Source organism: Pelophylax lessonae, assembly GCF_965119305.1.
Source record: "Pelophylax lessonae genome assembly, chromosome: 4".
Classification (NCBI taxonomy): domain Eukaryota; kingdom Metazoa; phylum Chordata; class Amphibia; order Anura; family Ranidae; genus Pelophylax; species Pelophylax lessonae.
The window spans coordinates 411,015,635-411,087,723 of record NC_138771.1 but is presented as its reverse complement, the minus strand read 5'-3'; the positions used below and the strand labels follow the sequence as shown (position 1 = coordinate 411,087,723).

General features: G+C 42.8%; 1 protein-coding gene across 1 annotated transcript; it reads left to right on the top strand.

The window, feature by feature from the left end:
- Positions 1-53,740: 53,740 nt before the first annotated feature.
- On the top strand, positions 53,741-68,955 carry CCNG1 (cyclin G1). Its single transcript, XM_082256625.1, has 7 exons — positions 53,741-53,937; positions 58,102-58,365; positions 62,035-62,288; positions 62,974-63,052; positions 63,737-63,835; positions 67,147-67,350; positions 68,355-68,955. The coding sequence occupies exons 2-6, from the start codon at positions 58,102-58,104 to the stop codon at positions 67,336-67,338; spliced, it is 888 nt and encodes a 295-aa protein (XP_082112751.1). The 5' UTR covers positions 53,741-53,937; the 3' UTR covers positions 67,339-67,350; positions 68,355-68,955.
- Positions 68,956-72,089: the final 3,134 nt, after the last annotated feature.

Sequence of the window (72,089 nt, the reverse complement as noted above, 5' to 3'; positions counted from 1 at the left end):
CCACCCAATCATCCTGTAGGTATGAGGTGTAGCAACGCAAATATTGTTCAATACACTGGTTGACTCTTTCAGTTTGTCCGTTGGTCTGCGGGTGATAGGGGGAAGTAAGTTTTCGCTCAATGCGCAGTATGCGACATAGAGCTTGCCAAAACTTAGAGATGAACTGCGAGCCCCGGTCAGATAAAAGAGTCTTTGGAATTCCATGTAGTTTGAACACATATTTTACTAGCAATTCCGCTGTTTCCTTAGATGAAGGTAGTCTGCGAATGGGAATGAAATGTGCCATTTTTGTCAGATGGTCCACTGACACTAGGATGGTAGTGAATCCCTTGGACGGTGGTAATTCCACTATGAAGTCTAAAGAAACAACTTCCCATGGAACTTTGGGTATTGGTAGACTGCAAAGTAAACCAGAAGGTTTTGAAGTGTCAATTTTGGACCTTGCACAGATGTCACATGAAGAAATGAATTTTTGTACAGACGTCTTCATCCCAGGCCACCAAAATTGCCTAGTGAGCAAATTAAATGTCTTAGTCATACCCATATGTCCTGCCATAGGTACGTCATGGGATAACTCCAAGATTTTGGTACGCATACCGGGAGGTATGTAGAGTTTGTCGTTAAAGTAGCGGAAGCCTTCTGCATCAGTACTTAGTTGAGGTGGTGGTGAATCCAGTCTTAGACTGTGCAGAATCTCTTCCTTTAAGAGACGAACAACACCAATAATACGGTCATGGGGTATTATAGGTAATGAAGGAATTTCGGCACAGTTATCTTCGGTTAACCGTGATAACGCATCTGTCTTCTTGTTTTTGTCTGCAGGTGTATAGGTCACTAAGAAATTGAATCTTAGGAAGAATAGCGACCAACGTACCTGTCGGTGGGAAAGGGTCTTGTTGGTCTGGAGATATTGGAGGTTTTTATGGTCTGTATATATGAGTATTGGCAACCGGGTGCCCTCAAGTAGATGTCGCCAATTCTCCAGTGCCAACTTCATGGCAAGTAACTCTTTTTCACCCACTGGGTAGTTCACCACTGGGTTACTTAGTGATTTAGAGAAGAAGGCAACTGGATGAAGTGGTGAAGTATTCGTAGGTCGTTGGGAAAGAACTGCTCCTACAGCCATATTTGACGCATCTGCCTCCAGGATGTATTGGAGGGATGGGTCTGGATGGCGTAGTATGGGAGCGGTAATGAAGCTTGATTTCAACAAGCTGAACGCTTTTTTGCTTCTTCAGACCATTTAAATGTTTGCTTAACACTTGTAAGTTGTGTGAGTGGTCTCACAATAGACGAGAAGTTCTTGATGAACTTCCTATAGAAGTTTGAGAATCCAAGAAATCGTTGTAAGGCCTTACGAGTTGTTGGTACAGGCCAATCCAGAATACAGGATATCTTGCTCATATCCATCTTGATGCTGTTCTTGGATATGATGTATCCTAAGAATAACACCTCTTCCTTATGGAATAGGCATTTCTTCAGTTTTACGTACAAGTTGTGTGCGAGCAATCTGGACAACACAAGTCTTACATGTCTTTTATGTTCAGACAAGGATTGAGAGTAAATGAGTATATCGTCCAGATATACTACAACACAGACATCGAGTAGATCTCGGAAGATGTCGTTTATGAACCACTGAAATGCTGCGGGAGCATTACACAACCCAAACGGCATCACTAGATATTCGAAAAGTCCGTATCTAGTTCTGAATGCCGTCTTCCACTCATCCCCACTATGGATGCGGATGAGATTGTAAGCCCCTTTAAGGTCTAACTTTGAGAAGTAAGTGGCTCCACGCACTTGTTCAATCAGTTCCGGGATGAGAGGTAAGGGATAGCGATCCTTTATCGTAATAATATTTAATTGCCTATAGTCAATAATAGGCCGAAGGCTTAAATCCTTATTGCGGACAAAGAAAAGTCCTGCAGCTGTAGAGGAAGTAGAGGGTCTAATGAACCCTTTCGCTAAGTTCTCATCCAAGTATTCCTTGAGATGAGAAAGTTCATCCTGAGAAAGAGGATAAACATGACCGAAAGGTAGCTTACTATTAGGGAGTAGGTCAATAGAACAATCGTAGTCCCTATGGGGAGGCAACACTTGAGCATTTTTCTCAAGGAAGACTTCTGATAAATCCTGATAGCATGGTGGTGGTGTAATTTCCTCTGACACCATGGACAGGATTTTCTTTTGAGATTGGAGGTTACACGTGGTCTCGCAATAGTGAGAAGGGAAGGTTAGGGACCGTGTCTTCCAATCAATAGTTGGTTGATGTATATGTAACCAGGGAAGTCCCAAAATAATGGGAAAATGTGGTGAGGGTAACACATCAAACGTGGTGGTCTCAACATGAGACTCGTTAGCAGTAGCAAGGAGTGCTTGTGTGAGTGGTAATTGGACCAGAAGATAACGGAATACCGTTAATCAAACTAACAGAGACAGGTTTGGGTTTTGAAATAATAGGTATTTTATTTAAAGCAACAAAACTAGTGTCAATGTAGTTCCCACAAGATCCTGTGTCGATCATGGCCTTGGTGGTGATCCTAATTTGGTCCCACTGTAGGATCAAACGAATAAAGAGATAGGGATTAGTAAAAGAAGTCGTTAATCCCCCCAGCAAGACCTGTGAACACTCACCCTTTTTCTTGTGGACAAGGGGACAAACGCTTATCAAATGTTCGGCGGAGGCGCAGTACATACAGAGATTTTCTGTTCTTCTCCTGGCCTTTTCAGTAGACGATATTGGTGGGCGGATGGTTCCTACCTCCATAGGAGTAGGATCGAAGGACGACTCCCGAGAAGGGTTGGGTAGTGGGATTCCCATTTTCTCAGCCTTCCTCTCTCGCAATCGTCTGTCTATTTTGATACTAAGTTGTATCAAGGCATCCAAGGTGCCAGGTAAATCCGCTCGGGCGAGCTCGTCTTTTATGGCTTCAGATAACCCAAGCCTGAACTGGGTTCGCAGAGATGCATCATTCCACCCTGAATCAAGGGTCCATCTCTTGAACTCTGCTACGAAATCTTCAACAGGTCTCCTTCCTTGTTTTAAAGCCCTCAATTGACTGTCAGCAGTACTCTGCCTATTAGAGTCTTCATATAGGCTAGAGAGCTCTGCTAAAAACGTAGGATAGGAGTTGAGAAGAGGGTCATTTTTCTCAATAAGAGTCTCTGCCCAAGCCCGTGGATCACCTGACATATATGATATAGTGGTGCAGACTTTTAATTGGTCTGTAGTGTAAGTACGAGGTTTTAGATTAAAAAGCAATTGACATGCGTTTTTAAATTCACAGAATTTTTTCCGATCACCCGTAAACACTTGTGGAGGGTTTATTTTGGGCTCACGCGGTTGGGCAGCAGTGAGCTGTGAAACACGGGCTATCTGCTGTCTCAAGGTCTGGTTTTCATTTTTCACTTCAGTAAGTGAAAGAATTAATGAATCTACCTTTTGTGATAGTTGTATCACATGTGTAGCTATTTCCGCTGAATCCATTTTTCTGGTTCGTGCAATCTGTAACGCCCCGGCGTTTATTTGTGTGGTGTGGATTTGCAGCTGCGGAAGTTACACTCAGTAGTCATGTAGAGATGTGTTGAACTACCATATCCAACTCTCAAGACTCATCATTGTGCATCAGCCTGTCTCAGCAAGCACATACACAAACACAGACACTCATTAAAGATGTTCCTGGAGTGATATGTTTATATGTGAAAGTATAGAGGTGATACTGAGGGGACAGGCGTGGATAGTGATAGCAATGGTAAGAGGTAACAGATGGTGATAGTAAGCACTTAGGATAGCAATCATGTACAGGTAACAGGTGGTAGTGAAGAGCAGATGAAGTGTACAGGAGATGCTAGGCTAGTGCAGTGACAAGATGGTAATAGGCTCAAGAGCTTGCAATCTAAGTAGCGGTGCAGATGTTAGATGTAACAGTATAGTTCTTAGAGTAGCAATAGTCTTTAGTAAGCAGAGTAGTAGTGAAAGTAGATTAGGAAGGTATTCCCCTGTGGGGTACTTATCACTGGTAGGTTTGTAAGGAGAGGGTTCCGGCGGTGAGGTAATGATCTTGTAGCGAGATACAAGATGTTGTAGCAAGTCTTCGGTCAATCCAGGTATTAGGGAATAGCTGGAGGATTCGGCAGCGTTAGGTAATGCTGTAGCAAGCAGTTTGCACGAACACATGTGAGTGAATGCCGGCGGTTGAAATAGCCGCTCAGAGCGGCACTCACTGATGAGGTCATGGAATTTAAAGGGACAGGTACTAGATGCGTTCCACCTATCTATATGGTGGAACGTAATGTACAAATAATAGGCTGGAAGGGTACCGCAGGTACCAGGATCTTACATATATATACACACATACATATATTTATATACACACCTAGACATATATAGGTGTGATAGTAGCAGAAATATATTACTGTAAATGATTTCATTAGCGCAAGCATATATTTCTGCTACTATCACACCTATATATGTCTAGGTGTGTATATAAATATATGGATGTGTGTATATACACCACTATACACAAGTTCAGATGTTTTGCCTGCCTCAAAAGAACCCCAAAAAATGTCAAAAAAAAGCTAGCATCAAAAAAAAAAAAAATGCCCAGGTGTGTTTTTGCTGGCATTTTTTGGGGGTTTTTGGAGGCAGGCAAAACATCAGAACTTGTGCACAGTACCACTATACACAAGTTCAGATGTTTTTCCTGACTGTAAAGAACTCAAAAAAATGCCTTCTATTAAACCGGCAAGGTGTTACAGCAGAGAAGCCAACCCCCTGTCAGAAAGTTTTCTAATACAAACAATCTTTTTTTTATGGTTCTGGACAAGCTACAGAGCTGAAACACATGTACACTTTGTAGACCCCCCAGATACTAAATCCAAAGTAAAAATCAAAAAATCTCTCTTTTTTTTTTTTTTTTAATTTTTTCAATAATTGGCTTTTTTATCAAAAAATTACAATTTTTAAGACCTTTCCTTGTGTGCTTTTGTGTCTGGGGGGTCTAAAAAGGTGTACCTGTGAAGTTTCAGCTCTGTAGCATGTCCAGAACCAGAAAAAAAAAGGATTGTATGTATTAGAAAACTTTCAGCTCAGGGGGTTAGCTTCTCTCCACACCTTGCCGGTTTCAAAGCAGGCATTTTTTGGGTTCTTTGCAGTCAGGAAAAACATCTGAACTTGTGTATAGTGGTACTGTGCACAAGTTCAGATGTTTTGCCTGCCTCCAAAACCCCCCAAAAAATGCCAGCAAAAACACACCTGGGCATTTTTTTTTTTTTTTGACGCTAGCGTTTTTTGTTTTGGCATTTTTTGGGGTTCTTTTGAGGCAGGGAAAACATCTGAACTTGTGTATAGTGGTACTGTGCACAAGTTCAGATGTTTTGCCTGCCTCCAAAACCCCCCAAAAAATGCCAGCAAAAACACACCTGGGCATTTTTTTTTTGACGCTAGCGTTTTTTTGGCATTTTTTTGGGTTCTTTTGAGGCAGGCAAAACATCTGAACATGTGTATAGGGGGTATATATACACATATATGTCTGAATATATACCCCTAGACATATATAGGTGTGATAGTAGCAGAAATATATTACTGTAAATGATTTCATTAGCTCAAGCATTTATTTCTGCTACTATCACACCTATATATGTCTAGGGGTATATATTCAGACATATGTCTATATATACCCCCTATACACATGTTCAGATGTCATGTCTGACATCAAACATGTCCTCAAAAAAGCACTGGCAGTGGCAGCCCCTGCAGCATAAAAAATGCTTGGCTGGTGAGAAGCCATATGGGTGTGCCGAAGCTATTCAGAGAAAAGATCATTTCTCTATAGCGGTCACCCTGCTATGGAAGGGTTTTGTCACCCTGCCATAGCAGTCACTGCCAGTTAACCCTACACTACACTACGGTCCCCTTACACTTAACACTTTCCCTACAGAAACTCAATTTTTGAAGCTAACTTGAGTGTAAAGGAGCACTCTAACTACACTAGATATCCCTTTCCTCACACTAAAAATAGCTAAATTACACTTTTAAAGTAAAATTAACAGAACAGCATTCCACTCTCTTCCACGTCCAGTATAACAATGCTAGGAATATGGCGGGGGCGATCTTATATACTGGGGGGCGTATTCACTAATGATGGGTCTAGGGACCCCCTAGTCACTCCAATCACATTCCTAGCATTCTCCTGCCCCCTCAATTGGCTTTTGCTAATGGTTCTGGTCCAATCACGGGCTTTTAAAGCCCATTTCCTGAAGCATTGCATTTTGGGCGGTTCTGGTTGCCGAATTCCGAACTTTTGGGGAAAAGTTCTAAATTCGGCCGAACCTCGAACACCCAATGTTCGGGCCGAACCGATGGTCGACCCGAACCGTTCGATCATCCCTACCCAGGATCAGCCTCCTTGCCTTGTCCCCTTCTACCCCTCCTAACTGTCACCCCTCTACTCTGCTCTGATGCCTGCACCTCCAATACTCCGCCCACCTCTGTGCAGACCCCTGCCTGCACCTGACTGGTACAATCCTGGCTCTCCTCCGGTATGGACATTCGTCTCAGTGTTGCCAGCTGCTTCCCTAGATTCAGGACCTGAGCTTCCAGGGAAGCAATGTGCTTACATTTTGCGCATCTGTATTTGCCCTCGATCACATGTCCGAGGAACGCATACATATTACAAGATGTACACCGAGTCGCATCTCCACACCCGCCGGGCATTGTACCTACTAATCTAATCTAATGGGGATTCAGTAATTTAAGTCTAAGTCTATCCTATGTGGCTATTTCCTGGCTTCCTAACTCTACCTTCTCACCCTCTGGTACTCCGCTACCCTCACTTGACACTCAGTTGCACAACACTCACAATCTCACAGCCCGGTCAGTCGCACAACACTCCAAGTCGCACCACACTCACAGTCGCACACACTCACAGTCTCACAGCCCGGTTCAGTCGCACCACACTCACAATCGCACAGCCCGGTCAGTCGCACAACACTCTCAGTTGACCAACACTCAGTCGCACAGCCCGGTCAGTCGCACCACACTCACAGTCGCACAACCCTCACAGACACACAGCCAGGTCAGTCGCACAACACTCACAGACACACAGCCCGGTCAGTCGCACAACACTCACAGACACAGAGATACTCACCTGTCGCAAAGATACACCCTGTCGCAAAGATACTCACCAGTCGCAAGGATACTCACCAGTCGCAAGGATACTCACCAGTCGCAAGGACACTCACCAGTCACAAGGACCCTTAACCAGTCGCAAGGACACCTCACCAGTCGCAAGGACACTCACCAGCTGCAAGGACACTCACCAGCTGCAAGGACACTTCACCAGTCGCAAGGACACTTCACCAGTCGCAAGGACACTAACCAGTCGCAAGGACACTCACCAGTCGCAAGGACACTTCACCAGTCGCAAGGACACTCACCAGTCACAAGGACACTCACCAGTCGCAAGGACACTCACCAGTCGCAAGGACACTTCACCAGTCGCAAGGACTCTCACCAGTCGCAAGGACACTCACCAGTCGCAAGGATACTCACCAGTCGCAAAGATACTCACCTGTCGCAAAGATCCTCACCAGTCACAGGGATACTCACCAGTCGCAAAGATACTCACAAGTCGCAAGATACTTACCAGTCGCAAGGATATTCACCAGTCGCAAGATACTCACCAGTCGCAAGATACTCACCAGTCGCAAGATACTCACCAGGTACTCACAGAGCCTCAGTCAGTGTTCAACCTCAGTCACCAGTCTTGTGTGTGTCCCTTTAAGCCTGACACTTGCAGTTCCTGACCTCCTCCCTCAGGCGGTCAGTCTTCTTCCCAAGCTCCTGCCTCCCTCCTCTGTCACTTGCCGATCAGTCTCCCCTAAGCTCCTCTCCCTGCCAATGGCCAGGTCAGGTATTGAACGTCTCCTCTGCCCCCCTGCCCTCTCTCTGTCTGCCGCCCGCTCTTGCAGGGGGGGGGGGGTTACCGCACCGCTCGCTGCCCGCACACCACAAGCTCTTTCCTCTGGGGGGGGTTACCGCACCGCTCGCTGCCCGCACGCTCTTTCCTCTGGGGGGGGTTGCCGCACCGCTCGCCGCCGCTCTTCTTAGGAGGGGGGGGTGTTCACACACACTCACTCACTCCTTTCAGTCACACACACGCGCTCCTCACACACGTCCGCCCTGTCAGCCTCTGTTCCCGCGCTCTGCGCTCTAGTCCGCAGCACAGCACCACCTGTCTGCAGAAAGCCGCAGTCCAGTCTGTATGTGATCTACTACATATAAAGGAACAACTGGGTGGCAGTAATCATAACACAATTTCCTTTAACGTTAGCATGTAAACACATACTAGAAAGATAAACTTAATTTTAGGAGAGCACATTTTCCAAGGCTGAGGGCAGCTGTCCAAGACTTAGACTGGGAGGGAATATTGGTATTACTGAACACGCAACAGAAATGGAGAAAAAAGCGATAAATAACAAGAAAAGAGCTTTTAAAAAATATTTTTAAAAAAAGGAACACTATCATTATTTAAATATTACAAATAATATAACAGAATATGTAAAAAGGAAATCAAGACCGGAAAAATGAAAAATGTATCTTCAAATATATTAATGATACAAATGTCAGACCTGAGCATGCAGGCCCTTTACAAAATAATCTAAAGTGGGTGACTAGGGATAAAGAGAAGGCAAATGTATTAAATATCTACTTCAGCTCTATGTATACAAAGGAGCATGAAGGATCTCAAGTCCATAATGTTGATGATATTGACATAGCCCCAAATGAAACACTATGGCTCAAAATTGATATGGTTCAGAACTATTTAGACAGAATAAGGGCTCTTTCACACGGTCCGCTCCGTAGGCGGACCCGTGTTGCTCAGCGGGGATCGATTCGCGATCCCCACTGAGCCGGGCGGATGACAGCTCCGTCTCCGCTTGCAGAGCGGAGAGGGAGGTGTCTCAGCCCCCGCTGCCCTCTATGGGGGATCGGATGAGAGCGGACCGCTTGTCCGCTCTCATCAGATCCGATCCGCTCCGATTACTGAACGGATGGAAAAATAGGGTTTCCATCCGTCCAGATTTCAAGCACAGGATCGGATGCGGATGGCAGCGGGTGTCAGCGGAGGTGTCTCCGCTGACACCCGCTGCCCCTTAGAGCTGCATGGACGATCCGATCAGATCCGCCGAAAAAACTGATCTGATCGGATCGCCCGTGTGAAAGAGCCCTAAAGGTGAATAAAGCACCTGTATCAGATGGCATACACCTGTATCATATGGCATACATTGGGTTTCACAAAGCATTGTAAATAATTCAAGGGGTATTTACAAGATATATTCTTTCAACCCCCCTTTTGTCACATTCGTGACAATTATAAACCCTGTCTTTTAACCACTTAAGCCCCGGAAGATTTTACCCCCTTCCAGACCAGGGGGTATTTTGCGATTCGGCACTGCGTGACTTTAACGGACAATTGCGCGGTCGTGCAACACTGTACCTAAACTAATTTGAGGTCCTTTTTTCCCCACAAACAGAGCTTTCTTTTCGTGGTATTTGATCACCTGTGCAATTTTTTGATCATGCGCTATAAACAAAAAAAGAGCGTCAATTTTGCAAAAATAACAATATTTTTCAAAATTTTTTATATGAAATTCCCAAAAAAAATGTAAAAATCAAAATTTTTTAACATTTTTGGCCAATTTGTTTTATGCTATATATGTTTGGTAAAAAAAAAAAAAGTTATCGTATTTACTAACAAAGGGAAAGATTTTTGTCATTTTTGTTGTTTTTTTTTTTTAACGCGTAATGGCGGCGATCTGCGATTTTTTTGCGGTACTGCGGCATTGCGGCGGACATATCGGACCCTTGACTGACATTTTTGACACTTTTGGGGGTACCAGTGACATTACTACAGTAATCAGTGCTATACATATGCACTGTTACTGTAAAATGACACTGGTAGTGAAGGGGTTAACTTTATTTGAGAGGGAGGGGTGGTGTGTGTCCCTAGGGGCATGATTCTTACTGTGATTGCCTGTGGCTTGAGGTGTAGGAACAGTGATCAACGGTCCTACATAGTAGAACCGTATGATCACTGTTCCTACACAGGGGAGAATGACAGGCGGCTTGTTTATATCAGCCGCCTGCCTTTCTCCCGCTGTCACGGACGATTGTGAGTGCCCGGCGGACATCATGTCCGCCGGGCACATGCGCGGGGGGGGTCCGTGACCACGCGGGAGCACGCCTCCGGCGGCGCGCGCTCGCTCCCCAGAGCCCCACAGGCTAGTGACGTACCGGTACGTCACTTTGCCTTTGAGGGGCTGACCGCCGCAGTATATGTACTTGCGGCGGTTGGCAAGTGGTTAATATGCATCATCATCACACACTGTAGATGTGTTACTCTATCTTAGGCTTGTATAAAATAGAAAGTAATGAACACACCAAAATTAGTAGATGACAAGATCTCAATTGTCTAGCAAAATGTCCATGAAAGATAAAAGGGGGAGGGGACATGACAGCCTTTATATGAATAAAAATAGTCCTCAGCAAAAATAGAAAAGAACACAAAAAAGAGTCTCTCTTGTATGGCTTGCGAATGTCCAAAAAATTTCCAGATTACAAAGTCCAAATTATTTCACTCCTTAAGTTCACTTTCTAAACTTTTACAACACTTCCAAATTTTGATTCTGTATCCACTCATACAATTAGAAGGTTCTCCACCGCATTAAAACCTGCCTCTCAGTAAGGGTAAGAACAGAACTTGACATTCACAGACAGACTGGCAAAGCAACAAAACATCCCTGGAGCTAGGTCTTCGGGCTGACACCTCAGATCCCTCTCTCATGGTGTTCACTGGAACTCTCAGGCCTTGGGTTAGCATCATGGCTCTTCCTCTAGGCATTCCCAGGAACATTTTTTAGCAGGAGTACTCCTTTACCGTCAGCAATGAAGAGTGGAGACTTGTCATACCAGGATGGTGGCTTGGCAAAGCGTCTGGAATCATCCCAGGACCTCCATGTAAAAGATGTTTTAGATGATTTCTTCAATTAGAGCATCCAGACAGAATTGTGGGGGCATTTCTTTGAATGAATGGGGGGGGGGGTGGATACTCTCCAGTCAACATGAATAACCACAAAATCACTCATACTACTAGAAAAGGTGTTTAACTTTGGAGGTGTTAAAAATAATGTTCTGTCATTCTAAGAATTCAAACATAAGTCCATTAATTATGCAGAAATAAAATGTTTCCTAACATCGCGGATTGGGTGGACAGATTATTGGGTGGGGCTGGGGAAGACCCAGCTGTCATGGTACACGTGGGTACCAATGACATAGGTAGAGGAAGATGGAGGGTCCTAAACAATTTCAGGGACTTAGGCGCTAAGTTGAGGAGTAGGACCTCCAAGGTAGTATGTTCAGAAATACTACCTGTACCTCGAGCCACACCAGAGAGGCAGCGGGAGATTAGGGAAGTTAACGAGTGGCTGAGGAGCTGGTGTAGTAAGAAGGGTTTCAGGTTCCTGGAGAACTGGGCCGACTTCTCAGTCGGCCACCGGCTCTTTGGTAGGGACGGATTGCACCTAAATGCGGAGGGTGCAGCCGTACTGGGGGAGAAGATGGCCGAAAAGTTAGAGGGGCTTTTAAACTAGGTGATGGGAGGGAGGGTACTGATGTAGAATTAGCCAGTGGAAAGCAAGATTCAGAGGGCACAAATGGGGACATTAGCAGTAGAGTGTTCGGAGCTCCTAAACCCAGGGTGGGTATGGGGAAAAATCACAAGAGCAGCCTAAAAACATCTTATAAGGATATATGTAAACGGCCAAAATTACAAGGGTTGTATATCAATGCCAGAAGCCTGGCCAACAAGATGGGAGAGCTGGAGCTGCTGATGTTTGAGGAGGACTTCGATTTTGTGGGGATAACTGAGACTTGGTTCGACAGCTCTCATGACTGGATGGCGACCATTCAGGGGTATTCCCTTTATCGCAGGGATAGAGAAGGTAAAAAAGGGGGAGGGGTATGTCTGTATATTAAGAACAGTGTACAGGTAAATATGAGGGATGATATTAATAATGGAGCTATGGACGAGGCAGAATCCCTATGGGTAGAACTTTAAAGGGAAGGCACTGTGGGGAAGGCAATATTGGGCGTATGCTATAGGCCCCCCAACCTGAGGGAGGAGGGGGAGGTGGACCTCCTTTTATTGAGAGATCTGGGGTCAAAAAGATCTAAGATCTCCTTTTTACCTTTAAAAGCAACAAAAAAATAAAAATTACATTTTGCTTTTAGGGGGAAAAAAATATTTGTTTATGACCGAGAGGCGGAAGACATTGCTCTGGTCCTCGAAAGGGTTTAGAGCCAAGTGGGGGCTTCCTGCCTAGCCATCGACCGCACTGGATCAGTTTCCAGGTTATCGAGAAAACCACTGGGAAGGGGCAGGAGGGAGGGGGCATCTCTCCCGTGGCCTATAAAAGTAATCCCCTGGTGAATCCGCCACTGAGACCACTTTTATCTGAAAGCCAGCCGCCTGCTCTAAATAAAGATACTGGGGTTTTGGCATCTGGGTGTACAAGTAAGTTCTTTCCTGTGACCCACAAGAGATGTATAGTCAAAAAAGCTTTGGCCATACTTCTCTTTAAGCCTAATGCCTGCTCCAAAAAAAAAAAAAAAGTACCATGACCAATCTATTTCCTGTTAATATCTATACTTAACATGTATTTTATGTTGAAGACCTGAAAACTTCCTTTTTACATTGGTGAAAATTAAATCTGGTGTCTTCCTTCTCACATTTTTTTAAATACCAAAAAAAAAAAAAACATGGTGGAGGTAAAACAATATTTGAGCAAAGCCAGGGTAAGGAATATCAACTATCTTTGCTTTTGCTTATAAATAACCCTCCAGGTTTTGTTTTTTTAACGTTTTTCCGTGGCTGAAGCATTGAACTAAGCAATGAGCAATAATTGAGCAATAAACAAAAACAGAAGTGCTGGTTTCATGTCCAAAATATTCCATAGGAATAAACTACAAAAACAATTTTAGTTAACAAAACAACATGTAAAAGCAGTTTTTATTTTCCGATTTCAAATACACTGAAATATTTTAAAACACTGCTAATTCAATACAGCTGTAACACTACACTATTGACACTAGGTGGAGACATAACACTCCATTTTCACATGACTACAGTACATTGATTTAGATGTTGGAAAAAACATTTTGTAAAAGGTATTTGAAATATGCGGACTGTAAATGTTTTTTTGTGTAATTTGCATTAGAATCTTTGAATGTTAAACACACCATAGTAAACAGCATAAGTGCAATACAAGTGCTATATTTCTTCAATTGTAAATATGCTGTCAGATACCTTACCTACAAGAAAACAAAACAGCAAGACAACACTTGAATTCTAAGCCCCAATTGCACAAAAAAAGATCCAATGCAATTTCCAATCCAATGCATATCACTCTTAAGCCTGGTACACATGGGCCCGAACATTCGGCCCATGTGTACAGCAGCACGTCCAACAGAATCCGGCCAAATGTCTGGCTCCTGTCAAATGGGCATGCTGGAAAAACAACTGCCAATCAGTATCCAATCAGTACTTGCAGCCAATGGCTACAAGAGCTAAACAGTGTGCTCTGGCGGGGGAGGGAGTGGTCAGTCCCCCCTCAGCATTGCTTAGTTAGTACAAAGAGCTCCTTCTGAGCTCTTCAGTTTCAGCTCGGCTCCCTTTAATTACTTCAGCCCAAGAACGTTTTACCCCCTTAATGAAAAAGTCATTTTTTGTGATACAGCACCGCGTTGCTTTAAATGACAATTGGGCAGTCGTGCGACGCTGTACCTAAATACAATTGAAGTCCTTTAGCCCTCCTGGGCTTCTTCTTCACACAGACTGACACTCTGTTCACAGTCCTCCCAGACTGAACACTCACCAGCCCACCCGGCTGACTTCTCAGATCTCCCGGACGTGCTAACTTGCTTCTGCTGTCCTCACACTTGCTCCCGTGCCTCCAGAAAATTATTCCTCCATGTGTTGTAGAGGGTCTCTCTAGCACCCTCCCCCTCAGGCCCGAAGTCACCCCCTCCTCCCCCCCAGACTAGGGGGTGCCCTCAAGGGCCACCAACAGCCTCCTCAGAACTCCTTTACCATCTTATCCCCAATTGCCTCTGCTGGCCTGACTCATGCCCATTTATGGGGTGGCCTGGCCCCTTCCAGTCGCTTTCTGCTGGGGATTGGCTGGGGCCCTCATAAATATGTCAAACAGCCCCTCCTAGCCTCCACCCACTGCATCTGGAAGCTTCTCCAAGGTTCCGGAAAACAGGGGGAGGCACCAGAAATGCTTGCTGCGTCATCCAGCCCCAGTCACTCAACCCTGAACCAGATTCAACCGAGGCCTGGCTCTCAGCCAAATCAATTTGCCTAAACGAACAAAACCTATTTAGACTTAGTACACTAGGTAGAGGGTGCTACACACCTGTAGCACAAACCTTTAAAATGTTTTTGTACAGCCCTTTTAGATCTTGAATAAGTAGTATGGCAATATTGAGGCAGATGTAATTAGTGGCTTTGCCACAAATAATCTTGGGAAAGGAACACATTCTAACTCATTGCAAACTGTTATCACACGAAAGAAGCACAATCATCCTGGTCTATGCAAACTTCAGTGATAATACTCTCATATTCTCATAGATGATCCAGGGCTCTCACCATAAGCTATTGCAAACATTGAACAGTACAACCAGCGGCAGTCCTGAAGCAAAAAAGCCAACAGTCTTCTCACTCAAGGACACATGCTGTTGTCATTGGCAGCCAGGAACAAGTGGCAAATGTTCTTCTTTTCCAGCAACATATTAACACTACTGGTGGAGCAAGCAATAAATTGCAGAGGAGATCTTTTGAATCCTCACAATGTTAGGAGCCTTTTCCTGATCTTCTTCCCTGCCTTCCCATATGCTTTTAGAGATAGTGTATCTGTGGTATCTTTCTCTTCTGACTCTGTGAGAGCCCTATAGTTTGAGCTCCTTAAACTCTTTGCTCGAACAACACATGTAGGAGCATGGGCAGGGTCTATGGTACTAGGAGTACTAAGAACCCCAAGTTGCCTGCCAGTGTCAAAGGCAATGTAAATTCTGGTGTAGGACAGCTCTCCATTTTTCATCTGATGCAAACATTTGCATGCCTTAACAATGGGAAGAGGGAGCCTAAGTGTACCCAAGTTGGCCTATAGGAGATACAAACCAGGTACTCTCTGCAAATCATAGTAATAGACACAGGCTCCTTCATGGTATGCTCAGTTGTCCATTCCACCCTTGGCACACTCAATGATTAACTTGGGTTGTAACTCAGACTTTCTAGTAGCAGTTATGTTGATAGTGACCCTTCAAGAGCAACCCAACAGGATACAGTGACTGTATGAGAGAAACATGATAGTCTGTAGAAGCAGCATTGTTGGTGGCCCTAATATTTTAGTAGTAGCCTCCCAATAGTAATTGGCCATTATGAGCATTAGCATCCTATTTAAATTGGCAGGTACCCTATGAGAACAGTCACTATACCTTATTTGGTAGCAGCGTCCCTATGCAGGAAATTCTTCTGCACAGCAGGCTGCTCTAAAGATGTGTCGGGACTATTGGGGGGTTGATTCAAATAATAATAGGTAAAAAGAAAAATGATTTTAAAAGCCATGTATTTCATATTATGCATAAGAGATTCTGAATGGTGCTGCCTGGCGTCCATCTTGTTTTCAGGGTGAAACAAAGTTCATATATACTTGTTAAACAAAATGTCTCTCACAGGCTTACAAAGGGTCTATGGTTTCAACAGAGATCTTTGTATTTCTATGTAATCGTAAATAAGATCCCTTTTGACATCTCGATCAGATAAAACTTAGTCAGTCTGACGCTATGTTAAGGGGGGATATCTCAGTCTGTCTATAAGTATATAACAATGGACAATACCCCAGTATATTCTAGCAGACATTTAAAGATGAACCATATAAGTTTTTATAGATACATTATCATATGTGAGAAGATATTAGCCATAATTATGTCATTATATTATGTAAGGCATATACATATATATTTAGGAATGTTATATCACATTTTGGGTTTATATTCTCAGTAATAATCTTACTTAGAATTCTTTTTCTAATAAGTGTAAGGACATATGTATCTCGTCACTAGTTGCCTCATTTCAGAGAAGTCTAGTCTAAGTGCTCAAGGTGTTGTAAATCCTACAGGCCAGACATCTTAATTGACAGTGTAAGACATGGTCAAAGAAGTAATGGCTATTCACTAGCCAGAGGTCAGAGAGGTCATCAGATAAGGACATGGTGGTAAAAGTGTTAAATACAAAATCTAATGAACGGTACAATACTGCCCTCTGGAGGCGAAATACCAGGTGCAGTCTTGAGATAATTTGAGATATTCCAATATAAAAATATGATATTGTGTTAAATAATATAATTATTGGAATGGCATTACTTGCCCAGGTGAATTATGGAGATACAGGTGGACATTTATGTATGTGCTGGGAGTCTAGACAAAGTTTTATGTTGTGTTATATGATTAATCTCACATATAGAGGAATCATCCTTAATTTTATTATCCAAGTATGGGGTTAATTATCAAAAGGGGTGTGTCTCTGACCTCATCAGTTTAGGTATAGAATATCCCAACCAATTGGGATAATGTTTCATCCCTCTGGGTTTTACTTATGGTAATTTTTATAGCTCTTTGTTCTTACCATATAAAAGACCAACCCAGATATGAGAGAGGACACATGACACTTTACACTACTGACAACACACCTCACACTTACACCACACACGCTATTACATTTTTCAATAGACTCATGCAGACATACTCCCTGATCCACATCATTCATCTGAAACTCGGAGGAAACTCCTCCCTCACTGGCATCCATCTTAGGACTCTGGTAACACCATCTTAAGTGTGGTAATTATGCCTTGCTGTATTATTTGATTTTATTCAACAATTGTTTATTCTTTCCTTATATGTTTTATATTGCATATTTAAGGGTAATGAGATTACAATCCCAGCCGTATAAGCCATGGTAGATTTTTCTCTAAAAAGCTGATTTTTGTTTTTATACATTTTTATTAATATCAGATTCAGTGCATTATTTGCAATTTTAAGTCTTCCGTTTTGCATGGCTTATTCTCATTCCTTCTGCAGTGGAATGACTTTGGGCCCTGTGATTCGCAGACCATTGTAGTCTGTTTATATAGAACATTAATTTATGGCTTATACTATACCTGGGAAGAAATGGTAATCTTGCTTTTACTTTGGTTTCACTTTCACTTTGTTTTAGTTTCACTTTGTTTTACTTTCACTTTCATTATTGAGCTAAACATCACATTGCATTGATTATTTGAAGTTAGTATTTTTATGCAGAGTTATCTTTTTGTGTCACTTCTTGTTTGATCATATATCGTGTTTACATGTCTTGAGAATAAATAGTTTATATATATTCCACGCTGTAGACTGTACTCACTAAGATTGGTATATGCTTTTAAAAAGAAATTAATCAATTAAAAAGAATTCACGACATTGATTTATGGCATAAGTGGAGACTCTCCTTTCTCACAGATCTTTGCTTATTAACCATAAATAAGTACACTGCTTTATTCAGAGCAGTATAAATATTCTGACATAAGTACGAGCGCGAGATATTTATTATTAAATATTCTTACATATAATGGAGGCCCCAGCGAGATAATTATTGATTTCTTACATATGCCAATCATAAATATTGATCAGGTGACATAATCAATAACTTAAAAAAAAAAAATTTTTTTTTGGAATTTTTTTTTATTAATTATGAATGTGATAGAAATGCCTACAGCAGGTAATGTTCACGCTGCCAACTCTGGCAAGGTGTGAGTCCCTAGTGGTAATGCCACAACCCCAGTGGATTTGGCACAGATTAGAAATGTGTGGAAACACCTCTCTGAGTCTGAAATGGTGGAATATGTAAATGCTGGTTAGAGTCATATATCAAAATCCTCAAACGTCGGGCCAATAAGGGCATCTGACATGGGTAGAGGACAACCTGTATGTATGAACTCACCAATAAGCTTATCTAACACCAAAGACATCAGGAAGTGTTATCACATATCTTTTGGTCATGGCCAATCTTACTGTATCTTTATGAGGAACTGCACCAGAAGGCTCAGCAAGAAGGAGTTTAGTAAAGTTTCAATCTCAACTCCAAATAAATGAGAGTATGAGATTAGGAACCTCCTTGAGCAGGTGAAAGTAACCTCTATTGGGACACATAAGTTAAGAGAATGTAGCGTGAAACTGCAAAATAAGGTAGAACTGTGGTTTCATCAAGTAAACTGTAATGAAAGTAATCATGTGAAAGTGAAATGTAAATGATTAATGCAATAACTAGGAAGTTTTGAGCAAGGAAAAATGTTTCTAGCAAAAAGTTGCCGAGTAACCAGCAGTGGAAAATTTTGAAAAAAAATAAATAAATATATAAATAAAAATGTAACAGTCAAGTCAAGAAACGGAACTCATAAGTAAATACATAGGAGAGTTCCAAAAGGTCATGGTGTCCATGTAAAAAGGGCAATGCTTTTTAGTCCTGCATTTTAAATATGATGTAATTATTCATAGACTCAGGTATGACTCCCAGTCTGATGGTTATGACCCAGACAAGGGGGGGAGTCATGCGAAGAGTCCATGTCCTACCCCAGCCATCTTCTAAATATAGGAGGGCAGAAATTGGGCAGCCATGCATAAATAGGTATGAGTCATATCAGGTCACTGCAAAAAGACTAGCACCCCTAAAAAGACACCATACACCTCCAGAATTTAAAATGTTTTAAAAAGAGTACTGTCCTGATTTTTGACATGAAAAGGTCCTTAGACATTATTGATTACCCTGAGGCCTATGAAAACAACTTTCTGTGTTGTGCCTGCAGGATGTAATTTAGAAGTCAGCCCATACAAAAACCTAAATGCTGCTAGAGCTGTTATCTACAATTTAAAATGTACACAGCACCAAAGCCCCATTGAATTTTTTTTTTTTTATTACTGTACTCAAAAGTGCCTAACACCCTTCAATGAAGGTCTGAGTACAACCATCTGAAATTTAAATCCCTGTGCTTTGATGCATTGCCCATGTACATAATAATAATATGTTTGGCAAAGGAGCAAGTTATGCCACCTAGGCCCCAAGGGGAACACCGGATACCTTAAGGAGGACACCGGACATCCCATTAACAAGGGGGGGGGGGACACCCACAAATAAATAGGGATTTGCCCCATCTTAGGGTTCCCCAAAATCCTCGGGAAGTTCAAGTGACATTAAGGCCCAGACCTCACGCCAGAACCGAGTAACTGGTTCTGATGGGGATCTGTCCCATATGTCTGAACCCGAGAGATATAGGCACCGCAGGAGGCGGAGCCAATAATTTAATTCTGTTAAAGTTTTCAACAGAATAGAAGCCAAGTTGGATCAGCTGATCAATTGGTTCACTCAGGGCACTGCAGCCCAGAACTAAAATAAAATCCATCTCTAGGAACAAATCCTGTAGCCAGCCAAAGGCCATAAAATCCTTAAATGCCCAAGTGGTAAGGAATCAGAAGGGATACACTGAATAGAGGTATGGGATGCAGAGGTTCTAACACCCTTTTATCCCAGGTCACAGCATTGAGGATCCTGAAATCCCTGTCAGGGGGGGGATCTTGGTTGTGAGATACTAACTACCCTCCTATTTTTCAGTGGTCACTTCATCCCTCTGACTCAAACAGGTCGCTTAAAGCGGACACATTTTGAAAAATCGCCAATGACGGTGATACCAAGGAGGATCAAACCCTAATGACATAATGAAGTCAAGAGGTTAAAGGTTGTATACGGTAACCAAGAAGGAATCCTCAATGCAAGGTAGTTTGTTGCCTACAATAAATTGCATTGATGCCCCATAGGGGGAGATATATCTATATATATTTTTTTCTCCCAAGTAGTAGGTAAAATTTTAACAAAATATTGTATCATTGTACAATTGTCCAATGTGTAGTATCCATGGCGATAAATACATCCCCATGTTAATAAGCCCCAGAAGTCAGTCGCCCCTAGGAAAGGTTGCATATATAGTCTCACCTTCCCTGGTGGTCATATAAAAAGACTGATCACACGGTGGACTTAAGGAGAACTCCGAGGAAGCTTAGGGTACCTACATCGCATTGAAGTGTCAATTGATAAGAATGTATATTCATACTATATGTTTCATCCAATAGGAAGAGATTAACCTTCCATGCCAGGTCGTTGAATGGTACAGACGATGATGTTTGCCAAAGACACAGCGATCGGATGGGTCATCTCTCCCTAGAGCACAGCTCAGGACGGAACCCCTCATTGAATCGGATCCCTCTACAGGAATCAAGCTGCGAGACGCCCCAGATTCTTGTTGACGGAGAGGAAGATTTGTTTCAACAGATCTTTGTGCATTTGATCCGAGGAAATCCATTGAGAGAAATCACACTATCTCCTGTTTTCAGTTGAAGGAGATGTGAGAATGATGCATTGCTTATGTGAGCAAACCTCAGTCTAGGTGTATGACACTCTAGACCATGCTGAAACCATTCATTATCCAACCAACATCCAAGGTTGAACGTCCAAACAGATTTCTCTGATTCCTGATTGCCAACATTGTTTTACTGCGCTTTGAATGGTAGTTGCTAATGCCATTGCAGCAGTTAATTTCTGTCTCCATCAAGACTTTGCAAGCTGGAGATGCAGATTTCAAGGAACATTTGTGTTTCTTTACCAGGAGATCAGAATTCAAAGAGACTAAATAGGAACAGTTTGTGACATAGCTAACACCAGCAAAGTCGCTACGAACTGACATTTTGAACTGATTTTTTTTCTCATTTATTTTTCACCGCTTTACTTAAAAGTTATGAACAATTCCCAATATGAACTATTCTCTTACAAAAAGAGAACAAGACATTTTTTTTTTACTACTCCTTAAAAGGCTTTCTTTCCAGATAGGCCTAAGTTGCTCACTTGTCTACTGGGAAGAAAGGGGGGGGATATGTCGGGACTATTGGGGGGTTGATTCAAATAATAATAGGTAAAAAGAAAAATGATTTTAAAAGCCATGTATTTCATATTATGCATAAGAGATTCTGAATGGTGCTGCCTGGCGTCCATCTTGTTTTCAGGGTGAAACAAAGTTCATATATACTTGTTAAACAAAATGTCTCTCACAGGCTTACAAAGGGTCTATGGTTTCAACAGAGATCTTTGTATTTCTATGTAATCGTAAATAAGATCCCTTTTGACATCTCGATCAGATAAAACTTAGTCAGTCTGACGCTATGTTAAGGGGGGATATCTCAGTCTGTCTATAAGTATATAACAATGGACAATACCCCAGTATATTCTAGCAGACATTTAAAGATGAACCATATAAGTTTTTATAGATACATTATCATATGTGAGAAGATATTAGCCATAATTATGTCATTATATTATGTAAGGCATATACATATATATTTAGGAATGTTATATCACATTTTGGGTTTATATTCTCAGTAATAATCTTACTTAGAATTCTTTTTCTAATAAGTGTAAGGACATATGTATCTCGTCACTAGTTGCCTCATTTCAGAGAAGTCTAGTCTAAGTGCTCAAGGTGTTGTAAATCCTACAGGCCAGACATCTTAATTGACAGTGTAAGACATGGTCAAAGAAGTAATGGCTATTCACTAGCCAGAGGTCAGAGAGGTCATCAGATAAGGACATGGTGGTAAAAGTGTTAAATACAAAATCTAATGAACGGTACAATACTGCCCTCTGGAGGCGAAATACCAGGTGCAGTCTTGAGATAATTTGAGATATTCCAATATAAAAATATGATATTGTGTTAAATAATATAATTATTGGAATGGCATTACTTGCCCAGGTGAATTATGGAGATACAGGTGGACATTTATGTATGTGCTGGGAGTCTAGACAAAGTTTTATGTTGTGTTATATGATTAATCTCACATATAGAGGAATCATCCTTAATTTTATTATCCAAGTATGGGGTTAATTATCAAAAGGGGTGTGTCTCTGACCTCATCAGTTTAGGTATAGAATATCCCAACCAATTGGGATAATGTTTCATCCCTCTGGGTTTTACTTATGGTAATTTTTATAGCTCTTTGTTCTTACCATATAAAAGACCAACCCAGATATGAGAGAGGACACATGACACTTTACACTACTGACAACACACCTCACACTTACACCACACACGCTATTACATTTTTCAATAGACTCATGCAGACATACTCCCTGATCCACATCATTCATCTGAAACTCGGAGGAAACTCCTCCCTCACTGGCATCCATCTTAGGACTCTGGTAACACCATCTTAAGTGTGGTAATTATGCCTTGCTGTATTATTTGATTTTATTCAACAATTGTTTATTCTTTCCTTATATGTTTTATATTGCATATTTAAGGGTAATGAGATTACAATCCCAGCCGTATAAGCCATGGTAGATTTTTCTCTAAAAAGCTGATTTTTGTTTTTATACATTTTTATTAATATCAGATTCAGTGCATTATTTGCAATTTTAAGTCTTCCGTTTTGCATGGCTTATTCTCATTCCTTCTGCAGTGGAATGACTTTGGGCCCTGTGATTCGCAGACCATTGTAGTCTGTTTATATAGAACATTAATTTATGGCTTATACTATACCTGGGAAGAAATGGTAATCTTGCTTTTACTTTGGTTTCACTTTCACTTTGTTTTAGTTTCACTTTGTTTTACTTTCACTTTCATTATTGAGCTAAACATCACATTGCATTGATTATTTGAAGTTAGTATTTTTATGCAGAGTTATCTTTTTGTGTCACTTCTTGTTTGATCATATATCGTGTTTACATGTCTTGAGAATAAATAGTTTATATATATTCCACGCTGTAGACTGTACTCACTAAGATTGGTATATGCTTTTAAAAAGAAATTAATCAATTAAAAAGAATTCACGACATTGATTTATGGCATAAGTGGAGACTCTCCTTTCTCACAGATCTTTGCTTATTAACCATAAATAAGTACACTGCTTTATTCAGAGCAGTATAAATATTCTGACATAAGTACGAGCGCGAGATATTTATTATTAAATATTCTTACAGATGCGACCTCTAGGTAACCACCTTCCTGATTCTTTTACAGAAGCTCACAATGGGCAGCCACCTCTCTGTTCCTTTAGGCCCTAGCATAAGCCAGCTTAGATTTCTTGGGCTTTTGTACAGGCCCCTGGCTGGGGTCAAGCCCTAAGATGCAGACATGGGAGTAAGTCACAAGCAAGTCTCAAGTCTTAACCTTCAAGTCTCAAGCAAGTCCCAAGTTACTGTGGCAAAAAGCAAGTCAAGTCGAGTCCCTGCTAGAAGTCAAGCAAGTCAAGTCAAGTCATTTTTTTGGTCAAGTCACAAATCAAGTCAAAATACTAATCAACCCCAATTTTCACCTTTAAATCAGTTAAAAGTCAGTGGTCAGCAAAGGTTTTGTTTTATTTTCAACATTAACAAAACTGCTTAAACAGCCAGTGTCCTAACAATAAGAACACACTGAGGTGTTTTAAGTGACTGTGGTGTCAGAAACATAACAGGCATATTCATTTTGCTTTAACACATCTTGAGAGAATGCAAATATTTAATAACTTAAAAAAGTAAAGTAATTTCATATGTCTCAAGCCAAAGTCAAGTCTCAAGTCATGAATACCAAGTCAAAGTCAAGTCAAGTCTTTTATTAATTTTAGTCAAGCAAGTCTCAAGTCCTCAAACTGGTGACTTAAGTCTGACTCAAGTCATGTGACTTGAGACCCCCACCTCTGCTAAGATGAGATCTCCTCCCCACTGTGGCATCTTCACAAGGCAAAAGCCCTGGAAGGAAAGACAAACCCCATCTAGAAAGTTTCTCCAGATATTTAGGTTCTCCTCATAGCTCACCTCACTGGAACACTGGAGCAAACCCCTCAGTGACTGGTTATTGCAGATTTAACTTAATATATTGTCACACCCCACAGTAACTACTAGCGATATCTCAAGAGCAACAGGAAGAAATAACAATTTTCCTGAGCATATGAGAAACCTAATAAACACAGAAATCATAAACAAAGCTCAGACTGGTTCTGGCCTAGCTACAAACAGCACTAAATTTAGCTGGAGACTCTTCAGCTTAAGTGTATTTTCACTTTTGTTGAGAAACAAGCAATGTTCTTTAGTTGTGTAGCACTACCCCCTCAGGAGCCACTAAGTATTTTGGGTTCCCTGTTCACTTCTGAGCCCTGGCTGAAGCACAGCCCCTGCTAACAATCCCGTAATACCTTGGCCAGATATCACCCTAGTTATAACACACACAATAATCAGTGTTTTTTGAACAGTGAATCAGTCTGTATTAAAGTCAGATTATCTGTAATAAAACACAAAGTATCAGTGACTGATGTGCACAAAGGAGAACCACACAGGAAAAATAAACAATAAAGTGCAGCACAGTGCAACTTTAACTAGAACCAACCATCCTGCAGGACCGAGAGTTAGGCATTAGCTCTAACACTGAGAAGTTTTCCTCAAGTGAAAAAAGGAATAGAGAACAATAAATTATAGACTAGCTCACTTGCAGGCTCCCAGTGACTAGAGACAGGGTCTAACACTACAATATTTCTGGAAATACCATGTCTTCTAGAGAACCAGTCAATTGACATGAACAAGACTTTTTCTGTCGGCTTGCAGTTTCTTACGTTAGTGCACAATAATGATGTTGTCTCTTTGGAAGAGGATAACATTTCCCAAAGATGCTGTATAGTGCAGCAGCAAGTAGAGTTACCCTTGTAGAGCTGAGGAGGTCTTTCTAAGGACATGGGATGATTGCAGAGGTTCTGAAAGCTTGGAAGGGGTGGGAACACTTTGTTGAAGCACCTTTGGCACCAATTACAGCCTCAAGTATTTTTGAGTATGATGCTACAAGCTTGGCACATCTACTTTTGGGAAGTTTCTCCCATTCTTCTTTGCAGGATCTCTCAAACGCCATCAAGTTGAATGGGGAGCGTCGGTGCACAGCCATTTTCAGATTTCTCCAGAGATGTTATATCGGGTTCAAGTCTGGGTTTTGGCTGGGCCACTCAAGAACATTTACAGAGTTGTCCACTCCTTTGTTATCTTGGCTGTGTGTTTAGGGTCATTGTCCTGTTGGAAGGTGAACCTTCGCCCCAGCCTGAGGTCCAGAGTGCTCTGAAGCAGGTTTTCTACATCTAAAAAACATTCCAAGAGTATGATGCTGCCACCACCATGCTTCACTGTAGAGATAGTATTGGCCAGGTGATGAGCAGTGCCTGGTTTCCTCCAGACATGACCTTTGCCATTCAGGCCAAAGAGTTCAATCTTTGTTTCATCAATCCAGAAAATTTTGTTTCTCATGGTCTGAGAGTCCTTCAGATCCCTTTTGGCAAACTCAAACCGGGCTGTCATGTGCCTTTTACTGAGGAGTGGCATCCGTCTGTCCACTCTACCATACAGGCCTGCTTGGTAAAGTGCTGCAGAGATGGTTGTTCTTCTGGAAGTTTCTCCTGTCTCCACAGAGAAATGATGGAGCTCTATCAGAGTGACCATCGGGTTCTTGGTCACCTCCATGACTAAGGACCGCTCTAGGAAGAGTCCTGGTGGTTCCAACTTCTTCCATTTATGGATGATGGAGGCCACTGTGCTCATTGGGACCTTCAATGGTGCAGAAATTTTTCTGTACCCTTCCCCAAATCTGTGCCTGGATACAATCCTGTCTTGGAGGTCTACAGACAATTCCTTGGACTTCATGGCTTGGTTTGTGCTCTGACATGCACTGTTATCTGTGGGACCTTATATAGACGGGTGTGTGCCTTTCCAAATCATGTCCAATCAACTAAATTTAACACAAGTGGACTCCAGTAAAGTTGTAGAAAAATCTCAAGGATGATCAGTGAAAACAGGATGCACCTGAGCTCAATTTTGAGTGTCATGGCAAAGGTTGTGAATACTTATGTACAAGTCATTTTTTTGTTTTTTATTTAATAAATTTGCAAAGATTTCAAATAAACTTCTTTCACATTGGGTTATTGTTTGTAGAATTTTGAGGAAAATAATGAATTGAATTCATTTTGGAATAAGGCCGTAACATAACAAACTGTGGGAAAAGGGAAGCGCAGTGATTAATTTCTGGATGCACTGTACTTCTTGGAAAATCAGTGAGCCAATCACTAAATTAGGAAATGTTTTTGTGGCATTCTGTGGTGTACGGAATGCCACCAGGTTGCCATATTGCATTGAATTTACTGAAAATTACAGCAGCTGCAGAAAAGGAAAAGTACGTTTTATTAATATTAAAATTCAATATGGTTTGTCTACTGATTGTATATGCTGTGTATGCTACACAAAAATTGATCTATGCCTTGAGGTAGGGTTTCCAAAACAACATTTTCAAATGCTTACTTTATTTAAATTTCATGAAGTAATTTCATTGTCTCCAGTATACTGTATAAGCTGATGTCTGGGCTATAATCCTGTTTTTTGGATATGAATAACTGGCTGTACTACAATACCTAATTATATAGTAGGTGACCAAAAACATTATTTGTTCTCTGTTCTTCCTGTTATTAAACTCAATATTTATACAGGGCAAATAATTTAAGAAAAGGTCATAACATATTTATTTAGAACTATGAGATTATCTGCCAAATCATTAGAAACAGGGCAACAATCCAGAAGGGCTGATAGATTGCTGCCAGTAAAGAGAAACTAACTGTACAAAAAAGTTAAAGATCTTTGCAAATTTCAGTCAAGGGAATGGAGGAGGAAGCCTAACGGCATCAATTTCCCAAGATGCAAATAAAGCCTTGGCAACATGTAACCAAAAATGAAGGCCTAATTTTTGTCCACTTATCTTTACAATGTAATGGTTCATTTTTTTTTTTTGTATGATTGCATTTTAGCTATGTTGTAGGGAGGGCTGTAACTTCAGACCTTGGGTTTATATACTGTACAAGAGTGGTCCTCAACTCCGGTCCTCAGGGCCCACTAACAGGCCAGATTTTAAGTATTACCTTGGGGAGATGCAGACTAGAGTACTGCAATCAATGAGCAGCAAATTATATCACCTGGGATGTATTTCAGTTATCTTGCAAACCTGGCCTGTTAGTGGGCCCTGAGGACCAGGGTTGGGACCACTGCTGTACAACATAGCACTCTATATTAAGAATGTTCGTAGGTGCAGCGTGATGCGGCCGGCAGAAAACACTCGAAGTCCAGGTTCAGTAACAGGGATATACCAAAATAGGTAAAAAACAAGCATATGAAACAGCGCATATAAGTGCATCACCAGTAGCGCAATAAAATCACCAAACCAACATAATAGTTATCCAAATAAGTCAAAATCACAAACAAAAAATATTAATAAGTAAAAATAAAATATACATATATATTAGTCCCATAAACTGTCCTCTTTAGTGAAGAAAACAAATTCAAAACATCCAAAAAATGTGAACCCAGTGAAGTCCAATTAAAGTTAGATCACCACAAAACACCACCACCATTTTGTGTCATTACCGACCCACTCCAATCAGATGGTAACTCACCAAATAATATTGCCCCACATGCTCATGGTTAGGCAAATGATCTTTAGACAAAACGGTTGTTTGCAAAGTCCTTTAGTAAGCCAGTTTACTTCTCCACCTCGTAAATGACAATCTGTGTGTGCAAATAGAAAAGAAAGGCTCCACTAGTGTAATATTGTTACAAACTCAAGCATTTATTAAAATAAAGATTCAATCCACACACATATTAAAGCTTAAAAACAGGCATTGTAAACTGATGTCAAGAACAAACAATCAGATTACCACCTCCACGCTGGCTGCCAACTATCTGGGGATCGTCACTTACTCTCACACTTTTACTCCAATGATTCCAGGTGCTGTACAGTCATGCCCTGACGTGTTTCGTCACTTCTGACTTCATCACAGGGGGTGACTGTGCGGCTCGGCAACAGGGCTTATAACTTCTCCTCATTTGAGTTGTTAACCCATTCCAAGGCTCCCAGTATATGGACTGTGCTGTGTTCTATCATGTAGTGCCCCTCCCGGAGATAACAGCAACCACTAGTAAGGGTACCAGCACGCTGTCTGTTCAATTAACCCATCATATCCCAGTTGAAAATCACAATTCGTAAAATTCATAACCAAACCAATTATTTACAAAGATCGATAATTCTCAGTAGTATATTGTTAGCCGGTAGCCTTGGTCTGGGTACAATTGGTATTAATTAATTAACCAATAGAAACACATACATTAAAATACTTAACACAATATATAAAAAGGTATAAGCTCCTCATAAAAAAAAAAATATTATTAAAAAATAATTCCCTAATCCAAGAAAATACAATGGACTATATAAATTTGAGACATAAATAACCAGCCTAAACAGAAACTATATATGAATATGTAGATCTCACCCCAATAGTAAAATATGATACACATAATTCTAATATTCACTTATGAAACAGTTTAAATCTAGTTTGAGGTTTAATAAACCTGCAGGCTCTAAGATATGTAATAAATAAATCCATTTTGTTTTGCATTTGGAGAGGTCCCTAACCCAGTTAGAGCCTCTCCAAAATGCAGAAACTCTTTCCACTCCCCAAAACCGAAGGCCCCTGGAGTCTCTATGATGGTAATGTCTGAAATGTTCTGACACACTGGGATACCTAAATCCCATGATAATATTCTGTATATGCTCATCCACTCTCCTTTTCAAAGTAGGCTTAGTACGTCCAATGCACATTAAATTGCATGGGCATATTAGTGCATAAACCACATGTGTGGTATCATATGTAATGAGTTGGTTTATTTCGTAATCACGACCCGTAGATGGTGCCTGGAATGAAGTGCATCTCCTAATGTTAGTTCTTGCATGATGGCAGGTTTTACACGTATCACATGCAAGAAAACCCTTGCTTCTTGGAAAGAAAGATGTTCCTGGTAGGTCTAATACCTTTGTAACCACCTTCTCCCCAAAACTTGGAGCTCTCCTATAAATTAAAGAAGGAGTATTGAGTTCTGTCCATTAATCGGATATGTCAATGTTTACGATTAATATTTTCAATGTCTCTATACTGACTTGTGAATATCTGATAGAAAACACCACTGTTTGTGATCATTCTGGGCAAGTCTTTTATTCTCTAAACAATGAGTTCTAGGGATTTGTACAACTCTGTACAATGCAAGCTTGTACAGAAGGGATATAGAGAAGATATTTTAGATCAGGAGATCCAGAGTATATTACAAATCCCTAGAAATCATTGTTTAGGGAATAAAGAATGTGCCCAGAATAATCACAAACAGTGGAATTTTCTATCAGATTTTCTCCAAAGGCTGCAATGTCATAAACATAAAAACAATATCATAACTGGTACTAGGAGGTTGACTTGATAAGTTTGAACATTTATAATGAAAGCTAGTTGAAAGTGGTTGAAAATTCTTAAATATTGCTGAGTGTGTAGTCAAAATAATGTTAAAAGACTCTGAGATATCTGAAGACATTATTGCCAAAGACTTCATTGATAAATAGCAATTCGATTTAGTCAAGAAATTTTGTCCAGTTACCATTGTTTTCTCCTTATTAAACCACAAAAATTGTTTGCATTTAGAGACTCGGAAGAAGACCTGAAATTGATGACCCTGGCAAAGCCCGGAAATGTTTAGCAGAGTATACACGCATAGTTTTTTTTTTAGTTCAAGAAACTCTTTCCCGCTATTGTATTCTGACAGCGGGGACTCTCACCATCACCCTCTGAAGTGTGCTACTAGTGTTAGTACAGGCAAATATAGTTTGGCTCTGGGCTAAACATGAGTCATTAAATCTGGATCTGGGTTACTAGAGGCCAGGCCAGCATGACTCATACAGACAGCCCTCTGGTGCCTCCTCTGGTATCTAAAAAGTTGGAGAACATTCTGGAACTAGTAGGTGGAGCCTCCGAGGTGAGGAGGGGCTGGTCTGCATCTTTATGGGGCTTTAGCCAATCCCCAGGAGTGGGCCTGGTAGGGGACTGAGGAGCCCATAAATATGATTGAGGCTTGCTGGGAAGGGAGTCGGTGGAAGATGGAGAAGCAGTGCTGAGTGAGGCTGTCAGTGGCACTTAAAGGGACCCCCACCAGGGGAGGTTTATGTTGGGCTGGAGCTTAGGAGGCTGGACAGAAAGGATCTCACCACAGGAGGCAGTTGGATGGATTCAAGCCAGAGAGGCAGCAGAGAGAGCAAGGAGAGACAGTGAGTAGATCAGCAGGCACAGACAAGGGGAGAAACTGCCAGCTGTAGCAATGTTTTCTTGAAGACATCGGTGTGCCAAGTCTCCATCAAACCTTGCCCTGGGGAATCGCCATGCCCATGTCAGTCAGGAGGACTGGGAAGAGGAAAACACCCAGGTGCGACTGTTGACAGCTAGGCAGGCTAGCAACTTCTGCAAATAATGGAACTGTGATCAGTGGCCACAGGGAAGTTGATGTGTTGTGCTGTTCACTCCTTATGTGCTAATTTGCTAAGGGACAGAGAGTTCCTGCCTGTAATGGCCCGTTACTGAACCTACAATAGACTGTTGGTTCCCCCCAGAAGTGAACCAGCAGAAGCCTTACAAAGAGGAGCAAAGTTTGTGCAGGAGGAAGGAAGAAAAGGGGTCTGTAAATAGGAAGGAAGTGTCCCTGAAATATTTCTGTTGCCACACTGGGCATTCCATAATCCCTTACCCTATCCAAGTTATCATCCCCTAATAAAACAACAACAAAAAAAACAAGTTAAAGACTGATTTCTGTGTTCAGTTGAGAGAAGGAAATGCTGTGTGACAGGCTGTGTTGCAGTGGGGAACCCTTACTTCAGAAACTCCTAAGGGGTTAGTGCTACATAAGGATGCAATGGCAACGTGCAGACAGGCCATAGGTTCAGGTCTTCCCCTGGCCCATGTGAGAGCTGGGTAGGTCGGATGTAATTACATGTTGTGTGCAGATCTATGGATAAATAAAATAACAAAATCCCATGAGATCTCACGATTAGAACTGTTGGCGCAGGCCTCCCAGAAGACATTGATGAGGTGTTTGCTACATCACCTGTGACTATGAAAATGATGTGGAGGATGGCAGGTCAGGAAAAACATATTTTTATGTTTAATAAATGCTGGGTTTTAAAAAAGCTGCTGAGTACATTCAGGTGCTAACTGACCTCTCTCCTGGCTACGGAGCCCAGCCTGTCCCACTGACAGGAATATGCATGAGAGGAGCACCAGAAATCCAGTCAAAGGTAGAGAAAATCCTCTTCCATACTGCAAACGCTAACACTATGGCCGAAAGAATGCATCAGGACCACTTTAAAAACGCAGACAAAAGCTTCGGCCCATTATGCTTAGCCGCAAGAAATTGCTGTGAAGCTGCATTTACAAAATATTCTGTCATGATTGCCTTAAAGGAGGGTGACAGAAAGTCTTCGACCCCACTATTGCTAGCCGCAAAGGATTGCTATGAGCCTGGATGAAATTGGCTTTTCAAGATAAAGAGTGTGTCAGGATTGCCTTAAAGGGGTAGACAGAAGCTCTCCTACCCACTATTCATAGCAGCAAAGGATTGCTGTGGGCCTGGATGAGGTTACCATATCCTAGGTATTGAGAATACCTCAAGCTGCATTCTGATGATGTTGCTACCAACTGCATAAAGCCTCCCTTAGCAGAGAGCAGGCCAACTGCTAGAAAGGAAGAACAGAGGATAAGCTGGAACTTTATGTTCAGGCTTTGCCCCTGTTGGCCATTCTCGTTAAGGTAGGTAAGTTTACCATGAGATGAGAAGGACATAAATAGATGAGAAGAACATAAATATCATACATTATACTCAAAAACACAAGTTACAAATAGGCATGTAAAAAATCCTAATACATTTAGGTGTAAGTACAAATGACCTGCTACACATATATATATACTCAAAGAGCATAGCAGACCTGACCTCCCAAATTGGTCGGTCCCGCCCCTCTAAAGTCATTGGTTTGTATGCAAGTCAAAAAAAAAAAAAAATGAAAAAGCAAACCACAAACATAATACCTTATCAGGGTGTATTGTACAATAGCTGCTTGCTAAAGTGATTGATAGTTTCATGTCTCATACAAATATAAATACAAATACACATGTGGATACATACAACCACCATCTGTGGACAGTAGTAGTTCTAAAAAAACACCTAACTGTATACACCCACTGTGTTTTTTTTTATATATACATTCCTCTGAAGTCCTTTAGGGGGATGGTGGTGGTGGGCTCAAAGAAGATGGTCCTACTGTCCTTTCCAATGCGCCCTTTGCGGCAGAGTTGTCAGCCGCTGGCCCGGGCCACACTGAAAGTGCTTGGAACGCACGCAACAAAAAAAACAATAGTAATACTACAATAAATAAAAAGATTGTCCCTCTGCATAATGGCAGGGTTCATGTTTACAAGGACTAGAAATTAATCAAAAATATATATTACCATGGGAAGGAAAAACACAACTAATTTACTAAGGTGACAGATACTATTAACGGGGTACCAAGGTCGAAAAGGTAAATACGTGTAGCAGGATTTCCAGGCATTGGGTCTGCCATTGTCACCGGTAACACCTTCAGCCCATTTAAGCTGAATACCCAAGTGTGAGATTTGAGTCAAAGACCAGTCCGGCATCTTTGGTTTGTTTTGTTTATTTTATAATGGGGATGGGAGAAGGGAATGAGTGGGATACTCCTCTGGCTCAACTAGGTAAACTGGGACACTTTGCAGAAAAATGCTTGTCAGCACTGTCTTGACGCCAGCTGAATGCCGACCAACGCTTACTGGCTCTTGAAAAAGGCTGTCTTGCTGGATTGTGCTAGAACTTGGCTTTTAACCTCTGGTTAACTCAGAAGATCCTGGACTGTAGCAAGACTTGACTCTTGACACTACGTTTAGCTCAAAAGTCCTGTGAACAGCTCCCTCCAGCCCTTCACTGGCTGAGGTAACTCCTTGTAACTGTTTGTGCTGCTGCAACTCTCAACACCGTGCACTGCACACTGCACGCTAAACTCTTCAGGGCCCAACCGCTGGCGCCCCCTTTACACTTTCAGGGTCCTCTCACTAGGCACCCCCTCTGACAATTCAGGGTCCTCTCACTAGGTACCCCCTTTGACACTTCAGTGTCCTCTCACTAGGCACCCCCTTTACCGCTAGCTAGCTCCTGGACCCCTTGGACCTTCTGTCAGCTAGGCAGACCCCCAGGGGCAGTTACAGTACTCATAAACTTGGAATGCTTTCTTGAAACTGGGCCACCATCAACTCCGCTGGTCCTCGGCACACCGGATCCTCTCTGCAGCTCAGCTCTATCTCTGTATCCTCAGGCAAGCCACCCGAGACACCCGATCCTTCTGACAGGAGGAGAGACAGCCGTACTCTCCCTCCTGGGACTCTGCTTCCCGCCAAAGACGCTGCGTCATGTGCTCCCCTCAAACCAGTGGTGGGATTCAGCCGGTTCGCACCGGTCTCATAGAACCGGTTACTAAATTTCTGCAAGTTCGCAGAACCGGCTGTTCCCTCTAAGCTGCGCGCCTGCGCAGTACAATTGACGGTCCCGCACACGCACATATTCGGACCGCGCAGCCGCAGACGTGGCGGCCGGGGAGCAGTGCGCCCCGAGCCCACCCATTCTGTGACAAAAGCGAATGAAAATTCGCTATTGTCACACGGATCCTCCTCCTGGCCAATCAGGGAGAGGGTCCTCCTGCTTCCTGATTGGCCGAAAGGCAAACCCCGTGCCATTGGCCGAGGAGGCGGGAGGACTGAGGAGACGCGGGGAGCTGGGGACTGAAGATAAGCTGCCGTGACCGTCCGTGAGGTAAGTGCACAGGTCTCGCGGGGGGAACGCTGGCACTCTGCAATGATTGGGGGCAATGCTGTGGCACTCTGCAATGATTGGGGGCAATGCTGTGGGCACTCTGCAAAGATTGGGGGCAATGCTGTGGGCACTCTGCAATGATTGGGGGCAATGCTGTGGCACTCTGCAATGATTGGGGGCAGTGCTGTGGCACTCTGCAAAGATTGGGGGCAATGCTATGGGCACTCTGCAATGATTGGGGGCAATGCTGTGGCACTCTGCAATGATTGGGGGCAATGCTGTGGGCACTCTGCAATGATTGGGGGCAATGCTGTGGCACTCTGCAATGATTGGGGGCAATGCTGTGGCACTCTGCAATGATTGGGGGCAATGCTGTGGCACTCTGCAATGATTGGGGGCAATGCTGTGGGCACTCTGCAATGATTGGGGGCAATGCCGTGGGCACTCTGCAATGATTGGGGGCAATGCTGTGGCACTTTGCAATGATTGGGGCAATGCTGTGGCACTCTGCAATGATTGGGGGCAATGCTGTGGCACTCTGCAATAATTGGGGGCAATGCTGTGGGCACTCTGCAATGATTGGGGGCAATGCTGTGGCACTCTGCAATGATTGGGGGCAATGCTGTGGCACTCTGCAATGATTGGGGGCAATGCTGTGGTACTCTGAATTGATTGGGGGCAATGCTGTGGTCACTGTGCATTGAAAGGGGGCACGCTGGTCTCTCTGCATTGAAAGGGGGCACGCTGGTCACTGTGCATTGAAAGGGGGCCACGCAGCGCTGGTCACTGTGCATTGAAAGGGGGGCATGCTGGTCACTGTGCATTAAAAGGGGGGTACGCTGGCCAATGTGCATTAAAAGGGGGCACACTGGTCACTGTGCATTGAAAGGGGGGCATGCTGGTCTCTCTGCATTGAAAGGGGGGCATGCTGGTCACTGTGCATTGAAAGGGGGGCACGCTGGTCACTGTGCATTGAAAGGGGGGCACGCAGCACTGGTCACTGTTCATTGAAAGGGTGCATGCTGGTCACTGTGCATTAAAAGGGGGCACGCTGGTCATTCTGCTGGGAGAGTCGGAACCGGTTACTAAAATTTTTGAATCCCACCACTGCCTCAAACTTATACCCACTCCCAGAATGCTGTGCGGCAGAATCTGCCTTTCTGGGGTAGATACAAGCCTGAGTGTGCCATTGGCCAGGTTTCCTCCACTGCCCAATGCGAGCCCTCTCATAGAGCACAGTGGGGAGGCTCCCCAGTCTCAACAGTCACATTTGGGAACCATGACAACCTGACTGAAAACGTGGCCCTGCTGTTAAGCAGACAAGGCCCACTATACTTATACCTAGCACCTACTCTGTAGGGTGCTACATACATCTCTCTAACCAAAAGACCAGGGCAACTAAAAGCTACATCGCTGAGTGAAGCTCAATCTCTTCATGGAGCCCTTTGGGGGTGAAGATCCAGAATGCCTCTCTAGTGCATAGTCTGTTATGTTTTCTACTATAATCTAAATCGTTGCCGATGGCTTCAGTTCCGAAGACCTTTAGGCCTTCAGTGCTGCTATTATGCATATCTGCAAAATGTCAGGGGACTGAATACTTATCTTTCCTAGTTTTTAAGGCAGACCTGATCGCATGGTCCTTGTATCCCTGTGTAGTGGTGGGTGCAAATTAACTACCTCAGATCCAGTTCCAGCCCACTAGAAAAAACAGAAGGGGATTCGTTCCTCTCCGTCTAGGCGGAATGGATCGGAGGGCAGTCCAGTGTAAACGGACAGCCTGTCCGTTTACACCTACCTGCCCATTAAGCAGTCCAATCCATATAAACTGAGCAGACATGGACCTATCATCCACCCACTCTGTTGGATTCTGTCCCATGTGAAAGGGGCCAAAGGCAGGCCATACATTATGAATATTTCTTTCCTTCAACCACATGTTGAAGGAAAAAAAATTGCCCGATTTTCTCATCCACACAGTTTGTTGATGGGGAATGCATCCTGCAGTGCTATTGTGTTCTGCCAGCAGTGATCGGGCAAAGAAAAACTAACAGGCAGGTTTTACTGAAGTTGATCAATGGATAAACCTTAGTACAACCTGCCTGCTCATAGACAGATTGATATTCGTCCAGGACCGCCAAATTTCAATCCGTCTATTGCCAAGTTTAGTTTAGTTAAAAAGGAAAAAAATCAGCGCAAGGGACTTTACTTGCTATCAGCATAATGTGCCCCTTGTGCTGCTGTCCCCTACCCCTGTTGCCTGTGCAATGGGGGCTAAAAGAGCTGAGGAAGAAGGGATGCGCATATATGAAGAGTGCCTAACTATGGTTGCCCAGCTGCCCAACTCCTCTATTCAATCATCTGCCCATCCAGAAGCTGCATGAATGCATATGAAAGAAAAATGTTTTTCAATGAGCCTAGTTTACACCATTGCGATGCTTTCACTGTGCATTTAAAAAAAAAAAAAAGTACAGCATTCTGCATTATTTTGCATAAAAATGCACCAGAATACACAAAAATGCAATTCAGTAAAATAAAAAAATATTGCCAAAAAATGCAAAAACGCACCACAAATGCGTTTCATATGTATTTAAATGCACATGCAGAGCTGCACACTAAATGTAGGAATTGCTGTGTAAACAAGCCCTAAGTGAGTTTAAATCTCTAAAACACTCACATTTACTGGCACACAGCCAGTGCGGGCATGCAGGCAGGGATGTATAGCGATTCCGGCATGTACAGGCTCCTCCCCCGCACTCCCCCATATGCATTACGTTGATACTTCCGACTTCGTCAGCAGGGGGACAAAGTCGGAAGTATTGACGTAACGCGTACGGGGGAGGAGCCTGTACACGAGCCGACATCGCTATACATCCATGCCTGCATGCCCGCACTGGCTGTATGCCAGTAAATGTGAGTGTTCTATATTTTCTGTATTGGTGCAAATTAAACTACTATTCAGAGAGCACTAGATGTCTGTGTCTATTCCTCATTTGTGATCTGCTTGTCCTGGATGAGGAGAGAGGAGAGAGAAGAGAGGAGAAAGAGGAGTTGATGCCCTGTACATCCTATTGCTGTGGTTTTAGGCACAGTGGGTCTGGTAAGTCTTCATGTATTGATCCATCCATCAGTCCCCTGGCCATGGGAAGTAAATGAAGGTGGTGTTGAGCTGATTATCCTATTAGCACCTGAGAGTGCAACAAGCAGGTCTGGCGCATTATAATTTGTGAGCCAGACTGTGAGGTTAGCTGCTAGCATTACTATTTTCAGCACCCAGATTCACTTTGACTGGGATTGGAGCACCAACACTTTGTCCTGTTTACACAGAAGATTTTTATGGACTCTGCACATTGTTAATATTTATTTTTTTTACCACTTGTACTAGTTTATTATTATGGTCACTACTGCTTTAGCACGTCCACTTTGGTCACTCTCTCACTTTATAATATTGGCACATTATTGATATTCCGTTTATATCATTTATGCATGAGCGTTGGCACTTGCACTTTTGATTGATACAGCTTTTTTGATATTTATACATATATTTTTATTGTTATCAGTTATATACATAACCCTTTGGTGCCGCATTTATTTCTTTTCTATAGTAACTAAAACCTGACACAGGATCTAATCCTTTCTTATGTTATCCAACATGGGCCCCATGTATGTGCAAATTTGCATGCATACCCAAGTAAAATGCTGACCGGCAACTTTTTATGTGCCTGTGTGTAAAGACAACTTTAAGGCTCCATTCACACCATGGTGTTCCAGATTTCGGGTGGAATCAGCGCAATTTTGCCCACGATTCCTAAATTGACACAAATTGTGGGAAGCACTTGTGATCCCTTTAATCTTAATGGCACCCCAATCGTGGCAGATTTTGCTGCAACTGTCACCCAACAAATCGCTGTAAAAACACGCACACAAAGTTGCAAACTTCTTTTGGGCAACAGGCGTCTCCGCAATTTTGTTTGCGTGATTTTACCTCGATTCGTTGGGTGATCCGGAATGCCAAGGTGTAAACAGAGCCTTAGATTAGGGTGACCAGATGTCCCCGGTTTCTGGGGACAGTCCCGGGACTGAGGACATTGTCCCCGGACCAAGTCTGTCCCCGGTTTTGCCTCCGGATAGGGTTGTTATGGTGCTAGGATGTCCCTGGCACTGGCTCACCATTCTTGAATAGTTTAACCCCAAAGTCTGTGTTTCAGCACCAATCTCCCAGCACCTGATTCAGTTTAGAAATCTCTCTAAATTGGAAGGCTCCTGCAGGGCCAGCCAGCGGCGCCTCTGATTGGCATAGAGCAGTTAGCTGACGCTCTAAACTATTTAGAGACTCCCATTCATAAAACTGGCTTGAAAAAGAATAGGAGTCACTGGTTGGCTGAGATTGAGCATCAGCTGACTGCTTTCAGCCAATCAGAGGGACCACAGGGAGATCAAGTCTGGAACACAGACTTTGGGGAACCATTCGAGAACGGTTTAATTCCATAAGTTAACACAGCGCTCAGGGACCTCCTGACACCATAAAAACGTCATTTTGACTAAGTCGTTATCGTGCCTAACTGTTCCTTTACCATTTGTAGTCTTATAACAGTTAGCTATTAATATTTGATTATCTATGTTTTAAGGTATCCTACGTGTTGGTACCATGCAATCTTTTACTGTTCTGAATTTGGTAATTTATATTGTTATTGTTAAGTCAAAATTCTTTGGTAAGAATAAAATACAAAATATGCATTGAAAGGTTTTTCTCTATCTTATCTTCTTAACATTTAGTAGTCATATTCCAAAAAATTCTAAGTAGTATCTTTTTTTTTTTTTATCTCATGGACGAAATTTGAGAAATAATGTATATATCATACAATTATTCTATAAACACATACCACATGCAATGCATATAAAATTTGATGAAGTATGCTTATAAAATAGTTTACCATTTGCCATTAAAAAAAATATATATATGTCCCCGGATTTCATTTTAAAAATCTGGTCAATTTATCTTAGATCAGTAAAACAAATATGACTTACCCAAGTAATTACAATTGCCTGAAAATACACTCTGAATAAATTATATAATTTCCATTTCATAATATTTTTAGGTATAGAAACAGGAGGTGGGAGTTGGTAGTTGAAATGCATCATGAACATATAGTATATAGATTTTATATACATTTGTCTGTACAAAGGACATGTCAGGACATGACTCTATCTAGCCAAGCTGGTAATGCATACATAGTGACTCAGTGACAATCAAAATGAGTGTGAAGGAGAGGATCAAAGGCAGCCTTTGAGTCTTCAAAGAGCAGACTGTTATGTAACGGCAGCTGCTGCAGACATTTCTAGAATAAGCCAGAGCAGTCTGTGAGTATGGAGGCAAGCCTAAGCTTTCAGCTTTCTGACTTGCCGTCACGTCTCTATGTGGAGTGACTGCAAAGCAATTTATTCATGGCTACAACATATATTGTAGTGCAGAGTCTTCATACCCACTGCAAAAAAGGGGTTTATTGCTACAAAATAGCCACATAGCACAGTACATCTGACACATGGCACTGTAACTTTTAGCTGACTCTCTAAAAGTCGGGCTCTTTCTGGGGACATATTTTTATTTTTTTTTTATTGGCAAATGGTAAACTGTTTTATAAGCATATTTTCCTCAAATTATATATGCAGTGTATGTGGTATGTGTTTATGGAATGATTGTATGATATATACATTATTTCTCCCATTTCGTCCATGAGATAAAAAAAAAAGATACTTCTTAGAATTTTTTGGGAAATGACTACCAAATGGTAAAGAGGAACCACAGTCTGCTCACATAATTTGTAATAAAAACATCTTTGCCACCCTGAAGCTTCCCTCCAACTACTTTGCATATTATTTTATATATACTGTGATTCTGTACTTGCCAAATATGCTGTAGAAGGCCGAGACCGAAAGAAGCCTGTGGTGTACATGCACCTAGGGTGGCAGCCTAGGGGTGCCTTAATCTCTCAGGTGAGGGGCAGCTCATTTTGAGTATTTTGGCACCTTGGTCACTGCACCATACACACTTTTTTCGCACCTGCCTCTTGGGACAGGCCTTTTGGCTCGGACCAGAGGAATTTTTTATTCCTGGCCTGAAGGCCTGCCATGGTATCTCACTATGGCACTATGCACTTCTCCACTTCCCTTTCCACACCTTTTTGTTTGTGTGTTGTTTTCTCTGTTGTTGTGTCACTTCACTTTCACCTTTTTTCCACATGATGAGTAGGGTGTGGGTCCTCGGGCCTACCTTGAAAGTCTTGGGAGGGGGCGGATATGGCCTTTTGGCTTGGTTTGCCCTCTCTCATGGGGTCTCCCTTCGGGGGAGCCCCACCTAGTACTTGGGGTGGGCTGTTTTGGCAGTCCTCCCAGAGAACGGGGTTTTCCTGGTTTCGGCCGGGCAGATCATGGAAGTACCTCAATCCCTGTCAGGAGTCTTGCGCCCGGGGGATCAAGGTCAGGGTCTATCCTCTTCGGAGGTAGGATCATTTTGCACACCCTGTGCAATTTTTGTTTTCTTCACGTTTGCGTGTGTGCACTTTTTTATGTACCGGGTGTTAGTCTGAGTGTGTTCATACACCACAGGCTAAAAAAAAAAAAATATGCTGCAGAAATCTCCCTCCACGAAGTATGGCTGCAGCCATTTTAGCTGTGGGCAGCTGCAGCTGCTGCCTGTTCACTTCCTGGATTTACACAGACACACCGAAGCACACAGACACATATATACAGACACACACACACACACTCACACCACTGCTTGCCTGCACAGGTCTCATCTCTGGATGAATATTCATGGATCTCTGCAGTCTCCATCATCCAGCCCCCTCCAGCTCTCCTTGACTCTCCTATTACTCATACCTCCTCCCTTGCTGGCAAACTCTCACAAGAGTGAGAGAGAGAGCTGTGCAGGTTGTCATTAGCCTAAGGCTAATGACCAGACAAGAAAGGGGAAGTGGGCTGTATAAGCTATTTACTGGTGGAAAAAAAAAAAACGTTTTACTATCAAAAGTTAGAAAAAACAAGGGCACGGGGCATGGCTTGGACATGGCGACGTAAGGACGCGTCTTCTTGGTGCTCCCGCTCCTTAGCCTCCCCGGTCGGCTATTTTACAAGTTATTTTGCTGACATGAGCGTCCAGAAATGGAGAAGAACTAGACCTTCCTCCAAGACACCTGCTGTGGCTCCCATCCGCGCTTTCTTCCCGGAGACATCGAGTTCCTCGCCGAGAACGCCGCATGGCTATTGCATCTATTGCCACCGGATCCTCCGGCCAATTAGGACTTCGATAGGGTCCACAGGGCCCTGGGAGCCCGACTGACTGACCCCGCAAAGGCCCAGAGACGTTATATGCCGCCTTCATCGCTATACGGTCAAAGAGCCGGTACTCAGGGAGGCATGGGCTAAGGGCCCCATCGATTTTGATGGCGCAGTGATCCAGATCTTCCCCGATGTGGCTCGGGGGACATTGCAATGCAGAGCAATGCTGAAGCCCTTGCTGGAACGCCTTCGCTCACCGGAGATTTCTTACAGATGGGGGTTTCCCATCCAACTTACCATCAGGAAGAACGGCTCTTCTTTTGTCCTCAGGTCAAATGCCGATCTTCCAGCCTTGTATGATTTGCTGGGCATCGCACCGGTGTTGCTCCCGGACTGGCTGGTCTGGCTCTTGGATTGCGACCCCCGCCGGGGTAACCCGGGGATCCACCCAGCCACTTCCTGGACGGATGAGCCAGGGCCCGCGATCGAGGTCTCGGGTCCCGGAGATTGCTGGTCCAGAAAAAAACAAGGGCAGAAGATTTACTGTAACAGATGGAAAGATTAAAAAATGACTGAAGAGCTGTTTAAGAAGATAAGATAGAGAAAAAAACATTTTAAAGTATAAGAGGGGTGCAGAGGGTATGGTGGTAGGTAGTATGTACAGGAGAGGGGTGTGGAGGGTATGCTGGCCAGTAGTATGGGCAGGAGAGTGGTGTGGCGTGTATGGAGGTGGGTAGTATGTGCAGGAGAGTGATGTGGCGTGTATGGAGGTGGGTAGTATGTGCAGGAGAGTGATGTGGCGTGTATGGAGGTGGGTAGTATGTGCAGGAGAGTGATGTGGCTTGTATGGAGGTGGGTAGTATGTGCAAGAGAGTGATGTGGTGTGTATGTAGGTGAGTAGTATGTACAGGAGAGTGATGGCAGCAGGCAGTGGGATAGATGATAATCAAATATATTGATGTAACAAAAAATAAATATAAGAACAATCACAATATCAATAAATGCCAAATAAATGTGTAAACAATGAACACCCGGCTGACCATCAAATAGACATGTGCAAAATTTATAAAATAATCAACGAAATAGAAATTTAGTAAAAAACAAAAAGTCCAATGCCTCATGCACATTGGACATTTTTACAGTTGCTGTTTTGGCTTCAGGCGTATTTTTCTGCAGCCCATAAATTCCACAGCATGATATCCTATGTGTCCATGCACACATAGGCTGTTATCAGCAGTTTTTGGCAGGGGTGTTTTTTAGCTGTAAAAATGCTCTAACTCTGATAAAAGATTAAAAATGCAGAAAAACGCCCAAAAAAGTAGCGATTTGGTGTTTATCATCGTTTTTGCGCCATATAATTTTGTTGGAGTATTAGTTTTGCTAAAAAAAAAAAAAAAAAAAGGTGAAAAATGCTAAAAAATGCTGAAACACGCTACTGAAAAAGTATTGAAAAACACTACTTAAATGTAGCACTGCCCCCTAGAGGACTGCTGGATAATGGGTGTTCCTTCGTACTCACCCACACTCACCTGACCCTGTGAACCATCCGGCCCACCTGACACTCTAGGTTCTGACATAGCAAGTATATTCGCCAAAGACACGCTGACACAATTGAAATAACGTTTTGTTATTTTATTGAAAAGATAAACCGGTATAACCCAAAGGTGAGCAGGTATAACTTTGTGATTAAAGAATGTATCAATATCAGTCAGCTAAACCCCACCAACTCTGTGGGATTCAACAGAATGACACCAATAAGAATGCGAGTAGTCAATAAGAGATATCAAAAGATTATTGCTAATGCAATTAAACAGGATATTAAACCATGACTGTCAATACTTATGGCAGTGTAAATGACTATGGCCTAAAAGAACGGTCTCAGAAACATCACCCATAGACTTCTTATGGGGCTTCCGTTGTCGGCTGCTCCCTGCACCTGCCTTCCACAGGGAAGCCGCGGCTGACAGCTCAGCGTGGGATCAGGTCAGCTCGGCTTCAGAAAGGATATGTATAATGATTTCTTCTTTTCTTCTTTACAGGGTTATATACAGTGCTTTGCGAAAGTATTCGGCCCCCTTGAACTTTTCGACCTTTTGCCACATTTCAGGCTTCAAACATAAAGATATAAAACTGTAATCTTTTGTGAAGAATCAACAACAAGTGGGACACAATCATGAAGTGGAATGACATTTATTGGATATTTCAAACTTTTTTAACAAATTAAAAACAGAAAAATTGGGCGTGCAAAATTATTCAGCCCCCTTAAGTTAATACTTTGTAGCGCCACCTTTTGCTGCGATTACAGCTGTAAGTCGCTTGGGGTATGTCTCTATCAGTTTCGCACATCGAGAGACTAAAATTTTTGCCCATTCCTCCTTGCAAAACAGCTCAAGCTCAGTGAGGTTGGATGGAGAGCGTTTGTGAACAGCAGTTTTCAGTTCTTTCCACAGATTCTTGTGGCTTGTGGCAAACTTTAAACGACACTTTTTATGGATATCTTTAAGAAATGGCTTTCTTCTTGCCACTCTTCCATAAAGGCCAGATTTGTGCAGTATACGACTGATTGTTGTCCTATGGACAGAGTCTCCCACCTCAGCTGTAGATCTCTGCACTTCATCCAGAGTGATCATGGGCCTCTTGGCTGCATCTCTGATCAGTCTTCTCCTTGTATAAGCTGAAAGTTTAGAGGGATGGCCAGGTCTTCGTAGATTTGCAGTGGTCTGATACTCCTTCCATTTCAATATTATCGCTTGCACAGTGCTCCTTGGGAAATCTTTTTGTATCCAAATCCGGCTTTAAACTTCTCCACAACAGTATCTCGAACCTGCCTGGTGTGTTTCTTGTTCATTAGTCATTTAGGTCAACATTGGATCATTCAGAGATCCTCACTGAACTTCTGGAGAGAGTTTGCTGCACTGAAAGTAAAGGGGCTGAATAATTTTGCACGCCCAATTTTTCAGTTTTTTATTTGTTAACAAAGTTTGAAATATCCAATAAATTTCGTTCCACTACATGATTGTGTCCCACTTGTTGATTCTTCACAAAAAAGGACAGTTTTATATCTTTATATTTAAAGCCTGAAATGTGGCAAAAGGTCGAAAAGTTCAAGGGGGCCGAATACTTTCGCAAAGCACTGTACATGTAGCACCCTCCTAGGTAGGTGCTAGGAAAAAGCATATAGGTGGCCCTGTCTGCATATCAGGGGGGCCTGATCTTTTAGTTAGGCTATCACGTGTTTTCAGGTGTGACCTGTTGAGCCTGGGGAGTCTCCCCACTATCTATCCCAAAGGGCAGAGTCTGCCGCAATGCACCCTGGAATGGGGTATAAGGCTGAGGGGAGCACAAGACAGAGCGTCTTTGGCGGGAAGCAGAGTCCCAGGAGGAGGGTGACGGCTGTCTCTCCTTCTGTCAGCGCTAGTGAAGGTGTCCTGGGCAGTCGGCCTAGAGGACCGGAGGTTGAGCTGAGCTGCAGAGAGGGATCCAGAGTGCTGTATACCGAGTGGAGCTGCTGGGCAGAAGTTTCTGGGAAAAACAGTATCGTGAGGGGTCTGCCTAGGAGAGGGGACCACTCCAGAAGGTCAAAGGGATCCGGGAGCCGGCTAACCAGTAGAGGAAGGCTTAGAAAAGGGGGTACCTGTGTTTAAGCCCTGAAGATAAGAGAGAGGAAAGGGCGCACCGGTGCGGGCCCTGAAGTGTTCAGCAGTGAAGCAGTGTATACAAATAGCTACCTCAGCAAGGACTGCTTAAGGCAGCTTAAAGAGGACTTCTTTATGCAAGAAAGCAGTCCAAAGTCAGTTTAGAGTTAACAGGCAGCAAGCCAGCGTTAACCAGCATCAACCGGCGTTGACCGGCATTCAGCCAGAATCAGGTCAGCGCCAAATGGCATTTTTCAATTGTCCCTACCAATTTGTGAACAGTTGAGCCAAAGGAGTATCCCACTCATTCCCTTCTCCCATCCAGGTTCTCAATAAATACAAAAACGCAAAGATACTGGACTGGTCATTGTCTCAGTGCTCACACTTGGAGAACATGCTTAAATGTGCTGTTGTTGTTAGCGGTAACCCAGGGGGACCCATATCCAGCAAAGCAGCTGGGAATTGTGCTACATACAGTATCTCGCAAAAGTAAATACACCCCTCACATTTTTGTAAATATTTTATTAAATATTTTAATGTGACAACACTGAAGAAATGACACTTTGCTGCAATGTAAAAGTAGTGAGTGTACAGCTTGTATAACAATGTAAATTTGCTGTCCCCTCAAAATAACTCAACACACAGCCATTAATGTCTAAACCGCTGTGGAGCAGAGGGGGTAGAGCACACTTTGTGGGGGAAGAGGACACTACAATGGGGGATGGGATGGCAGAGGACACTGCTTTCAGGGGGGCGGCCGCATCGCTGGACCGTGGGACAGGAGAGTGTGTGTTTAATAAAAGTCAGCAGCTACACTTTTTGTAGCTGCTGACTTCTAACCAGTTCCCGACCGCTTAAGTTATATTTACTGCAGCAGGCTGGCTCGTACAGGCAAAACGATGTCACTCGACTGGGAGGAGGTAGGGGGCGAGCGCGCCGCCACCGGCGCGCTCCCGCCCCCGATCGTTAGCGGGGAAGCCGATGCGTGTGTCAGGCGGCTCCAATTGCCGCCTGACACCCGCGATCGCTCCCTGCAGAGAGAGACAGACGGTCGGCTGTTGTCCCTGAAATAATCACAGAGCTCATGTGATCCTTCAATATAGGATCCTATGTCTCTGTGGTCATCTCAGAAGCCACCACCTCCCCCCCCCCACAGTTAGAAACACTCCCCTAGGCTCACATTTATCCGCTCCATCATCCACAGGGTTAACCCCTTCCCTGCCAGTGTCAGTATCACAGTAACGGTCCAAAAGTGTCAAAAATGTCAGTTAGGGGTCCGATCTATGCGCCGCAGTGTCGCAGTCCCGCTAAAAATCACAGATCCCCGCCATTACTAGTAAAAAAAAAAAAAACAATAAAAATGACATAAATCTTTCCCGTAGTTTGTAGAGGCGATAACTTTTGCACAAACCAATCAAAATACACTTATTGCGATTTTTTTTTTTTACCAAAAATATGTAGCAGAAAACAAATTGGCCTATAATGTTAAAAAAAATTTGATTTTTAAATTAGTTTTTCAAAATTGTCTCTCTTTTTTCGTTTATAACGGAAAAAATAAAAATCGCACAGGTGATCAAATACCACCAAAAGAAAGTTCTATTTGTGGGGAAAAAAGGAGGTAAATTTAGTTTGGGTACAGCTTTGCACGACCGCGCAATTGTTCATTAAAGTAACGCAGTGCCGAATCGCAAAATAGGCCCCTGACTGTCCCGGGGGTATGTTCAAAAAAAAAACGTTTCTCTGCCCGGAACTCCGCTTTAAGGGGGCAAATCCTTCTGGTCTTAAAGTGGTTAATAAATACAAAACGAGTGGAACTCGGCTTTAAGATGTGTTGCAGTAACTCGCAGTGAAACATGCATTTTACCATAAAGCATAAGTGTGAAGTCCACCGCCTGAAACAGATTCATTGATTACCCATTTACATACCTCCCAACTTTTTAAAGCGGAGTTCCGGGCAGAGAAACGTTTTTTTTTTTAACATACCCCCGGGACAGTCAGGGCTAGCACATTCCACAATGGCTAGCCTCTGATCTGTCCCGGTTCGCACTTACCTTTTAGAAGAAATACTTACTTAGAAGTTTTCTTCCACAGCGTTTCCATCTCGGTTGTGGGCAGCTGAAGCCGGCGCGGTCCTCTTCTCTGTCTTCTTCCGCGTCTTCGTGTCCCAGAATGCGCCGCACCGACCCCTCTCGTCACTTCCGGTGCGGCGCCGCATTCCTAAACAGCTTCTGGGCATGCCCAGAAGCTGTTTAGCAGGGGAATGCGGCGTCGCCCGGAAATGACGAGCGGGGCCGGTGCGGCGCATTGATTCCTGGGAGCTATGACGTTTAGCTCCCAGGAATCATTGCGAGGCAGGAAGTGACGGGGAGAGCCTCGGCGCTGGAGGAGGAAGCTGTCATAGGTGAGTATTTACGATCGTCAATTACAAAGTGAGTTTTAAAAAAAAAAAAAATCTAACTATCCAATTCCTTTTCAGGTTAGGCTGAACTAGCGGACGGGCACAAAAAAAAAATATCATTTTTGTGCCCGGAACTCCGCTTTAAAATAGGAATGACGGAAACCTATTAGCAAATGTATTAGACCTGGTTCACACATATGCAGGTTTCAGTTTGCATATGCCAAGTGATTTTTGCGTTTTTCAATACACGTTTTTGATCCATTGAAGTCTATGGAACCGAAAACTAGAAAAAAAAGTCCCTGGCCTTTTCCATAAAATGCACAGATGTGAACATGACACATTGGAAACCATGTTAAATGGACTGTAGTGTGTTTCTGCAAAACTTAAAACGCACTAAAAAACGCATAGGTGTGAACCAGGCCTTAAGGCATAGGATACACAACCTGCCACGACCCCATAAAGTAGAATTATACAAAAAAAAAAAAAGGATTAGTTAAACCCACAAGTTTTTTTTTTTTATACTGGCATTTATACAAAAGCAGCAATTTAAAAATTGGATTAAAAAGGTTTAGCACTGGGGAAAACTTTTTGAAAGATAAAAAGTGCATTTTATATACAACTATATAGATCAAATCAAAATTAGGGACAAATGAAGAGGAAAGAACTTTGTTCCAGATCAGGGACAGTCCCTCGAAATCAGGGACAGTTGGGAGCTATGCATTTCGTTCACTCAATTCTCACAGGCATGTCTTGGTCATCAAAACAGCCACTGTATTAAATCACTATATTACTTCATATGGCCGGCATTAAATGACCCACGACTGCCACATAGAAACAACCTGACTTTTATACATATAACCCTGAGTTTTTCAGAATTTAAAAATGGCATCAAGGTTGTGAGCCCCCCCCCCCCCCCCCGGGAGGCAGTTGTCCAATGTGAAGGGGGCTGACTCTGACTCTGCCAAGTACTACTTTACTTTCACCAGCTACACTTTAAAGAGCGACTTTACTCTACCTAGCCTAAAATTGGATTTCAAATGTCTAACAGCTGGTCTGGTATAGAAATAAAAAAAAGACACACTTCCTAGTCCATGGAGTCCAGAGTTGTCTTCCTTGCAGCCACAATTCACTTTTGTCACTCTGCTCCTGCGCAGCCATCTGGTAACAAGATCCCATGCATGCACAAGCACACTGTCAGGTCTAGGAGTCCAGGCCCCACTATCAGGGCCGGGACAAGGGGTGGGCAGGAGGGACGGTTGCCCTGGGCGCAATTTTTATTTGCAGGGATGGAGAACGCCTTGACCCTAACCCTAAGGGGAGGGGGGGTGTAGTTTGGCATCCTTGCCCTGGGTGCTGGATGACCTTGTCCCGGCACTACCCATTATATTACCTGTGCATGTGCAGACATGTGCAGGTCTCTGCCAAGTCCCAGGGTGTGAAAATAAGAAAGTCTATGAATCGTATTAGGCAGCTCATAGATTAGTTTTTTTTTCTGTTTAATCAGCAGGTTGAATGAAAAAAAAAAAAATAAATGAATAAATAAAAGACTCCTTTCCCCCCATCCACACAGTCAATGTGAATGGGGGAACCCTCCCTGCTGTGCCATTGTATTCTGACAGTGGGGGAAATCTAACAGAACAGATTGGTAGATCGATTTCTGTACAACCTCAGTGCCCATACATGGATCGAAATTTGCCCGGTCCCTGCTTCTATCCATGTATAGCGGCTTTAACCAATTGCTGACCGCTCACATGGAGCGCACTGCGGCAATGTGGCTCGTTATCATCCAGTGACGTAAGTCTACGTCGCTGGACTCCTCCCCTTGTGGGCGGCACGCACAGCGGGAGTCGGGCCAGGGGAGGAGAGGCGGTGATCGAGTGAGGAGATCCGCCTGCTTGTGTAAACAAAGCGGGCGGATCTCCTCTGTGACAGACAGGGACAGATTACAGGATTCAGCAAAGCTGAACATGCGATCTGTGCCTGTGTCACACAATCCCCTCCCCCCACACACGTCAGTAAGCATAAAGCACACATTTAACCCCTTGATCACCAATAAAAGTTAACCCCTTCCCTGCCAGTGTCATTTTTACAGTAACAGTGCATATTTATAGCACTGATTACTGTAGTAATGTCACTGGTACCCCCAAAAGTGTAAAAAATGTCAGTTAGGGGTCCGATCTGTCCGCCGCAATGTCGCAGTCCTGCTAAAAAATCGCGGATCGCCGCCATTACTAGTTTAAAAAAAAACAATAAAAATTACATAAATTTCTCGTAGTTAGTAGCTGCGATAACATTTGCGCAAACCAATCAAAATACTTATAGCGATTTTTTTTTTTACCAAAAATATGTATCAGAAAACAATTGGTCTAAAATGTTAAAAAATTTTGATTTTTACATTTTTTTTGGGGGGGGGGGGGGGGTTGGATTTCATATAAAAAAAAATGTGAAAAATATTGTTATTTTTTCAAAATTGTCGCTATTTTTTTGTTTATAGCCCAAAAAGTAAAAATCACACAGGTGATCAAATACCACCAAAAGAAAGCTCTATTTGTGGGGGAAAAAAATACATAAATTTAATTTGGGTACAGGGTCGCACGACCGCGCAATTGTCCGTTAAAATAAAGCAGTGCCGAATTGCAAAATATGGCCTGGTCAGGAAGGGGGGTAAAATCTTCTGGTCTTAAAGCGGTTAAAAATACGCTCATTGAGAATTTTTTTGTCAAAGACATGTAGCTAAATACATTTTGGCCTAACTATATGACAAAAATTGAATATATTGGATATTTTTTAACTGTCAAAGTAGAAAAATATTGTTATTTTTTCAAAATTGTCACTTTTTTTTATTAATATTGCAAAAAATGAAAAACCCAGAGGTGATCAAATACCAACAAAAGAAAGCTCTGATTGTGGGAAAAGAAGGACGTAAATTTCATTTGGGTACGGCATTCAGAGATGTATAGTAACTAATTAGAACTACTTCACTACTGTACTTAAGTACCGAAAGGCAGTATCTGTACTTTCCTGGAGTAGAATTTTTTTCTCCTACTTCCACTTTTACTTCACTACATTTTTTCAATGATTTCAATACTTCTACTCCGATATTTTTTTTTTTGTGCTGCATAGTTACTCGTTACAATTATAAAAATTACCACTGCCAGAACAGTACATGGCAGGTTTCATGAAGCTCAAAACATGTGTATTATCAGCGCATAAGAAAATAAATGCTACTGTATGTATAAATAAAATCTGCATTTGAAATAATAAAAAACAATATGATGTTCAAACTTTTGACTTCTTTCTTTAATAACTACATAACACAGTACTTGTACTTTTACTTTCAGTACTTGAGTAGCAAAATTTTTTAAAAAAAACTACTTGCAATACTTAAGTACAAAAAATGTAGAATACTTTAGTACTTCTACTCAAGTCACTTTTTGATCGAGCACTTCCACTTCTACTCAAGTCACTTTTTGATCGAGCACTTGTACTTTTACTCAAGTATGGGTTTCGAGTACTTTATACAACTCTGACGGCATTGCATGACTGCGCAATTGTCAGTTAAAGTCGCACAGTGCCGAATCGCAAAAAGTGGCCTGGACGTAAGACAGCAAAATCCTCCGTTCCTAAAGTGGTTAAATTACAACTGTTTTATTTTACTTTTAGCCTCGGTTCACACTATGAACTGTTTGCGAATGGCGTAGGAGCCGCAGTGCATTCCTACGCAATTCACATGAAATTCAATTCAGTTTGAATGGGCTCAGATCACACCGTATCGCACCAAAGACGTGCAGGGACCTTTTTTGAAACCACACTGCAACCGGATCGATTGGTCTTTTTGTACCATGCCATCCATTGTAGGCAAACTGTACTGCATTTGTCACCTGCATTTGGAATATTCCGCTCCACTTGTTCACACCCTCCCCACCTCCACTGCCACATTGGGCACTTTTTGTGCGGGAGAGGGTTTTGACAGGTACCCGCTCCCACTTCTGGGTAAGATCGCTGATTGAAGAGCTACAACATTTCCGGACCCTACTCCTTCCCCCCACCACCTTCTGGGACACACAGAGGTCCTAGAAGATGGGGGGACCATGATTCAACTCATGCATGTGCAGTAGGAAAACCAACTGTGAAGCCTGAAGGCTCTCACTGCCACTTTCCCTTACTTACAATGCCGGCGCCTGCACCCAAAGCCGACTGACGAATCAACTCAGGGTACCGACATTGTGGGATCCCTGGACAGGTAAGTGTCCTTGTATTAAAAGTCAGCAGCTACACTATTTGTAGCAGCTGACTTTTCTTTTTTTTTTCCAGACTGGATCTCCTCTTTATTGACACCTGCAGCGAATCTCAAGGGTAGTGCGATTTGAATGCGGCCTGGGAAATGTGTATGGAAGGTGGCGTTTCCTGCACCCCATTTGTGTGAATCTAGGCTTAGATAGAATGCTGAGAGATAAGAACACCTATCAAGTCATTGTTACTGTTTGTTTCCTGGTGAGGGTGATTCACCCTCTCTTAGGCTCGGGTCACACTATTGCGATGCGGGAAGGCTGCGAATTCGCAGCCTTTTCCCGCATCGCACACGCACCCCCGGCAGTTCACACTGCCATATGCGATCCGCTGGGGGTGTCAATGTAATCTTAACGACACCCCCAGTTTGATCGTATATCGCAGTGCGATCGTGCAGTTCGCACAGGATGGGATCGCACAAGTGTGAACCGCTGTGCGATCCGATCCTGATGCGGCTGCAAAAATGCCTCCTGTGCGTGTTTGCACCGGGTGCGATGCGAATTTAGCCATACAAACTGTATGGCTAAACTCGCACCGCACAGCTGATCGCATGTAATGTCGGAGCAGTGCGCTCCGACATTACATGCGAACCCGGCACTCGCATCAGTGTGAACCGGGTCTTAGTCTTAGTCACACCACAAAAATGCACCCCAGATCTGTTCCGGATGCATTTCTGCCGATTTCTCCCGATAGGGGGCAAATCCTTCCGGTCTTAAAGTGGGTAGGCCCAGGCCCTATTTTGTGATTCACTGCATTAATTTAACTGACAATTGCACAGTCGTGCAACGCTGTATCCAAACAAAATTTACGTCCTTTTTTTTCCCATGGCTAGAGCTTTCTTTGGGGGGTATTGGATCACCTGTGCAATTTTTTATTTTTTGCACTATAAACAAAAAAAGAGCAACCATTTTGAAAAAAAAAAAAAACAATATTTTTCACATTCTGCTATATGACATTCCCCAAAAAAATCATTTTTTTTAAACATTTTAGGCCAATTAGTTTTCTGCTAAATATTTTTTTGTAAAAAATAAAATCGCAAAAATCGTATTTTGATTGGTTTGCGCAAAAGTTATCACGTCTACTAACTACGGGAAAGATTTATGTCATTTTTATTGATTTTAATTTTTTTTTAACTAATAATGGAGACGATCTGCGATTTTTTGCGGGACTGCGACATTGCGGCAGACAGATCGGACCCCTAACTGACATTTTTTACACTTTTGGGGTTACCAGTGACATTACTACAGTAATCAGTGCTAAAAATACGCCTGACGCACGCATCGGTTTCAGTGTTAATTTTGGCAGCAAATTTCAATTTAGTTTTAGTCTTAGGACTAAAAATTAGATTTTTCACTCCAGGACCAGCAGTAGTATTTAATGAGTTTGGAAATTGTAGAGAAATGCTTAAATAATGCATTACAAATTACAATTGAACTACACCCATTCGATTATAGATGACTAAAATGAGTTATAGTCGACTAAAATGTAGGATGTTTTAGTCGACTAAAATGTAGGACGTTTTAGTCGACTAAAATATACTGGAGTTTTAGTCGACTAAATACGACTAAAGCTAAAACACGTGAAGAAGACTAAAATGGGACTAAAACTAAAATGCCAATGTTATTATTTATGGTATTAAGCTTTGAGCATGCACCAGTGTTAATTTTGGCAGCAAATTTCGATTTAGTTTTTAGTTATAGTCTTTTGACTAAAATGTCATTTTAGTTTTAGTTGTATTTAAGTCATCTGAATTGTTTTAGTTTTAGTCGTATTTTAGTCGACTAAAATTGTGTTAATTTAGTCGACGAAAACGTTTTAGTCAGTTTTAGTCGACAAAATTAACACTGATCGTTTTCTCCGCTGACGAGGAAGTGATAGAAAATCTCACCAATGGGACACATATGGCAAAAACTGAACCTGCCTTACTCTATCAAAGACAATAATATATATTTTGCCTTCAGATCTATTTTTTTAATCCATTTATATATTAGAGAAGAGGGGGAGGAAGCAGACGAGAGGAAGATTTCCTAGGTGAAGGATCCAGACAGCCAAAATCAGCCTGTGAATGGAAGCACATCTTTCTAAGGACAGTATACACAAGTGCCAGCAGGTGGCGCGTTGTGTCAGCCGAAGTCCGTGGATTGCTGGCATGACAGAGCTGTAGTGCGGACCAATAGCAGAGAGAAGGGGCTGGCTTTGTGCCGGTCTATATAAACATCAGCGGTGGGTTGTCACCCCAGTCAGCTGAGTAAGAAGGTTCCGGAAGGGGACACTTACTTGGGGTGGGGGAAGCTTCATCTAGCCATCGGCCTAATTTCTAGTAGTAGATGAAGAAAGTATTCTTATAGATTTAGAACGTCGGACAAGATTAAACAGGAACTTCTCAAGAGATCGACCTCCCCGCACCCCAGAGAAGGTGAGCCGGGCCCTCTGATTGGACAATCAGCGTTCTGTATAGTGTGCCCCATTCATTCACATATCTGATTACTGGTCTTAGTCTACATTTTACTATAGATTGCTTTGTATGGGGGCTACAGCCTCGCGATGTAAGGAGCTTTTCGTTTATGATCGTGGATTGCAAGCTCTTGGGCACAGGGATCAGCCTTCTGCTGGCTTTTCTTTTGTATTACTAACTAAACTGTAGGTTGTTGTAGATTGCAAGCTCCTGAGCACAGGGATCAGCTTTCGGATGGCTTTTCTTTTTGTATTACCAGCTAAATTATAGGTTGCTGTCGTAGATTGCAAGCTCTTGGGCACAGGGATCAGCCTTCTGCCGGCTTTTCTTTTGTATTACCAACTAAACTGTAGGTTGTTGTAGAGTGCAAGCTCTTGGGCACAGGGATCAGCCTTCTGCCGGCTTTTCTTTTGTATTACCAACTAAACTGTAGGTTGTTGTAGAGTGCAAGCTCTTGGGCACAGGGATCAGGCTTCTGTTGGATTTTCTTTTGGAGTATCAACTAAACTGTAGGTTTTTGTCGTAGATTGCAAGCTCTTGGGAACAGGGGGCAGCATTGTGATGGTTTTGTAGACTAGTAAGCACTGCTGTGTGCTTTCTTCTTCTGTAGAAGTGATTTCCCTCATACCATGGAATTGTATGATGGTGGTGTGACTCCCATATATACGATATGTGACCGATGATCGCAGCCTTGTATCCTCTATGACAGCTTGGTGCAGCGATCAGTTGTTACAATGACAGGGCATGGTGCTTTGTGTCTATGGCAGATCACAGCTATAAAAGGATTTAGAATGATCTTTCTGTGATGTGATCTAATGGAAGGTGTCTGTTGGGTAGATAGGCCTCTATAGTGATCACTATTGGCAGTAGAGGGGACAAGCCTGGGCTTGTCCTCTGTAGATGAAGAAAAGGGGGTGTGGCTGACGGATGAGTCCTATTCGTTCTGTAAACTCAGCGCTGGGCGTGGTTTATGTCATTGCCGTCAGTAGCCGAGGAGGCGTGTCTGCAGAGTGTGCTGGAGTGACGGGCTCTGTTCTCTGCTCAGGCCTGATCACTATGGAGGAGGGGAGGCTGGGCCCAGCATAGGACACCACTGTCAGCAGCTACATCAGCTTTTCCATAGAGCCTGATCATATACTGCAGACTAGTCCATCAGATGAGCTTGTCTGCACAGATGGCCCCTACCATCTTTTCCTGACTCAGAATACAAACATGAGATATATAATATCTTCCTCGACCATTAATATAACCTGATACCAAAACTCTACAAAGTACTGTACTGCATTGTCAAAAAGTAAAACTATCTATAATATACCACTGAGCAAAACAAACACAAAGTACAACTAAACACAACTTCTTTTATTTTTCTACATTTTGGATGAAATGAGATGGATTAGACCCCCCCCCCCCCAAACATTTTTATTGCTGTGCCCCTGTTAGGGAGATTCACCCCCCTCCTATTTGTCCTGATTACCATTATAACTGAAAGTAAAAAAAACCCCCACATTTTGGGTTGTCCCTAGAAATGTAATAGAGGGGAAATCTGCCAATGGGGACGGAACTCTAGTTCTGGGGGCCCCAAGGGATTCCCTTTAATTTGCAGGTATTTCCCCTCACTTCCTGTTTGGCTATGAAACAGGAAATCAAGGGAAATGGGACACAGATATCAGAAAAAAAAAACCCTGCCTTGCTCTATCCATAACGGGGGGCTATAGTTCTACCTTAACCACTTGCCGATTTACGTCGGCAGTCAGTCTCTCACAGGCAAAGTGATGTGAGGCTCTAGGGAACGAGCGCGCAGCTGGAGGCGCGCTCCCACTCGCTCACGGACCCTCCCCCCCCCCCCCACACCGGGAGAAAGGCAGGCGGCTAATATAAACAAAGCCGCCTGTCATTCTTCGGCCTCATGCACACTGGACATTTTTGGAGCTGCTGTTAGCAGCGTCAGACGTTTTTTTTTTTTTGCAGCTGCAGAACGCCCATCCATGTTATTCTATGGCCTCATGCACACATAGAGCTTTTAGGAGCTCCAAGTGGCATAGGCGTTTTACAGTTCCAAAAAAAACCCAGGAACTGTGCGTTCTGGAGCTGCAGCGTCAAGCTGTAAAAATGTCTGACGCTGCTAAAGGCTGCATAACGTTGCTTATCGTGCGTTAAGCCACGTTATATGTTTTTTTTCTTCCATTCAAAATCAATGGTTCCCTATGGGAGCCTATTAATTTGAATGGAAGTCGCACCGCAAGTTGGATCAGGATGACTTGCGCTGTGAGAATCTTGAGGGGGAACTCCACGCCAAAATGGGGAAAAAAACAGCGTGGGGTTCCCCCCCAGGTTCAAAACCAGGCCCTTCGGGTCTAGTATGGAATTTGAGGGTAACCCCACGCCAAAAGAACGGCGTGGGGTCCCCCCCAAGATCCATACCAGACCCTTATCCAAGCATGCAGGAAAGGGGAGGGGGCGAGCGAGCGGCCCCACCCCCCATGGACCATACCAGGCCACACGCTCTCAACATGGGGGGGTGTGGGTGCTTTGGGGCAGGGGGGGGGGCTCTGCACCCCCACCTCAAAGCACCTTGCCCCCATGTTGATGAGGACAAGGGCCTCATCCCCACAACCCTGGCCGGTGGTTGTGGGGGTCTGCGGGCAGGGGGCTCATCGGAATCTGGAAGCCCCCTTTAACAAGGGGGCCCCCCAGATCCCGGACCCCCTCCCTATGTGAATGGGTATGGAGTACACTGTACCCCTACCCATTCACCCCATAAAAGGCAGTGTATGTAAATAACGACAGGAGACGTTTTGAAGAGTTTATTAAAAATCTTCATGCGATCTTCTCCGCTCCGGTCTTCTCCTCTCTGCTCTTCTTGTCTTGTTCTCTCCGCTCTTCTGCCCTCGCCCCACGCCGTTTTTTTCCCCATTTTGGCATGGAGTTCCCCCTCAAGATTCTCACAGCGCAAGTCAGATCATCCTGATCCGACTTGTGGTGCGACTTCCATTCAAATCAATAGGCTCCCATAGGGAACCATTGATTTTAAATGGAGGCAGAAAAAACGCTGCTAAAAGCTACGTGGCCAGACGTGCAAAAACGCTAATGGAAAAAGCTACTGAAAGCACGTTTAACAGCTGCTTTTTCCCGGCGTCAAGAAACAGCGCTAGTTTTTATGACGCCCTGTGTGCATGGAGCCTTCCCTGTTTAACAGCAGAGATCATACAGTCCTGCTATGTAGGACCGTTGATCTGTGCTGTTACATGAAAAGCCACATCCAATCACAGTAAGAAACACGCCCCTAGGGACACACTTAACCCCTCCTTCTCAAATAAAGTTAACCCCTTCCCTGCTAGTGTCATTTTTACAGTAACAGTGCATACTTATAGCACTGATTACTGTAGTAATGTCACTGGTACCCCCAAAAGTGTCAAAAATGTCAGTCAAGGGGCCGCAATGTCGCAGTCCCGCAAAAAAATAGCAGATCGCCGCCATTACTCGTTAAAAAAAAAAAAACTAAAAATGACATAAATCTTTCCCTTAGTTAGTTAATGCAATAACGTTTGCGCAAACCAATCAAAATACGCTTGTGTCGCTCCTATTAGAACGGGTCCGCAGCTTCCCTATGGGAGGCGACCTACGGCGACCAGGTCGCATCACAGGTCGCCTTAGTGTGAACGGGGGCTAAATATTGTGTTTTTTTTTTTTTCTGTCAGTCTTTGAGTTGTGGCAGAGCCCATTTGCACATCTGCACATGTATGAGACCTGGTAGCAGCCCCGCCACCCAACTGCCCTCCCCACTCTCTGCTCATAGAAATTGATTGAAAACAGCAGGACTCAATACAGGGAGAGGAGAGAGCCCGCTACAGACAGGCACAGTGCTGGATTGAGTGAATATTTGTGTTGGGTATTTGGGTATGGCAGATACATACTGTGGTCCAGACTGGACCAGTGCAACTATGTAAAAACCCATACCTGGAATTCAGTTTTAAGTTGGTGATGCCATCTTGTTAAAAAAAAAAAATTGGCTTTTTTTTTAGTCGGACCCAATATGAATGTAATGTGCAATGTAAGTCCAGAAGACAGTCTTGAATAGAGCAGAACAGTGCTGAATCTTTTTTTAAATTCTGTTTGCATTTTCAGATGATTGATACGCTTGTAACATCAGAAGCTCAAGACCTTCTTCACCAGCTGAACTCACTGTTGGAACAGGAGTTCAAATGCCAGCCAAAAGCTTGTGGTTTGCGGCTGATTGAAACGACGCATGACAATGGCCTCCGGATGACTGCCAGACTTCGTGACTTTGAAGTTAAAGATTTGCTTAGCTTAACTCAGTTCTTTGGTTTCAATACAGAGACCTTCTCCTTATCTGTCAACCTTCTGGACCGGTTTTTAGCTAAAATGAAGGTAGGCCATTTGAATCTGTGAAAACAAAGTAACAATATATTGTAAAGACATCAGTAGTATTGCATTGCTGTGTTTGATGTCTGTTTAGTAGCGTTCAGCTGGCAATACACTAGCAGCATTGTTAGAAAGTGTTCATTATAAGAATGTTCGTTTTGATTACCAGATCATGAAGAAAAAAAGGGGGGGGGATTAGGGGCTGTTCTCCCCTTATGAACAGTCCCAAGAGGGGGAAGGGAAGGAAAAAGGAATAGGTACTTTCACGGTACCTTGGTTCAATAGATACTCACATGTATTCAAATCTTTTACAAAATGTTATTCAAAACAAAATATTTACAGCCCATTCACACTGATCCGACTTGGACCGCGACTTGGTCAGCCTGACAAGTCGTGCACCGTCGCGTCCCATAGTGTAGTACAGGGAACGGTTCTAATAGGAGCGAAAAAAGGGTCCTGTACTACTTCGGGGCGACCTGGAGTACTTGCATAGACATTAATTTTATGAAGTCCGTGCAAGTCGCACCGAAGTCGCGCTGCACGCGACTTCCCAGGTCGCCCCAAGGTTTAGTTTAGCAATAACCACAAATAAAGGTCCCAGAAATATTTCCCTCAGGCATGTGTGACAAAGTGACATGAAGCTCATGCAACAATAAATCATTTATATACATACACACTTTTTTTTTTTTTTTCAGTTAGCTTTACTGCTTGCTCATTGGAGGCCAATAATAAAAATGATTATTCTAATTTTTTTTTTTTTTTTTTTAAGAATTTGTTTTAATACCCCTTTACACTGTTTTGTGGCATTGCTTATGAAAATGGGTATTGATTTTAAATGGCGTGCCAAAGCACTGTTACCCTAGTTGGGAAGCATCCACATTGCAGAGCACTACAATATGCAAAAAAAAAGGTTGAATGATTTGTTTCTTGCGTGCTCTGCCAGCACTTAAAGCGGAGTTCCACCCAAAAGTGGAAGTTCTGCTTTAAGGACTCCTGTCCCCCTGACATGCCACATTTGGCATGTCATTTTTTTTTGGGGGGGGGGAGGGAGCAGGTACCTAGTTTTGACAGGTACCCCTTCCAAAGCATGTGTACTGTGCACCCAGCTGTGAAGCCGCAAGCTGTCTCAGCCGGATGCTCACACTAGTGATGCCGGGGAGAGCCGAGGGAAAGATCCAGGGCTTTGGGTGGCCACATTGCTGGATCGTGGGATAGGGGAGTGTGTGTTTATCAAAAGTCAGCAGCTACAAGAAGTGTAGCTGCTGACCTTAAACACAAACGGCTGGAACTCCGCTTTAAAGTACAATTCCAGGTCTCAGTGCACTTTAATAGTTAGTTTGGGCCAAGCTGGCTCAGATGAAACTATTTCCATTACAAAATAATGTAGCTGCTGTGTTTGCTGTAATGCTCTGTAGTAGCATTGGATACACACAGTAAGTGGCCTGTGTTTTGGCAGCAGTAGGAACGACTTTCTGTTCTGTACACAATGTGCAGCACTACAATGCATCAGCACCAGTAAGCAATACAGCTCCTATTTATATACTTAAACAAAACTATTCAAGGTGACAACAATGTTAGACGGTCATAAACTCCAATGCACGATCCCCCTCAAGGGCAGGGAACAAATATACAATATGATTCCTTAAAAGCTAGTACATTCCTCCCATAGAATAATCAAAACTGTATACAGATACTCAGACACCATGGATTTATAATTTATCCAGCTTCCCCACACCTTGTCAAATTTGGCTGGTACTCCTCTGTTGGCATATGTAGCCTTGTACAAAGGTAATGCAGGGGCTACTATTTCTTTCCATTATTTTCCTTGCATAGTAAAATCAGATCACCATTGTAGAGCTAACGGGTGAATTAGGCCCAATAAACAGATCTCATCGAAGGGACGAATACTTATAGTAGGGACCAACCTCACGTTGTACAACCTCCAACCAAAATTGTTGAATGGCTGTACAATGCCAAAATATATACATGAAATCTGCCCAGGGAGAGGCGCATCTCCAACAGTTTGTGTGCGGAAAATTTCCCACCAATTTAGCAGGGTTAAAATAAATTCTATGGAGAAATAATATTGTATGAGGTGACCTTGTGCTGACACCAATCTAGAAAAGATTATCCCAATCGTCCCTGTCTAATTGTGAAAAATCAATCAACTATGCATTGCGACAAAATGAAAGAACGTTGGGTGTAACTATGAATAACTGTTTTCATATAGTGGATAGGACTTTGGTAAGGCTCTCATTTTTTAAGCAAAGTTTCTAGCTTGCTGACCTTCATGCTCAGACTAGAAGGAGCCAAACTGGGTATAAGGTCTAAACTGGATGTATCTAAATAGAAGAGAGTTGGGGAGCTGATATTGACTTTTTAATGCATCAAATGGTAGGTGCACCCCATTCCCCAACTGTCTTGATCCCAAACTTTGTCCAAAGGATGGGGTCAGGATAAGAATAAAAATGGGGCAGCTGGGGATTTTTCCACAGTGACATGTGGGGGACACACCAGTCTGTCTTTAATTTCAAGTCGCCTCAAGCAACTTTAACCACTTGCCGACCGCCGCCTGACTATATACGGCGGCGGTCAGCCCCTCCCAGGCAAAGTGACGTACCGGTACGTCACTAGCCTGGGAGCGAATAGGGGGCGAGCGCGCGCCGCCGGAGGCGCGCTCCCGCTCGTACCCGACGAAGCCGGCGCATGTGACCGGCGGACCCGATGTCCGCCGGTCACTCGCGATCGTCGGGTAGAGAGGGAGAAAGGCAGGCGGCTAATGTAAACAAAGCCGCCTGTCATTCTCCCCTGTATAAAAGCACAGATCACTCAGTCCTGCTATGTAGGACCGTTGATCTGTGCTGTTACACACACAGCAGCATCCAATGACAGTTAGAAACACGCCCCTAGGGACACACTTAACCCCTCCCTCTCCAATAAAGTTAACCCCTTCCCTCCCAGTGTCATTTTTACAGTAACAGTGCATATGTATAGTACTGATTACTGTAGTAATGTCACTGGTACCCCCAAAAGTGTCAAAAATGTCAGTCAAGGGTCCAAACTGTCCGCCGCAATGTCGCAGTACCGCAAAAAAAATCGCAGATCGCCGCCATTACGCGTTAAAAAAAAAACAACAAAAATGACAAAAATCTTTCCCTTAGTTAGTAAACGCAATAACTTTTGCACAAACCAATCAAAATATGCTTATTGTGATTTTTTTTTTTTTTTTTTACCAAACATAGGTAGCAGAAAACAAATTGGCCAAAAATTTAAAAAAATTTTGATTTTTACATTTTTTTGGGGGGGGTATTTCATATAAAAAAAATGTGAAAAATATTGTTGTTTTTGCAAAATTGTCGCTCTTTTTTGTTTATAGCGCATGATCAAAAATCGCACAGGTGATCAAATACCACCAAAATAAAGCTCTATTTGTGGGAAAAAAAGGACGTCAAATTCGTTTAGGTACAGCGTCGCACGGCCGCGCAATTATCCATTAAAGTCACGCAGTGCCGAATCGCAAAATACCCCCTGGTCAGGAAGGGGGTAAAATCTTCCGGGGCTTAAGTGGTTAAAGTGCAATGAATAGTGTGAAGGGGACCTTGTGTTACTACTTAGAGATTCAATTGAGCCGGGAAATGCACTTAAATACTCTTCTTCTTTACTTCATTTTTGTAGGTGCAGCCAAAACATCTAGGTTGTGTTGGCCTTACCTGCTTCTATCTAGCTGTAAAAGGCACAGAAGAGGAGAGAAATGTCCCCCTGGCAACAGATTTAATCCGAATAAGCCAGTATAAGTTCACTGTGTTTGACATGATGCGAATGGAGAAGATTGTGTTAGAAAAGCTGGGCTGGAAAGTGAAAGCCACAACTGCATTAAACCTGTTACACCTATACCATTCCCTCATTTATGAGAACCTGTCTAGTGAAAGGTAAGCTTTTCTTTTTGTAAATAGAAAAAAAAAAAAACATAAATTGTCTTGTTAGGTTCAATTATATAATCTTGGTGCTTATAGCAGTTTGTGGCTACACTGCTTAAAGAATTCCTATATGTTCAGTTTAACGATGAGTCCATTCACACTAGCGCGACTTGTCAGGCGACTTGGTCGCCTGACAAGTCGCGGTCGGTCGCTCGCCATTGAGTAGTACAGGAGCCGTTCTAATAGGAGCGACACAAGTCGCTGCGACTTAGAAAAAGGGTCCTGTATTACTTTGGGGCGACCTGGAGGCGACTTGCATTGACTTCAATTATATGAAGTCCGTGCAAGTCGTGCCGAGGTGTGCACCGCGACTTCACAGGTCACCCCACAAAATCCTGTCGCGGCAGTGTGAATGGGCTGTTATTCCTAAACTAGCCATTTATTTTAGCAGAATGTTGCATTATTTAGCAGTCCAAATATGTATATAGTGTTCCTAAAAGGGTACTATACTGGGTTTAAATTATATAAAAAAAAAACAAAGCTCCCAGTGTTAGGGTACTGTAGTGGGCACTGTGCACACCTACAAATCTTGTTGGCATGAGGATTGTCACCTAATCTGATTAAAACTGTCCTAAATAAGCATGATCACCATGTTTGGTGTATTTTTCTTCATGTATGTATTTTTTGTTCATTCTAGGCAAAAGCTATTTACATTAGAGAGACTTGAAACAAATCTGAAAGCTTGTCACTGTAAGATTGGATTCTCTAAAGCAAAGGTGAGTCATTTGAAGCGTTAGGACATACAGTATCCTATACATATAACTTGTAGATCACACATTTGTCAGTGACTTATAATTGATGCCTTGACTAAATACTGGTTAGTAACCAAATAATACGTTTTTTTTTTCTTAAAGGATAAGTTCACTTTAAAAAAAAAATGTGCATTTATTATTTTTGTTTCCGGAGCCTGGAATACATTGCACTAGTGATCAGCAGATCGCTGATGCCATGCAGGTCTCCTGCACACTGTCAGTGTATCGGCTTACATACCGTACGGGTAAGGGGATACTCCCCAACAGGAAGACTCAATGAACTACCACAGCGCCATGGTAGTTCATAGAGAACTACAAGACGTCAGCCTGTCGGGGCTTGTAGTTAATTCAGACACATGGAGCTGTGTGTCTAAATGACGCCATTGTGTGGGCGGAGCCCTGAACAGCTGCATGGTTTTTCAAATGGCAGTTAGTACAGGGAACTTCTCTTCATACTGCTGATGGGGGGGGGGGGGGTGCTAGTGGGCAATGGCTGCAGCTCTGGAACATGTTCTACCCTACGATGGGGGGGAACAAGTAACCCAAAAGGTGAACTTATCCTTTAGCTACAAGAAAAATCTGCAGAAATAGTCAAACATATTATACCGCACATTTTACAAATCAAGCTTGTCTTTTTCTCTTGCCCAGCCCTCTGTGTTGGCCTTGTCCATTTTGGCTGTTGAAGTTCAGGAACAGAAGTTGCATGAACTGACAGATGTGGTAGAGTCTCTACAGAAACATTCCAGGGTAAGATTATATTGACTAAAGCTGCTAAACTCCCAACCACTAAATATGCAGTTGTAATACATATATGCAAACTGTCTTGCCAAAAGTCTTCATTTCTTTAACGCTTTAGTCTCAGCACCATTTTAAAACTGCATTGGGGACAGGTCTCCCCCTCTTTTTTTTTTTTTTCTTTTTTCTTCTCCTTCCTTCCAGGTGCTATAATGGTTGGGAGTGTGTGTGCGTGTGTTTGTCGTGTCGGCTTCTATATGGAAGTGATATGAGCGACTATGAAGCCATCTGAACACTTCTACAACAGCTGCAATGATGTGTACCTTCCAAGCCCGTTCATAGATCTGCCTTTCTGTGAATGGACCAGGAAGTGATGTCCTAGTGCTATCATTCTCTGGGATCGTGGCTTAGGGAAGCAACTGATGGAACACGATCTCCATTCTATTAACTGCAGTGGAGTACAGGGGGAAACATCCAGGGTCTAATAAAAACCTGTCACCTATGCTATCACATGGAGGCTATTAGTCCCCAATGTAATAGCAATAAACATGTAAAAAGTGTGTGGGGGGTGAATTTTAGAGACAAAAAATAAAAAAAAATGAAAGCCCCCCCCACATACACTTAGTGAAAATGATGGCTTTGCTACACAATTCATAGCATACACGCTGGAGTGAGTAATTGGACACCAAAGCTCACGGTTGGCTCTAAACTGATGACCTGTAGGGGCTGTAAAGCTTTTAAAGCGTCGCCTATGGAAAATATAGCGTACTGAAGTTTAGTGGTGTTTCACTGGCGTGCACAATTAAAGGCTCCATTCACACCTGGGCATTTTTGAGCGTTTTTCAGCTCCAAAAACGCTAAAAAAAAACGTTCCAAAACACCCAACAAGTAAAACACCATTCATTTAAATGACCCCTGTTCACATCTGAGCGTTTTAACGCCTGTAGCTGAAAAAAAGTACACAAGCTTCTTTTTGGGCTGATTACCAGCGTTTTTGATAGATATCAATGCCTGCCTCCAAAAACGCCTGAAAATCGCGGTAAAAACGCTACGCTCAAGTGTGAATGCAGCCTAAGGCTTGATGTGCTGGGTATCTACTCGGTGCAATTTCCTTTTATACCTTACCAAAAAACTGGGTAATTTATTGTGTGCCCTAAAATGAACTTTGGTTGGTGTGTTTTTTTTTTTTTTTGAGCTCAATAACAATGTGCTAATATTGTGCAACGTAAAAAAAGTTTTTTCTAGGGTGGCTACGTTCTTAAATATGTTTGAGTGTTTATGTACGCTTTTTTTTTTTTGCACGCATTCTCTAAATGTGCGCAAAAAAAGTAGGGAAAGGCTCTGGGACTCAACTGGTTAAAGCAGCGTAAACTTCGAGCACCCAATCGACCAGGGTGGCTGCTATCGTAGCACTATTCGCAACCTCAGCTGCCACCCTTTTACCCCCTCCAATGCCACTTTCTCTTTGGTTCATTGACGGACACAGCTCCTGATTCTTCTTAGCCTATGGGTTATACTGTCTCCTACAGGATTAGGACACTAGGCAGGAAAAAGCTTGACTATACGCCTATGGGCAGTCCCAGGGGGTATACACCCACACTCAGCTATAGGCACTCGTTTTTTTATTTTCTATCTAGTCAGGAGTAAGGACTTTGTTTCTTGCTGGGATCTCTGGCAATTTTTTTCTTTTCATTTTTAGATGGATTTTTAACCATCAACTGCCAGACTGGGCTACAGACTGGATGATCTCAGATCCAGAGGGTCCCCCCAGTTTGGCCAGTGAGCGCGCGCAGGCCTCAGCTTAGCGCTAGGTCGGCTGCAACATAGCCCCACTAGGCGGGGACTGACCTGCGAGGTAAACGTCTCGGTAGGGCGCATAGGACCTATGCTGGGCTGAGTCACAGCGCTCTCCTGGCCGACAACCAGCCACATCCAAATTGAGTAGTGGTCTGTCAGGAGAGGTGCCCACCCTGTTTCTGGTATGGTAAGTAGCTGTTGTACCCCCCCCTAACTTTGAAGGGTTTCTGGGGTGGACGTGGGCCCCTCCTTGGGATGGTGCGACCCCCGAGTCGTCACTGTAGGTCTTCAGGCTCACTGGTTGGGAGCTATGTTGGGCGGCCCCAGTGAGGGTGGCTGCAGCCACTACCCTCCTTTTGGGCATCCGCCCCCCCCCCCCTCTGCGGCCCCTGGGTGGTAGGCTCCGCTGAGGCTTGCGGCCAGGCAGCTGGGCATCCACAAATATTTAAGCCGCGGCCAAGTTGGCCTCCGTTGGGGGTGGCCCCAGTGAGCCTGGCTGGGTGAGTGCAGCGGCTGGCCTCCACACAAATTGAGGCTGCAGCTTGCGGCTCACTAGGCCATGCGGCCAGCTTGGCACCTCCCTTGGAAGGGATTGGCGCTGTGGGGGCAGTTTAATTTTTGATGGCAACCATGCCGCCATTATTGTGGAGGGCACCTACCGCTACGTCTCTTCCATTTGAATGAAGACCTTGTGCTGCTTTCTCTGTCCCAGGCCTAAACATCCTAAGGAAATTGCTCTGCATTCCCTGGATGTGGTTTGGGTTCAGGGTGTACCTGCCAGCTATAGAGTCAGACTCGCTATTTGTACTCACGTTTGGACCTCAAAGGGTTGGCCCATTTCTGCTGTGACCATTTCCAAATGGATCAGACAGACACTGATTCAAGCCTATTCAATTAGGGGTCAGGTTCCTCCTTTCCCTGGTAAGGCACACTACTAGGGCAATTAGTGCCTCCTGGGCCTTCTGTCATCAGGCTTCAATGATGCAGGTTTGCGAGGCGGCCATCTGGTCGTTTGCGTACACTTCCCATTTAAGAAATCATTCGCAAATGGATTAACATACCAGTGTTTAAGAGTTCATATGCAAGAGGTTTTTTTTTTTTTTCCCCAAGCCCTGGTTGAGAATGGCTGCTCTATACAGATTACTCTTTGGTACAGTCATTTTTAATTCATACATTATTTTCCAGTAATTGTTACAGAATGCTGCTTTGTTTTTCTCCAGTGAGTTACTTTTGGTTCCTTGGAAAAATTACCATTATTGTTTCAGTAACTTGACATTATAACATATAACATAAAATGTATTCTTATTCTAACATAAAATAACAGGGGTTTTTGTACTTTGGAAGCCAGTTAACTTTCTCTACAAGTGCACTTAATCTGTCAGCCTGCAAAGGGAATCTGTGAAAATAATTATCTTGCCTGATGATGCTTTACATGTTTGCTTTAGCACAATTAGTGCTTCATACAAGACTACTTGTAATTAAGACATTAAAGAAATAATTTGTTTTACTTTTTTCTCCTCCCCCAGATCAGCAGCAGAGACTTGTTTTGTTGGAAAGAGCTTGTATCAAAATGCCTTGCAGAGTATTCTTCAAGCAAATGTTCAAAGCCAAATGTACAAAAGCTAAAATGGATTGTATCGGGTCGCACAGCAAGACAACTAAAGCACAGTTACTATAAGATAGCACATTTACCCACAATTCCAGAAACTGGCTCCTGATGATGTTTGAAGGTAATTGTTTAATATTTGGCTTCTTTAAATCAATGCTCTGCACCTTGAACCCAACCTTATTGAAGCCTCAGGCTCTCATGTGCTTCAAAAAATCATAGAAAACGCATGGAGGTTAGGGGGGTAGTGCCCCTTATGGACCAGCCACTGGTGATCATCACCATCCCACCATCAGTATAGGGAAAAAGCCAACAATTAGAGTTTATGCAAAACATACACAGTCATATTCTCAACAAAACCTACCACCACCCATGTAGAATGAGGACCTTGATAAAAAAAAAAGGGGGGGGGCATAGCTCATGTAAATCTATTCCTCATTAATCCAGTCTTCCAGGAAGACCCTCCTAATGATGAGCTTTTATAAAGGTTTAGGCTGACGAAACATACGTGAATATTTGTGGCCAGCATAAGGTTAGGCATCTATATAGATGCCTCCACCCATGATAAAAACATGTGGATGAACAAATCTCCCCTGCTGATGACTATTGCATACCAGAATACATGAACAGTACCTGTATAGGATTCAGTCACTGTTAAGCTGATATCTCTTCAGCCCATCTCCTTCTACAAAAGTCACATAGTTAGTCAGGTTGAAAAAAGAAGACACAAGTCCTACTAGCTCAACCAATAAAAAAAGAAAACACAACCATACAATCCCATATACACAATCCTATACCCACAGTTGATCCACGGGAAGGCAAAAAAATCTTGCCGAGCCAGCTGGTGCCAACAGGGCTCCCATGGCTTGAATTTCTGCTAAATCACTAGGAATTGGCCAAAAATTCAAGCCATTTATCGCAGACTTGAGTAGTTGCCCTATTTCACCTATATGCTTTTAGCTTGCAGTAGTTTATTACTTGGACGCAACACGTTGTCATTTATTACAGCTCTATTTATTTTATTTATTTTTTAAATTCATTTGCATATAGATAATGCACTAACATGTATAATATGTTTATTTTGGTACATGCTAACACATTTATTGTATGTGTTCTTTATCTACACAGGTTATACAAGTGGAAAGGGCATACGAATGGTGTGATCATAATTTTATGGACTTTTTGAGCACTTGTTTGGAAAGCGCAACTGTGAAGCTTAAAGAGAAAATGGCAGCTAGTTTTTACATTTTTCTTAAGCATAAAACCTAAAAAAAAAGTTTTAGGTAGAGAAATATATACAGTTTGAAGACATTTCCTAATGTATATACTGTGATAGAGAATGTGAAAGCACACTGTTTAGTGCGGCTATATAAGCAGAACTTCTTCAGAGTAGTTCATCTACAAGGTCAATATTGAGAAGAGACAAATTTGGCTACATAAATGCTTTGTGAAGAGAGGGAGGCATCAAAGGACTGCTGCAGTTTTTTCCTCTGTACATGCCTTATTAGAAATATTACAGGCTTCTCTAGAGCCAGTGCATTGAGGTAGTCTTCCCCACTCCCCTGCAATTCTCACCTTTTCCTGTAGACATGTTGCACAAAATTAACATAATCCAAGTCTCTATAAGCAACAAAAAGTGAAAACTGATGGTATTCCTTAGTGTTACAGGAGGATCTAATGCAGAAGTTTTCTTTTAAGTTATTGTAAAGTATCCCTTGTGATATAAAAAGTAGATTCAAGATCAAAAGTCACAATTGCTATTTGATGGATATGTTTCCATTATGCAAAACCAACTTTGTAGTTCAGCTTTAGTTATTTTAAAATGTCTGAAAACTTTGTAAAGCATATACAGTTGTTTGTTTGCAGTGACTTGCACTCTTCCCGCTGTATAGCTGAGCAGAAAAATATATAAAACAGTCTACTACTGAGTTTAGCTTAAGAACCCATTCACACTTAAGCATTGTGGCAACCTGCATGTTTTTCATCCATTGTGTTATGCTGGCAGCCCATTCATAATAAAAAGGGCTGCCTTAACGCAGTGCACATCAGTAGTTGCTATAACCTGCAATAATGCTGAAGTGAAAATGGGCCCTGATAAAATCGGGTCAAGAAAATGACACTACTATTTAAATCAAGGATCGACAACATTGGGGTTACTCAACTCCTAAAGAATCTAGCAATGCAAAATGAGTACAGAATGTTTGCCATCTTTGATCTAAAATGTAAACCTAATAAGTCCCGTGTTTCTCAAAAGGAGGAAAAAAAAAAAAAATGCACTTTACTTTTTAAATTAATGTTTTATTGTGACATTGCAGTGCTGAATATTTATTCTAAATCTGCCTGTCTGCTAGTTTGGAGTTCAAACCTTTGAAACCGTTGAAAAATGTAGAGCACTTGTTTCTGAACAAGGAAGATTAAACTTCTAAACACAACTGTCTACTCCTAGTGAAGGGTAACCTCTGCTGTTGTGGTCAATAAGGGCTTGTGTAGAATTTTAGGTACAAACCTTTTTCACAATTGTTAAAAAGACAAAATGGCCTTCAGGTTTGACGTTAAAGGTTGGCGGTGAAACCATAGCTGTTAATTTTTAAACTTGGTAGCGATTTTCAGGCTTTGTTTGTGTTTTTATTTCTTTCCCACAAGTTTTGTTCTCTGATATCGCGTCATGTTCTCCAATTTCTTATGCATCACACCTGGTTTAGTGAAGCCATGGTCTGCTAGGCAGTGACAAGTGAATCGGACAATATCTTATTTCACTCCATTCTCTTGATGAAGACTAGTTTCTGTACATGACCTGAAACCCTTTCAATGCCAGAAGGGAGACAGAAAAAAAGCAGTGTTAAAGGCCTTTTTGGTACTGTCCTCATTTGTGAAAAATCTGTTAACGGAAGATTCTTGTAACTAGGGAATTTTTGGAACTGAAGTATACGCTGAGTAGATGTACCAAATGTCACCAGTGAATCTGAATCCTTAGGGAAAAAGCAATATGCAGATGTAACTCTAGCCTCCCTTTTTATATCAGTTTTCCTACTCACATTTTCATGTGTTTTTTACAAAAAGTACTTTTTAATAGCTAGGTGTAATTTAGGGTTTGCATATGTATGTGGCGAAACCTAAAAAAAAAAATAATAATTTGGCTCCTACGGTAGTTAGAAAGCACAACCAGTTGGCATTACATATAGCAGCCCAGAACTCCTAAAATTTGGAGTGCTATATACTGCAAATGAATGGGCAATCTTCCTGATTGGTGGTGCTAGCCTTATGCCTTCCTGGCGAGTAAGCTTTCGGCTCTTTCACACCAGCATAGTGGGCTAATTCACTGTACGCAGTATTGATGTGTTGCAGTTTCATTTTCAATGGCTGGTACATTACAATGCAAGAAGTGTTGCACAAAAAAAAATGTCCACAGTTGTACTATGAGCACTTTACTGACCAATAGTAAGGCAGTATCTGGAGGAAAGGGTTGGTTGCTTGCGGTACAGTGTAACCTGAGTTTTGGGTAGAGTGGATCTAATGCAGCACATAAGGGCTAACTGATATTAACTGCCATATTACATTTTTTTTTTCTTCCCCCACAAGTCCAGCAGAATCATATCTCCCCATGTACACCTATGCTCTGATGTAGTCTGATATAATGAGGATGGGTTTTTTTTTTCCTACAAGGCTTTTTAAATGACTGCTCAGTAAAACTGCATATGTAGTTTAACCTTAAAGTTCCCCCCGTTGTAGCATATGTTCAGTATGGGAAATGCTATGTGTTAACCTCAGACAGGCAATGTGTAATTTGAGAGACACTGGTGAATAGCATATTACCCATCACTAGATAAGCTGCTCGGTGATAGGTCTGCACATTTTGGAGGGCTAAAATAATGCAGCAACATAAACAGAAAGTGCCTCTGTTAATTAAGCAATGTACCTTTCAATAAATGTATTGAAAAGAACTTGGTGTTTTTTGTTTCTCCTTCTTTTTTTTTTTTTTTCGTACATTTAGTAACTTCATTTTGAGGCTCGTTTACATGGACAGTGAGGCAATGTGTGCTCGGGGCTGCTTACCCTAGCACCTGTCACATTAGGAGGAGCAGCTTTGCCCATACAGCCGCTGTGTACTAATGCGTTGCCTGCACATCTAGATGTGCTGCAAAACCGCTTTCTCTTTCGTTCATTGATGGACACAGCGCTCCATATTCAGAACCATAGGGTTATATTGCCCCTACAGGAGGACACTAGGCAGAAAAAAGACTTGGCTACGCCTATGGGCAGTCCTGGGCGGTATACAGTATCTCACAAAAGTGAGTACACCCCTCATATTTTTGTAAGTATTTGTCATTTCTTCAGTGTTGTCACAAGAAAAGATATCTTTGCTACAATGTAAAGTAGTGAGTGTACAGCTTGTGTAACTTTGCTGTCCCCTCAAAATAACTTCACACACAGCCATTATTGTCTAAACCGCTGGCAACAAAAGGGTTTACACCCCTAAGTGAAAATGTCCAAATTGGGCCCAAAGTGTCAATATTTCTCTATCGTTCATTGACAGACACAGCTCCATATGTTCTTGACCACTGGGTTACGCTGACCCCTACAGGAGTAGGACACTAGGCAGGAAAAAGCTTTACCGCGCCTATAGGGCAATCCCTACAGGCATACACCCACTCACTGTGCTATAGCCCTCAGTTTGTTTCTGCCTAGTTTAGGAGTAGGACCTAGTTCCCGGCTGGGACGTCGGTCTTTGCTTGTCTTTTTTTAAAGGGAACCTTTGTTAAAAATGTAATTCCTCTATGGTCCATCGACAGATGCAGATCTTATGCTTCTTCACTATTTGGTTATGCGCCATCTACAGGAGTAGGCTAGGCAGTGAAAAGTTTT

Bases quoted from the DNA above. Each gene is read 5' to 3' on its own strand.
- CCNG1 (XM_082256625.1), top strand. From the start codon at position 58,102: ATGATTGATACGCTTGTAACATCAGAAGCTCAAGACCTTCTTCACCAG. The intron at 62,289-62,973 runs GTAAGCTTTTCT...TGTTCATTCTAG, and splicing joins GAGAACCTGTCTAGTGAAAG to GCAAAAGCTATTTACATTAG. The intron at 63,053-63,736 runs GTGAGTCATTTG...TCTCTTGCCCAG, and splicing joins TTGGATTCTCTAAAGCAAAG to CCCTCTGTGTTGGCCTTGTC.